This window comes from Cololabis saira, chromosome 20 (assembly GCF_033807715.1).
Source record: "Cololabis saira isolate AMF1-May2022 chromosome 20, fColSai1.1, whole genome shotgun sequence".
NCBI lineage: Eukaryota > Metazoa > Chordata > Actinopteri > Beloniformes > Belonidae > Cololabis > Cololabis saira.
Genome location: NC_084606.1, coordinates 889,426 through 955,403, shown reverse-complemented (window position 1 = coordinate 955,403; position 65,978 = coordinate 889,426). Strand labels below are relative to the sequence as shown.

The window sequence follows — 65,978 nt, the reverse complement described above, 5'->3', positions numbered from 1 at the left end:
CAGATGCCCAAGCCCACTCAGCTGACTCTCTCACTGTGAAGGAGCAGCTGGCTCGACTCCGAGCTCCTCCCGGGTGACCGAACTCCTCACCCTATCTCTAAGGGAGCGTCCAGCCACCCTGCGGAGGAAACTCATCTCTAAGGGAGGGGAAACTCATCTCTAAGGGAGCGTCAGCCACCCTGAGGAGGAAACTCATCTCTAAGGGAGGAAACTCATCTCTAAGGGAGGAAACTCATCTCTAAGGGAGGAAACTCATCTCTAAGGGAGCGTCCAGCCACCCTGCGGAGGAAACTCATCTCTAAGGGAGCGTCCAGCCACCCTGCGGAGGAAACTCATCTCTAAGGGAGCGTCCAGCCACCCTGCAGAGGAAATCTCATCTCTAAGGGAGCGTCCAGCCACCCTGCGGAGGAAAACTCATCTCTAAGGAGAGCGTCCAGCCCCCCTGCAGAGGAAACTCATCTCTAAGGGAGCGTCCAGCACCCTGCGGAGGAAACTCATCTCTAAGGGAGCGTCCAGCCACCCTGCGGAGGAAAACTCATCTCGGCCGCTTGTATCCGCGATCTTGTCCCTTTCGGTCACTACCAAAAGTTCATGACCATAGGTGAGGGTAGGGGGCGTAGATTGACCGGTAAATCGAGAGCTTCGCTTTTCGACTCAGCTCCCCTCTTCACCACGGACGGTCCAGTACAATCGACCGCATTACTGCGGATGCTGCAACCGATCCGCCTGTCAATCTCACGCTCCATTGTTCCCTCTCACTCGTGAACAAGACCCCGAGATACTTGAACTCCTCCACCTGAGGCAGGACTTCTCCACCCACCCGGAGAAGGCATGCCACCCTTTTCCGTCGAGAACCATGGCCTCGGTTTTTGGAGGTGCTGATTCTCATCCCTGCCGCGTCGCACTCGGCCGCAAACTGCCCCAGCACATGCTGGAGGGTCCCGGTCTGATGAAGCCAACAAGACAACATCATCTGCAAAAAGCAGAGATGAAATCCTGAGGTTCCCCAAACCGATCCCCTCCGGGGCCTCCTGGCTACGCCTAGAAATCCTGTCCATAAAAATTATGAACAGGACCGGTGACAAAGGGCAGGCCCTGCCGGAGTCCAACATGCACCGGGAACAAGTCTGACTTACTGCCCGGCTATGCCGAACCAGACTCCTGCTCCGATCATACAGAGACCGGACAGCCCTTAGTAGAGGGCCCCAGGACTCCATACTCACACTGACCCCCCCACAGAATGGCACGAGGGACACGGTCAAATGCCTCTCCAGATCCACAAAACACATGTAGACTGGTTGGGCAAATTCCTATGAACCCTCGAGCACCCTGCAGGTAGGGTGTAGGGCTATATATATAATATATATATATATATATATATATATATAATATTATATTTATTCCTGTCTGCACCGGCTCCTCAGGTTTTGTCTGACCCGGCCTGCTACGCCCCGAGGGGCGACCCCCCCCGGACTGTTCTCACCGGTCTACCTTATTTTAGCAAAAATTTATTTTAGGACTTTTTAAGGATCTGCGGCTGCCCTGGTGAATATTGTTCAGAGTATATATATATATATATATACTATATATCTATATATATTATATATATATATATATATATTATATATTTCCAGCTCAGGTCTCCAAGTGTTCAAGTGACCAGGTGATGCTGCAGGTGATCAGGGTGATGCTGCAGGTGATCAGGTGATGCTGCAGAGCCGGGGCCTGGGTTGTTGGGGCTGCAGCTCCAGGGCGGCGTACAGGTCCTGGGTGAAGGTGTGGGTGAAGGGTTGTGCAGGCAGGGTGGGGGAGAGTCCCCGGAGGAGACCCGGGTAGAAGAGGACAGGTGTCCCCCCTCCCTCAGTCCAGTGTAACCCCCCAGCGGCTGCAGCGCAGACACAGCGACGACACGCAGACGCCCTCCCCCCGTGGTGGGCGTGGCAGCCGCTCCCGGAGCAGCTCAGGCTCCACGACTCCTGGGTGTGGCCCAGCGGTTCTCCGGGGGGGGCCCAGGGCCCCCCAGGGCCCCGGTAGGTCACCCCCACGCTGAAGGGCTCGGCCTTCTCCACCTCGAAGTAGCAGCGGCTGCGAAGGGGCTGCTCACACAGCAGCGGGGGGGGCGCAGGGACCAGTCCGGCTGGGACCGGTCTGGCTGCTGGGGGGCCTGGCCCCCCCCCCCACGACACCCGGGTGTTTTCCCTCTGACAGGACCAGCCCCCCGTGAGCCGTGCTGGGGGTCCAGAGAGAGCTGGCAGGCGTCTGCAAACCAGGAAAAGAGTTTTTTAACACTCACTTTAGTTTTCAAACTAAATTTAAAAGGGGATCTATTAGGAATGGGTAATATTTTACCGTTCACGATATAAACCGTCAAAGAAATTCCCCCACGGTAAGAATTTGTATCTCACGGTAAAAATGATAAATTCCTGTTGATGACGTTTTTGTGTAAAACTGATTTATGGTTCTGTGTTAAAACGATGCACAACATACGTGAAGGAAGGAAGAAATGAGCCAAGAAAGAAAGAAAGAAGAAAAAAGAAAGAAGAAAGAAAGAAAGAAAGAAAGAAAAGAAAGAAGAAAGAGAAAGAGAAAGAAAAGAAGAAGAAGAAAGAAGAAAGAAAGAAAGAAAGAAAGAAAGAAAGAAGAAAGAAGAAAGAAAGAAAGAAAGAAGAGAAAGAAAGAAAAGAAAGAAGAAAGAAGAAAGAAGAATAAAAGAGAAAGACTATTTTATTTAATTGGTTTTATCAATTGAATTTAAATTGGTGTAGTTTAGTAGTATTTAATATTCTTTTAGAGGAGTGTTTTGGGGGCTCCAAAGACTGAATGTGGTGATAGATACTATAGTTAAAAAGGTGGAGTTGATTTCTTTTATCGTCATTTTTATCGTTATCGGGATAAATGCCAGAAATTATCGTGATACATTTTTTAGTCCATACCACCGCCCATCCTAGGACCTATTATGGCGTCTAATCCCCTATTTTAAACAGGCCTTGAATGTCTTAAAAAACCAAGCTGTTGAATGTTTTTTCTAAATAAATTAGAAATTCAGCCCTCTGAGCCATGTCTCTTTATCTTCCCATCCTCTAACCTCATTATCTATGCAGGATTCTGAGTGGGCGGGGCTATGATAATGAGGCTCTGTGCTGATTGGCTGTCTGAATGACGCGATACTGACTGATACGTAAAAATGGAGGAAGCTCCGGCCGGTGGAGTTAGATGTGGGCGTGGTTTCACGCATCGGAGGCCGACCGTTGTAAATCCATAAGTCGTTACGTAACGACGGGAGCAGAATCTTATTGGCTCGGTAGATTGAGATTGAGATTCAGAGAAACTTTATTCGTCTCCGAGGGGCAATTCAGGACAACTAAGCAGGAATACAAGTACAGTAAATCCGCTCAGCTGACCGGCCGGTCGACCACAACGAGCAGCGACCCGAACAAAGCAGAGAAAAGGATGATTTTGGGGGTGGGGGGGTAGGGAGGAGGGAATAAAAAAGGAATCTTCACACTGTGTATAAGTACACAGTGAGAAAGTGCAAAAAAAAACACCTCAGCACAGAAAGCAACAAGACAAATTTAACATCATCATCACAAGACTTATAGCCAGGAAGGCGTTGAGAATGAGGGAGGTGGTTATCAGTAGTGTGTGTGTGTAGCGGTAAGTCCGTGAACTTCGCTCAGAGCTGCTCTCAGCCAATGTCCTTGATGTTATCAGTCGGCTCGGTCAGTTCTGAAACAGGTCCACAGATGTTCCTGAGAGGGGAGGTTAGTGGGGGCAGAGTCCCCTTGTTTACATTCCCACCAGGGAGATTGTGACCAGAGCGATCGGCCAAACCGCTCTGTCAAGGCCAGATTATAGAATCAATAATTATATTGCAAAGAACAGACAGACTCAGTAATTTTCCATCTGCCTTAAGTCTCTGGTTCATCAATGGCGACTCCAAACAGACGAATTTGTGATCAATTCCCGTCAAGCCGAGCTTCCAACTTCTCCAAGGTCTTTCTCCATCTTGCCAATGAGCTCAAAGACGGCCGCCAGCCTGCGATTCTGTTCAAGAATCGCATCCAGCTTGCGGCCTTGCTCCCCCCAGCGTTAAAGTCTGAGTGTTGGTCGCCGTGCTTATCCCCTCAGCCACGTCCGGCAGCTCTGAAAGAGCCAGAACAGCTGTCGACGACTTACGCGTTTGTCGGTACACCCAGGAACCCCCCCCCTCCAATTAGGAGAAATCCTGCTATCATAAATCCAATTATGAAGGCATCTTCAACGTCCTCAACGCCGTCGCTGAAAGCCGTCCGCTGACGCCGTCACTAACACTTACCTCCCAGAAATTGTAACTACGCGTTTGAGGCGACGCAGACCCAACGCAGACAGAGAGGGCTGTGATTGGTTCGCTTGGTAGCAACGCATTTCCGGTTTCCGGTTCCTGGAAAGACGCCCACGCTCCCCCACCGGCCAGCCAGTAGACGGGGGCCGGCCCTCCGAGCCGGGCCAGGGCCCCACCGTACCTCCACAGGCGCCCCTGGCGCCGCCGGAGCCCCCAGACGGAGGGGGGAAATGGTCCAGCATCCCCCCATTCATGCTGACAACATAAGACATAGACACCTGAGAATGGTTCCACCCCCGCCGCCGCGCCCGCCCGTGCACCCCCCGGCCAGGAGAGGCCCGATCCCCGGACCCGCGGCCCCACCCCCCCCCCCTGGGGCCACCCCGGCGGAGACCCCAAAGGTTATGGAGTAGAGGAGTGCAGGGCCCGCAGGCCTTCACAGAGAACTCCCAAGCACTTCTCCCAAGATCTTCTTGCAGCATCAGCTTTTTATTGAGAATTTGTGACAGGAACATGACCATTTTAAGACAGCCAATAGTAGACAGTGAATGGACAATGGAGGAAACAGACAGAGGTAACATCGGGGTTAAAAGGTCACACATGTGACATTTCAGTTAAAGAGGAACTAATCTTGGTATGAAGAAACAAACAGACATCTTTAGCTTAAAGTCTTTAAAAGCAACAGGTCACATAGGTCAAATGCCTTCCTGACTAAAACAGGAACTCTGAACAGATGCGTCCAGCTAACCTCCAGTTAACCTCAAAGACAATGAGACAGTTGTTAACAAAAATGTGACAAGCATGTGGAAAACAGGCAGTTTTCCAAGCTGACCTAATAAACCTGATTCTGATTCTGATTCTGATAGTTTCATAAGGACAAGACTCATTTAAAAGTTTGATTAATCTCACACTATTATCCTGGAGGGAAGTTGTAAGTCTAATTGGTTAATTTTATACGTTTTCTTTATTATGGTGTTGGACCACACCCAGTGATCATATGGACTGTTATAAATGTATATGAACAATTTCAGGATTATGAAGACCAGTAAAGCCAGACTTTGGTCCTTCTTCCTGAAGTCAGTTTTATGACCCCCTGCTGCTAACCTCCTGGTTATCTCGGCCTGGCTCGAGATAGTCCTTTACGACCCGCGCTGCATGGCCCCAGATCAAAGCAGGACAGCGAAAACCCAGCAAACCAGCCTCAAAGGGGGGTACTGCCTCTTTGAACAGACCCAAAACCTATAAATACCAGCAACCCCCCCAGCCTGAATACGCTTTAATGTGCCTCCTAAAATGGCCACCTTGCCATGAACTACAACCCCCAGCATGCCTTGCGTGGGGGGGGCGGCGCCTACAAGCGGCGCGCATCCAATCGCAAAACGAGGCACCGATGACATCACCGCAGCGCGCGTAGGATCAAAACCCTGCAGCTGCTCCTTCATCTCTTTCTTTTTCCTTCATCAACCGGTGGGTCAGTTCGTCCACTTTTGGCTCAGGGCAAAAGGGACCACGACCTTCCCCCCCTAAGAGGAGAGATCTGCGGCGTGCTCCAGCCGGTCCGGCCGGAGGATCAGCGAGGATCCACGGCGCGGACCACGGCGCTGCGTCCCTCTCTCTCCCTTTTTCCTCTCTCTCTCCACTTCATCTCATCCGAGCTGGATCTTTTGGCTCCGGGCCAAGGTCCCATCTCCTTTTCTCCCCCCGGCGGGGGGGGGGGGTGTAAGGCCCGCATCGGATCGGTCCGGTCCGTTGGACCTGTGGTCCACGGAGCCGCGGTCCCCGGGAGGCTCCGACCTCTCACTAAACTCTTTCCTCTTTAAGTTTTACAGACTCGAGCTCACGACGCTCACGCGCTCCCGGCCATCAGATCGGGACACAGCTGCGCCTGAACGCTCCGACTGAAGCCCCCCTCACCGCTCCAAGCCCCTGTCTGCTGACTCGCGCAGGGATCGGGACGGACGGCCGGCGTCTCGCCCGGTTGTGAGCTTTCCCGGGGCCGGGACGGCCGCGCGTCGGCGACCGGCGAGCAGGGGAAGCACGGCAGGAGAGACCGGTCCCCCCCGCCGCGCCTAGGAATGCGTGAGAGCCTCCGTTTGGTCCGGAAGCACGGCCCCGGCACGAGGCGGCCCCGCCGCTGTCTAATCCGTTTCAGGGGAAGGGACGGGACGTGAGAGACTGACCGGGAAACCCCAGTCGACAAAGCCTGCAGGCACCCCGATCCAGATACCGAGGAGAAGTGAGCCCGTGAGCAGTGATCAGTAGGACTAAGAGCGGTTCAGAACTGTGTGTGAAGTCGTGATCCCTGGTTATCAGTAACTTAAGAGTGTTTCAGAGCTAAATCTGTGTTCTGAACTGAGATTACTGCATACATCATCATCATTGGTATCATTATCGTGTCTGATTATTTGGTAGTCGTTGTTTTCTGCGTAGTCACGTTTGAAACGCCGCGTTTGCCATCCGGTCTAATTGCACGTGGCGAGGCGCGTCCATCTTTAAATACCACAGAAGCTCCGCCATCTTTAAACACCGCAGCCATCTTTGTGCAGCCACAATGTTTTAAACCGTAGATGTTCTTTATCATCTTTGTTATTGCTTTGATTTCTTTTTTTCCTTCCATGCATTTAACGTTCATTTCATTTTTATTGATTGTTGTTTTTCTAGTTAATTAATGGTTCTATAATAATGTAGTGTGCCATCAGGATTTATTTGGGGTGTTACGTTACCATCTTTTGACACCTATATGTAAATAAATTCTGATTGATTTTTAATGAGTGGTTGTTGTTATTTCATACAGATTTTGGTCACAAACTGATTGTTTGAGCAGAGCCAGTGCTCGAATTGCACGCCTTCAATTGTTATTCTGTAAGTGATAGTAAGATTTACTGTCTGCAGGATAATCCTAATCATCTGAGACTGATTTTCTGCTGTTAAGTTATCATTTTTCCTGGATTGAGGCCCCGGGGTGGTGCCCATACGAGAATTATCATTTTGATATTCAATTTGATAAATAGTCGACTTTATTAATTATTAATAATTCTTTAATAGAATTATCATTAGCCTTCGATAACTGATCTGCTTAGCTAACCCGCTGTGGCACAACAATGGCCTTAAGTTGTTGGTATTCTAAAAATGTATTACTGCTAATTCCATATTGACCAATAAGTGTATTGAAAGGTACAAACTGTCCTCCTATAATTACATGCTGTAGATACCGTATTCCTTGATCTCTCCATTGAACAAAGTTTACCATATTTTAATTATTCTTCAGGATGTCTGGGTTGGTTCATATGGGTGTACGGTCACATGGAAAAAGTGAAATTTTTGCTACTTTGAGAAATTCCCACCAGGCTGTCAGAGTTGTGCTAATAGTAATACTTTTGAAACATTTATGATGTTTAATGCTTTGACTAATAAATGGTAACTTTGAGATTTCTAGCTCATTGCAAAATACTTGCTCTGAGTCCAGCCAATGACTATCTAAAGAATGATTTTTCGACCATTTTAAAATATACTGTAATTTATTGGGTATGAAGTAATACTGGAAGTTAGGTAACTCTAAACCGTCCACATTCTTTGGATTTCTGCAATGTCTCTAAACTAATACGTGGTGTTTTATTCTTCCACAGAAATTTTGATACATATGAGTCCCAATGATTTAAACCAGGAAAAAGGGGGTTTGCATGGTATCATTGAGATATCATTTACTTTGGTAAAACCATCATCTTAATGGTGGCTATTCAGTAACCCTTTCTTTTACAGTACAGTAAAAACCAGGTAATACCATGGTAATTACACTGTAATTACCTAGTAGTGGTAATTACGGGTAATTTACCCAATAAGTACTGGGTAATTATTACGTATTTTCTTGTACCATGTAATTATGTGTGTTTACCATGTAATAACATGGTAAATACCTGGTTGTTTAAACTAAACATTACTAGGTAATTACAACGACATTAGATGGGAACTATGAGGGAAATTACAGGTATTTACTAGGTTAATATTGGTAACTACCAGTCAATTTACCATGTAATTACTCTGAAATTACATGAATTATTCCTAAGTAAGTCTTACAAAAGGTATTAATCCTCTTAAACATAAATCACATTGATGCAAAACGGCTCCAACAGATAAAGAATTAATACAATAATAATATCGTCATCTAACAATCATGTAGATTTGTCTAAAGACACAAGAATGACCAAAGTCTGCAGTGAAAACCTTCTCCAACCACGACGGAGCAGAAACTAACAGGAAAGTTCCTGAAGAAAAAGTTCAAACTTACAGTTTCTAAAAACAGTCCGAAGAGTTGAAGATGAAGATTCTGCAGTCTGAAGAAAAACCACTGAGACGCAACTGAACTGATCCTGGAATGAGTCAGAGCTGGAGGAGGAAGAGGAGGAGGAGGAGGAGGAGGAGGAGGAGGAGGAAGAGGAGGAAGAGGAGGAAGAGGAGGAGGAGGAGGAGGAGGAGGAGGAGGAGGAAGAGGAGGAAGAGGAGGAAGAGGAGGAGGAGGAGGAGGAGGAGGAGGAGGAAGAGGAGGAAGAGGAGGAAGAGGAGGAAGAGGAGGAGGAGGAGGAGGAGGAGGAGAGAGGAGGAGGAGGAGGAGGAGGAGGAGGAGGAGGAGGAGAGAGGAGGAGGAGGAGGAGGAGGAGGAGGAGGAGGGAGGAGGAGGAGGAGGAGGAGGGGGGGAAGAGGAGGAGGAGGAGGGGGGAAGAGAGAGGAGGAGGAGGAGGAGGAGGAGGAGGAGGAGGAGGAGGGGGGAAGAGGAGGAGGAGGAGGAGGAGGAGGAGGAGGAGGAGGAGGAAGAGTCTAATAAATAATCGGTAACCCTTTCTTTTACAGTACAGTAATAACCAGGTAATACCATGGTAATTACACTGTAATTACCTAGTAGTACCTGGTATTTACAAGGTAATTACATGGTAACTACCGGGTAATTTACCCAGTTAGTACTAGGTATTTATTACATATTTTTTTGTACCATGTAATTATGTGTATTTACCATGTAATAACATGGTAAATACCTGGTTGTTTAAACTAAACATTACTAGGTAATTACAAAGACATTATATGGGAACTATGAGGGAAATTACAGGTATTTACTAGGTTAATATTGGTAACTACCAGTCAATTTACCATGTAATTACTCTGAAATTACATTAATTATTTCTAAGTAAGAACCAGGTAATTACTAAGTATTTTTTATGCAAACTACCAGGAAATTATAACCTATATTTGAGGTAGTTACCAGCTAATTACACTTCAATGACCATGTAGTTACCTTGTATTTACTATACATTTCATGGATAACTACCGGGTATTTACCCATTCATTATTGATTTATGTATTATCAATGGATTGTTGCATGTAACCCCGAGGGTGTAAATTACTCTATTCACCTTGTTATTAACTTGATAGTTACCATGTTTTACTTGGCAATAGGCAGGTACTTACCTTGTAGTTACTTGCCCAGTAATTCTATTTCCTAAGTATTTACCCAATAAGTACATACATTTTTACCTGGCTTTTACTCAGTAATTAAAGGGAAACTGGACTGTAAAAGAAAGCGTGTGTTGTTTCCATAATATTACCTGGTACTTCCTCATTAAAGCAGCACAATGTAACTTTGGCGGCATCTTTTGGACAAAAGCGGTAGTGTTTTACCAGAAAGAACACTAAGTTTCCCATGAGCACCAGCGCGTACTGCCGGAAAACTCCTGTCCTGTCACTGCATTTGTTTTGAGAGAAGACGGGACGCTTTTCTGTTTCACCAAGAGAACAGACGGAACGCAAAAAAAAAGATGTTAAACTGCTGGAAAGGAACTGGAATTCACCAGGATACCTTAAACAAGGAAGCCAGGGAGCAATATATGGAGAAAATAATGATTATTAACGGTCTGGATCCATATGAAATCCCTACTGAAGACCCATGTCTTTCAATAAATTAGTATAATAGTACAACATACAGTACATGTTTTAATAATAATAATAATAATAATGACTTGGATTTATATAGCGCCCTTCTAGGCACCCAGAGCGCTTTACAGAAATCATTATTCATCCATACACATTCTCACTGGTGGTGGTAAACTACGTTTGTAGCCACAGCTGCCCTGGGGCAGACTGACGGAAGCGTGGCTGCCATATCGCGCCTAACGGCCCCTCCGACCACCACCAACATTCATACATATTCATACACATTCATACACATTCACACGGGGCAAGCTGGGTAAGGTGTCTTGCCCAAGGACACCACGACAGCAAACTGGGACAGAGCGGGATTCGAACCGCCGACCTTTGGATCATTGGACGACCCGCTCTACCACCTGAGCCTAAACGTTTTGTATCCCTCTTACTTCTCTTTTCTTTTTTTTGACTGCTATATTATGTTGAAGAGGCTCCGAGGCGTGAGCAATATATAATAATATATTTTTGTTTTCCTCGTGAGATTATTTTTTTCCTCTGCAGCTACAAATAAGAGTTAATATTTTTTCCTCAACAAACTAGTTTTATCTGAAGATTGGGGTTAATTGCACCGCAAAGAGCTGGCCAGCAACTGCGTTTAGCTGGCGAAGTGGGGAATAAAACCCGTGTTTTGATTCGACCATGCTCCTCAAAGTTACATAGTGCCAGTGAAGGCGATACAGACCCCCCAGACCATGACAGAGGTTCATTAAACCTGTTGGAAGTTGATGTACCATCACAATGACTCTGGAAATATGATATTAAGGTGGAAAAGTTACGTAGTGTCGCTTTAAGTACAGAAATAATTACCTGATATTTACCCATTAATTAAAGTGAAACTGGACTGTAAAAGAAAGCGTGTGTTGTTTCCATAATATTACCTGGTAATTGTAGATTATATTTATAAAGATTTGAACAATTGGAAAAACGTCTGATAATTAGCTCCCCTTTACCCCGCAATTAGAAAGCTGGACCACACCCCCTCACATAAACCTCCTCACACATCACCACCACCTTGTAACAAATACGCCAAAACAGGTGATCTATCAAATAGTTTTTTTATTCAAAAGGATAAAGAAAAAAATACAAAGTTCTGTATAAAAACATATTGTACAGTGTAAAACGTATTGCATAGTGTAAAACATAAAACTAGCACAGTGTTGAAAATATAGGCACATTCAGTCAATCAATGCAACAAATATAAAATACAGTGCATTCAATAACGATATAACAACATATTTAGATCTCAGACTGGCATGTCAAGGACCCCAGTATTATCTGCATTTGGCCATCACCCTTAATCACAAAAACACGGGACGAACCACAATAAAATAACTTTTCATACGTTTCAACACAAAATATTACAAGTTAATCATTTGCTTGCATATTTTACCAACTCTGGAGCAGCATTAGCATGCTCGGACGGAACAATAGAATTACTGGGCAAGTAACTACAAGGTAAGTACCTGCCAATTGCCAGATAAAACATGGTAACTATGAGGTTAATTACAATAGAGTCATTTACATCCCTCGGGGGTACATGCACCAATCCATTGATAATACATAAATCAATAATGAATGGGTAAATACCCGGTAGTTATCCATGAAATGTATAGTAAATACAAGGTAACTACATGGTCATTGAAGTGTAATTATCTGGTAACTACCTCAAATATAGGTTATAATTTCCTGGTAGTTTGCAGAAAAATACTTAGTAATTACCTGGTTCTTACTTAGAAATAATTAATGTACACACACACACACACACACACACACACACACACACACACACACACACACACACATAAACACATATAGTCATTTAGTCACATGCATACACACACACACACACACACACACACACACACACACACACACACACACACATGCATGATCATATACATACACACACACACACATAGACATACACACTGGCTTGTTCACCTGCATGCTGGCTCTCTAGTTTTTGGGTTTAGCTAGCGGTAGCGATAGCTTAGCTCAGACTGCGATCAGATCTCAAGATTTAGGTCGATTGCTGTTCGTGTTTTGGATGGCTCCGTGCCGGTTTCGTGCTTTGTTTGTGGTTTTTTGTTGCAGATTTCCAGTGCTTGACGTGTGTCTCCGTGTGTTCCTGCTTCCTGGATTGGCAGTGGATGTCGTCACCCCCCCCCACCCCCTCCCCCCCCCAAAAAAAAAAAAAAAAAAAAAAACACTGGGTTTGTATGTGTATATTTATGTATGTGTACGCATATGTGTGCGTATATATATGTATATATTACATATAGTAATAATGCACATATATACACTTTTGGTTTCTACCGTCATGGTATCAATCAATAATATGTGTGCAGACAAGGTAAAAAAAAAAAAAAAAAAAGAAATAATTAATGTACTTTCAGAGTAATTACATGGTAAATTGACTGGTAGTTACCAATATTAACCTAGTAAATACCTGTAATTTCCCTCATAGTTCCCATCTAATGTCTTTGTAATTACCTAGTAATGTTTAGTTTAAACAACCAGGTATTTACCATGTAATTACATGGTAAATACACATAATTACATTGTACAAGGAAATATGTAATAATTACCTAGTACTTACTGGGTAAATTACCCAGTAGTTACCATGTAATTGCTTTGTAAATACCAGGTACTACTAGGTAATTAAAGTGTAATTACCATGAAATTACCTGGTTATTACTGTACTGTAAAAGAAAGGGTTACCGATTATTTATTAGACTCTTCCTCCTCCTCCTCCTCCTCCTCCTCCTCCTCTTCCTCCTCTTCCTCCTCCTCCTCCTCCTCCTCCTCTTCCTCCTCTTCCTCCTCCTCTTCCTCCTCCACAGGTGCAGCTCTGACTCATTCCAGGATCAGTTCAGCTGCGTCTCAGTTGGTTTTTCTTCAGACTGCAGAATCTTCATCTTCAACTCTTCGGACTGTTTTTAGAAACTGTAAGTTTGAACTTTTTCTTCAGGAACTTTCCTGTTAGTTTCTGCTCCGTCCTGGTTGGAGAAGGTTTTCACTGCAGACTTTGGTCATTCTTGTGTCTGAAGACAAATCTACATGATTGTTAGATGACAATATTATTATTGTATTAATTCTTTATCTGTTGGAGCCGTTTTGCATCAATGTGATTTATGTTTAAGAGGATTAATAACTTTTGTAAGACTCCTTTGCTTTGGTTGGTTTGGATATTTGTTCTAACCAGTGACTAGTCACAAAGCAGAATATTGCATTTCTATTGGCTGCTGTATGTAGAATAAATATATGGTAACTCAGTGAAAGTTTACAAGTCACTGGACCTTTGAGTTACACAGTCTTTAGACCAGCATACTTTATTTTATTCATAAACGTTAAGGATTTGATTCTGTATTTAGTATGATTCTTCAGTTTTTGAAGTAAACACAGAAAAGAAGAACTTTGCGTTAAGACCTTTCCTTTCCGTCATCGGTGCAAAAACCTTTCTGGTCCAAAGCTGCTGCTGCTGCACAGATCAGAGACACAGTGATGATCAATGATGATTAGTTTTCTTCATCAATCAAACTGTGAGGTGTTTTTATTCCCTGGAATGAAGCTGTCGTCTCCAGCATTAAAGTCAGTTTGGTTCCTGGAAGAAGTTGTTCTTTGGTGCTTGTGTAACTACTGAAGACGGCGCATCTTCATCCAGAAGTCTTCCTGACTGAACTTCCAACAGCATCACTGTTGACACAGAAGCTCCCAGAGGTTCATGCAGACGGGGTTAAAAACAACAGGCTGATTAACTGAAACATTTTTACTGAGAGACGTAAAAGAAGTTTCTTCTCCAGGTCATAAGACTTCTTAATCAAGACACACCCAGCACTCTGGACTCTGAACTCTGTCAATCATCACACCTCATATCACGTTTATTACTCGTTTGCACTGGATACAGCATGTTTATATCTCCTTATATTTGCACATTGAACCTTTGTCTCTGCAGATAAACCTCTGAGCTTCGTCACATTTACAGTAACAAGATTTTCAAGTTTCTGCAATAAAAACTGTTCACAGAATCACCTCATTGTTGTTTCACACTTGTTCCAGCTAGTTAGAGCATGTTAGTCCTGGTGGAGGACAGGCTGATTACTTTGAGGCCCTTTCCAACATTTGGAGGATAAAGAAATAAAATGTATTAAAGCTGCAAGCAGCGATGAACGGCCCTCCACCCTTGTGCACGTTTAGGCTGCAGTGGAAGCTTGTATGACTTGATGTAGATTCTTCAGAACTGGACATTTAGTGGATGAAACCACCCACGACTCTCTATGTCAAACCATTCAAAAGTTATGGCAGAAAATAGGGACTATTCTATATCACCAATCAGAAGAAGGGGCGGGGCTAATTTGCACCAATTTTGTTCAAGGACTCAAAACCGAGTCCGATGACACCACCCACAAGTCTTTATGTCAAACCATTAAAAAGTTATGGCAGAAAGTAGGAACTATCAAATATGGACCAATCAGATGAAGCGCTGATGATGCGCTTTTTTGCGTCTAGTGTCGCCACGGTAACACTTTTCACTGAGAAAAGTAATGCGCGTCGTCGCAGGATGGAGACGCACATTTTGATGTATAACACACCTGGGTGCACGTTACGGTTCGGGTGAAGAAACGGCTGAAGAAATGGCATAAATTGCGGCAAAATTACACAATTCAAAATGGCCGACTTCCTGTCCGGTTTCGGCCATGGCACCAAGAGACTTTTCTTTAAGTTGCGACATGATACAGGTGTGTAGCGATTTGCGTGCATGTACGTCAAACCGTATTGTGGGGCTTGAGGCACAAAGTTTTCTAGGGGGCGCTGTTGAGCCATTAGGCCACGCCCATTAATGCAAACCATGAAATATCACATTTTTCGCCAGGCCTGGCTTGGTGCAAAATTTGGTGACTTTTGGGGAACGTTTAGGTGGAAAAAAGGCCCTCATTTTGTCGGAAGAAGGAAAATTCCTACAGATACAATAGGGCCTTTGCACTGTCAGTGCTCGGGCCCTAATAATAGAGCCAAGTGACCTCTACTGCTCAGTAGAAGCAAAAAACACAAAAGAGGAAAGAACCAGAGCAGGATCAGCTGATCTCTGTTCAACACCAGTGATGTGTGTTTCCTCTGCAGATGAAGGTGTGTGTGTGAGCTGATGTGGACGTGAATTCAGCAGAATGGACCAGTGTGAGGACGGAGAGGACGGAGTCCCTCCCTCTAAAACCTCTCTGTGTGGGGAACATGAGAGTCGGAGCAAAGCTCAGAGGTGAGATGAGCATCTCTAACTGTCCCTGACTCTTCTGCATGTCAGAGCTCAAGACTCACATCACCAAACATCATTATTACAGGAATCAACCTCGACCTGGACCTGGACCTGGACCCGGACCCGGACCCGGACCCGGACCTGGACCTGGACTCAGCTGTGAGTCCTTGAAGAGCAACCGATTAAAAGACTTGATAGTCTTCTTTGAAGGAGACCAACGTTCTGCTGGAAAGAGGTGAGTGTATCCAAACTCTGCCAATGATTTATGTTTAATCATTTTTTAATAGACTAAATATTTTTATCTGTATAACTTATTTTTAATTTAAATAGAATATGTACATTTAACTGTTGTCTTCTATCAGTGTCCATCAGAAAGGAGACTCTCTGGAACATGAACCCAGCTGTTTGTCCTTGAAGAGCGACTGGTCAAAGGACTGGTTAATTCAATTTAAAGGAGACCAACGTTCTTCTTCAGAGAGGTGAGATGTATTTAAACACATTTAATGTATTTAAATCATGTATTGTCCTCTGGTTGACACATCTGTAGGTCTCACCTTCCAGAGGACTGATCCTGATGATGGTCCAGAGTTCCTCAGCTGCTTCATGTCTCCATCAGTTGTCCGTCTTCTTTATCTCTAACGTTCTTCCTGGTTCCTCCACAGAGTGGACCAGCAGATCTCAGAGTCCCCCAGTGGTCCGTCTGTCCAGCACCATCAGACCCAGCTGGACTCCATCTTTCAGGTCTGTACATGAACAACAACTGCTTCTCCATCTCTGGTCCTGATGTCCATCTGCATGCTGGTCTCTGGAGACCAGTGGACTGTCAGTCTGTCCATCATGGACCTGATGTCCATCTCCATGCTGGTCTCTGGAGACCAGTGGACTGTCAGTCTGTCCATCATGGACCTGATGTTTGTCTCCATGCTGGTCTCTGGAGACCAGTGGACTGTCAGTCTGTCCAACATGGACCTGATGTTTGTCTCCATGCTGGTCTCTGGAGACCAGTGGACTGTCAGTCTGTCCAACATGGACCGGATGTTTGTCTCCATGCTGGTCTCTGGAGAATCAGAATCAGAATCATCTTTTTTAGCCAGGTTCGAACATTGTCCAACAAGGAATTTGACTCCGGTAGTTTCGCTCTTTGGTGATAAAATAAAATAAACAATAAAACAAAGATACAGAATAAACAGTATAAACATTTAAGGTGCAGCAGTTTGAGGTAGAGAGAGAAAAGAAAAGAAAAAGGGACAGTTCTGAATAAAACTAAACATAACCTATTTACAATTTTACAGGGCAATTATACAAAATATATACAAAAGATTATACAAATTATACAAAGAATACACAGTGAGGGGTGAAGCTGAGTGAGGCAGACATGGTTATCAAGGAAGGTGCTAGATGAATTTTGCATGTGATTGGTTACTCTGAGACTGTTATTTGTGAGAGTTCATCAGAGCAACCGCTTGGGGGAAGAAACTGTCCCTGTGTCTTGAAGTTCTGGCGCACAGAGCTCTGTAGTGCCGTCCAGAGGGGAGGAGTTGGAACAGGCGGTGTCCCGGGTGTGAGGAGTCTGGTCCTGGTCCTGGTCCAGTCCTGGTCCTGGTCCTGGTCCTGGGTGTGAGGGGTCAGCAGAGATTCGACCTGCCCGTTTCCTGGTCCTGGACCGGTACAGGTCGTCGATAGATGGGAGGTTAGTCCCAACTATCCTCTCTGCAGACCTGCTTGTCCGTTGCAGTCTGTGCCTGTCCAGTTTGGTGGCTGATGCAAACCAGACAGTGATGGAAGAGCAGAGAACAGACTGTATGATGGCAGTGTAAAAGGTGATCAGCAGCTGCTGTGGCAGGTTGAACTTCCTGAACTGGCGTAGGAAGTACAACCTCTGCTGAGCTTCTTCCTGACGGAGTTGATGTGGGTGGACCACTTCAGGTCCCGGGAGATGGTGGATCCAGGAACCTGAAGGAGTCTGTGGTGGATCCAGGAACCTGAAGGAGTCTGTGGAGGAGACGATGCTGTTGAGGATGGTGAGGGGGGGGAGTGGTGGTGGGTTTTTCCTGAAGTCCACCGTCATCTCCACAGTCTTGAGCGGGTTCAGCTCCAGGTGGTTCCGACCGCACCAGTGGACCAGCTGTTCCACTTCCCGTCTGTACTTCAGGAGCTTCACAGACGAGTCCCCTGAGGTGCAGTCGTTAGTGTAGAGGGAGAAGAGCAGTGGTGAGAGGACGCACCCCTGGGGGGCGCCAGTGCTGATGGTACGGGTGCTGGATGTGATGCTCCCCAGCCTCACCTGCTTCCTCCTGTCACTCAGGAAGCTGGTAATCCACTGACAGGTGGAGGCAGGCACGGTGAGCTGGGTGAGCTTCTGGTGGAGGATTGCGGGAGCGATCGTGTTGAACGCTGAGCTGAAGTCCACAAACAGGATCCTCGCATAAGTCCCTGGGGTGTCGAGGTGACGCAGGATGTGGTGCAGTCCGATGTTGACTGCATCATCCACCGACCTGTTTGCCCGGTAAGCAAACTGCAGGGGGTCGAGCAGGGAGCCTGTGGTGTCTTTCAGGTGGCTCAACACCAGCAGGGAGCCTGTGATGTCCTTCAGGTGGCTCAACACCAGCCGCTCGAAGGTCTTCATGACCACAGATGTCAGGGCGACGGGTCTGTAGTCGTTAAGTCCTGTGATGGTGGGTTTCTTGGGAACTGGGATGATGGTGGAGCGTTTGAGGCATGAGGGCACCTCACACAGCTCCAGGGACCGGTTGAAGATCCGTGTGAAGGTGGGGGCCAGCTGCTCGGCGCAGGCTCTCAGGCAGGAGGGCGACACGCCGTCCGGGCCTGGAGCCTTCCTGATCTTCTGCCTCTGGAACAGCCGACACACGTCTTCCACAGAGATCTTGAGTGCAGGCAGAGTCTCGGGTGGGGGGAGGGGGGTAGACAGAGGTGACGGGGGTTGGCTGTGGTGAGGTGTGAAAAGGTGGGCAGTGGGTGGGGAGGGGGGTGGTGGTGGTGGTGGTGGAGCCGCAGGGGGGGAGGGGGGTGGTGGTGATGATGATGATGATGATGATGATGATGATGATGATGATGATGATGAATCATCGAACCGGCAGTAAAAACTGTTCAGCTGGTTGGCCAGCCTGAGGTTGCCTGCAGGGCGTGGAGCTGGTCTTTTGAGCCCTGTGATGTTCTGCAGGCCTTTCCACACAGAAGAGGGGTCAGGGTTGGCAGAGAGGCGATTCTGCAGCCTTCGCTTTCCTGATCTCTCTCGTCAGTGTGTTTTTGGCCTGCTTGAACAGGGCTCGGTCACCGCTCCTGAAGGCATCCTCCTTGTCTCTGCGCAGTTTTTTGAGGTTCGGTGTGAACCAGACCTTGCTGTTGCTGTATGTGCAGAAGGTCTTAATCTGCACACACATGTCCTCGCAAAAACTGACGTAGGACGTCACAGTATCCGTAAGTTCATGGAGATCTGTTATCTGGTCGGCCAGCCACTGCGTGGCTTCAGCCACACACGCATCCAGTGGAATGTAAACGGCGACCAGAACAAAGGATGAAAACTCCCGCTGTGAATAAAAAGGTTAACAGTTCACAAAGATTGTCTCTAAGTGAGGACTGCAATAGTCTTTTAGCACTGTGACATCCGTACACCAACCTTCGTTTATATAGAAGCAGATCCCGCCACCTTTTTTCTTTCCTGAGAGTTCCCTGGTGCGATCCGCTCGGATGAGCTGGAATCCCGGCAGCCATACTGCGCTGTCCGGGATCAGATCACCGAGCCAGGTTTCAGTGAAGCAAAGGGCGACAGATCTGCTAAAATCCCGGTTCTTTGTGATGAGCATAAGAAGTTAATCTATTTTATTTGTGAGGGAGCGGACATTCCCCAGGTGGATGGAGGGGAGCGCGGTTCGGAATCCTCTCGCTCTCAGCCGCACGAGAGCTCCTGCGCGCTTTCCCCGTCTGCGTCTTTTGTAAAGCCGGTAAACAGCTGCTGCTGCTCCGACCAAAATCTCTTTTATGCTGTCCGGATCGGTAAAAACTGGGCAAAAAGTACCAGGAGAAGACTTCCTGATGTTAAGTAGTTGTTCTCTGCTGAAGAGAGAGCGAAACACCGAGGCGACCATAGGAGGCGCCATCTTGCCAGTGGACTGTCAGTCTGTCCATCATGGACCTGATGTTTGTCTCCATGCTGGTCTCTGGAGACCAGTGGACTGTCAGTCTGTCCAACATGGACCTGATGTTTGTCTCCATGGTTTCAGTCTGATTGTGTTCTTCTGTTCCAGCTGCTGGAGGACGACATCGTCCTGTTTGTGAAGGACCAGCTGAAGAAGATCCAGAAGGGTCTGAGTCCAGATTACCCAGAATCCCTAGAGCATGTGTTGCTTGGTGAGGGTGAAGAGCAGAGGAGCATCAGAGATGCGTTTGTGAAGATCACAGTGAACTTCCTGAGGAGAATGAAGCAGGAGGAGCTGGCTGAGCGTCTGCAGAGCAGTAAGAGGATTTCTCTGAACATTTAAGCTGCTGGATAAATAATAACTAAACACAAAATTCCCCGGAAATTTTGAAGTGCCACGGGACTACTGCCGGATGATTGCGATTTTGATGATATTTCCTATATCAAACCATTCAAAAGTTATTGCAGAAAATAGGAACTATCACTTATCGACCAATCAGAAGAAGGGGTGGGGCTAATTTACACCAATCATGCTCAAAGACTCAATACAGAGTCCAACGACACTAACCATGACTCTCTATGTCAAACCAGTCAAAAGTTATTGGACTATCACATATCGACCAATCGGAATAAGGGGCAGGGTTAATTTGCACCAATGAAGGCAAATTGCACCAATGACACCACCCATGGCTCTCTATGGCAAACCATTCAAAAGTTATTGCCTTATAAGTTATAGCTGGTGGGGGTATTTACTGTGTGGGGGGTATTTACTGGTGGGGTATTTACTTGGGGTTTATTTACTGTGTGGAGGGGTACTTACTGGGTGCGTATTTACTGGGGGAGTATTTACTGTGGGGGTATATTTACTGGGGGGGGGGTATTTACTGGAGGGGTATTTACTGGGGGGGTATATTTACTGGGGGGGGTATTTACTGTGGGGGGGTATTGTGGTGGCAAAAATTGTTTTTTAAAAATGAATGTCAGGACACCTCAGCTGTCTTTCTGATGCTTTAATGAAAAGAGGAAAAATGTACATTCATGAATGGAGCCACACAGTCCAACAGTCAGTCCTGTGTGAGCTGAACGTGTTTAGAGACAAGCTATCTTATAGGTAAGAAGCTGGGAACTAGACAAAATATCACCCTGGCAACCATGCCAGGCTCTGTGTCAAAGGAGCATGACCTCTGCATAGGAATGTTCACTTGAAAACAGGCAACAGACATTGTTATACCAAAATTTCCCATTACAGTATTTGCTGTGGGGGGTATTTACTGGGGGGGTATTTACTGTGGGGGTATTTACTCTGGGTGGTATTTACTGGGGGTTATTTACTCTCGGGGGTATTTACTGGGGGGGGGGGGGGGGGGGGAATTTACAGTGGGGGTAATTTGTTCTGGGGGGTATTTACTGTGTATTTACTGTTCCCCCAGAACCCATCAGGCTGCAGGACTGGGGGTCGGCTAAGGTCAAAGGTCAGGGGTCAGATTTGAATCAGGTGACCAGTTCTGGCTGAATGAGTCAGCAGCTGAATTCTGGTTGCCCCGGCAACAAGAAACTCTCTTGAGAACCTTCCAGTTTGGCTGTGAGAAAAACCCAGAATTTGGCTTCTGACAAGCTCTCAAATCACTCCGATTTGTGAGAAAACCGTAGCTCCTTGCAGAAAAAAAATAAAAAAATCGTGAGAGACACAGAACCCGGCAGATTCTGACAATCTTAATTTTACTCAGATATTCCTTAAAATGAGTGAGAACGCTCAGTGCGAAGACAGATTTAGATTTTTTTGAAGAAAACGTTTTGCTACATTACAGTGAATTGGGACTGAAAAAGGTACTGGCGGCGCACTAGCCCCCCCCTCATTTAAATTTTGTGCATACCCCACCTGTCAAAGTCACATTTTATGAATCCCAACGCATATATGTCTACATTCTGACCAAAAATTATTTGTCTGCCTTTTACGGTTTAGCCGTGAGCTCGAGTTACAAATAAAAATTCAGGTTATTTTTTTACTGTTTCTGCCACTCTAGAAACCGACACCCACACTATAGATTTGACAAAAAAGTGATTTCCAGTCCTCGCTTGAGTGCTCATATCTTGAAAAGTGTACATCTTAGGAAAAAACAGTGGGTTTGGAGAGAGAAGAGAAGTTTTCCTCCGTTTTGAAGTTTGAATGACATTTCTACGTGCAAGTATGAGAAAGTTAGGTGAAAAAGGTGAATTTGGGCTTTTTTTTTACCTCATCCCATCCACAGTGTGACATTCCGGCCACACATACATGGGAAAATCTCCCCATTAGTTTGGAAATTTGGAAATGTTTTTGCACTTCGTGCGAGAACTATTTGTGTGATCGCTCTGAAAATTCAGAGGACTGTAGTTAAATTCAAGGCCTACAACTTTCTAAATAGGTTCAGAATTTTTCGAGTAATGTTGTGCGAGTGGTGAGACTCCAAAGTTCTCCCAATGCATTCCGGATGGTGCCAAATTGTCAATGGTCAATTGCTAATAAAAGTCATACCACTTGATTCGCATGTTTCTACGTTTTTACTTTTTGTTTTTTCTCAAAGCTGTGGGACTAGGCGCAGCCAGAGGCACTAATAATGATGACTTAGTTTTATATAGCACCCTTCAAGGCACCCAGAGCGCTTTACAGAGATCATTATTCATTCATACACATTCTCTTTTTTTTTTTTTTTTTTTTTTTTTTTTTTTTTTTTTTTTTTTTCTTTTTTTACCTTGTCTGCACACATATTATTGATTGATACCATGACGGTAGAAACCAAAAGTGTATATATGTGCATTATTACTATATGTAATATATACATATATATACGCACACATATGCGTACACATACATAAATATACACATACAAACCCAGTGGTTTTTTTTTTTTTTTTTTGGGGGGGGGGAGGGGGTGGGGGGGGGTGGTGACGACATCCACTGCCAATCCAGGAAGCAGGAACACACGGAGACACACGTCAAGCACTGGAAATCTGCAACAAAAAAACCACAAACAAAGCACGAAACCGGCACGGAGCCATCCAAAACACGAACAGCAATCGACCTAAATCTTGAGATCTGATCGCAGTCTGAGCTAAGCTATCGCTACCGCTACCTAAACCCAAAAACTAGAGAGCCAGCATGCAGGTGAACAAGCCAGTGTGTATGTCTATGTGTGTGTGTGTGTATGTATATGATCATGCATGTGTGTGTGTGTGTGTGTGTGTGTGTGTGTGTGTGTGTATGCGTGTGACTAAATTACTATATGTGTGTGTGTGTGTGTGTGTGTGTGTGTGTGTGTGTGTGTGTGTGTGTGTGTGTGTGTGTGTAATAAACCAAACAAAGCTCCACCTGAAGTGTATCTATAGTGGGGGAGGGGGGGGAGCAACCCCGCCACCCGTGAGACCAGAGGCCGACAAGGAAGAGCCCGGAACCCAGGCCACCGGCAACCCCACAGAGGGGAGAAGTAGGAGGGAGGCAACCCACCGCCTGCGAGCCCCCCCCCCCCCACCCGGCGGCGGCCGAGGGGGCCCGCGGGCGGGGCCCCCACGGCGCGGAAAGAAGCAGCCAGGGATCCCGCGGCGGCGGACCGCGACCCAGGCAATCCCCGGCCACCCGGTCCGGGCCGGACACGCGGCCAGGAGGCCCTCACCCTTCAGGCCAGCGACCCCCACCCGGCAGGGGGCCAGCCCGCCCGGAGAGACAGAGCCGCCCCGGCCGCCGACGCGGGCAGGCGCACCCGTCCCCCACGAAAGTGGCCCTCCAAGACCAGAGGGGCGCCCCGCCGTAGAGGCAGCGGGGGGGACCGGAGACGGGCCCGGAGAGAGGGAACCCCCCAACAAGGCGACACCCGCGCAGGCCCGACAACGGAGGGCCCCAGACCCAGGCATCCCATTCATTCATCCATTCACCTATCCGATACCTATACTAATAATAATATAATATACTATACATAATAATAATAATAATACTAATAATAATACTAATAATAATAATAATAATAATAACCATCTTTGTATAATATAATATTGATAAATTATTAAGTTTTTGATGTCCTGCCAATGGAGGCTCAAATCCTCCATGGCAGGACCCTTCCATACCGCATTCTCACCAACACAGACATACAATCACGCACCGTTTCCCCCTCCCCGGGGGGATCCAGCACCGCCAGAAGGCACCCCAGGCTGCACGGCGGGCCCCGCCAGGCCCGGGTAACCCGACCCACCCGTCCCAGGCCCAGGCCGGTGAGGGAACGCGGGTGATGTGGGACCCCCTCCCGCCCCTTGTGTTGAGTGCATGTGATTAATGCCATAAAAACAGGGAGGAGGGAGGGCCAAGTATCGATTGACACAGACCCCCCCCCCTCCCGAACTACGTGTCCTTGTCAAATGTATTTATTAAGTGTTGAATGTGCAGTGTCTATTTTGCTGTTAAAACCGTGAGGCGGGGAGTGCCAGGCCCCGCGGGACAGTGCCCCCCACGACCCGGACCCCCCGCCTTTCGCCTATGTGCGTATGAATCGTGTAGGGGGGGCAAGAGGGGGAGCGGAGGCCGAAGCCAGGAAGCAGGACCAGCAAAGCCGGGCCTGATAAGACACCCGCGTCCCCCCACCGGCCGTCCAGTAGACGGGGGCCGGCCCCCCGAGCCGGGCAAGGGCCCCACCGTACCTCCAAGGGCGCCCCCGGCGCCGCCGGAGCCCCCAGACGGAGGAGGAAACGGTCCAACATCCTCCCATTCATACTGACAACATAAGACATAGATACCTGGGAATGGTGCCACCCCGCCGCCGCGCCCGCCCGTGCACCCCCCGGTCAGGGGAAGCCCGCTCCCCGGACCCGGCCCCACCCCCCCCCGAGGCCACCCCGGCGGACACCCCAAGGGTCCCGGAGTACATACATTCTCACCGGTGGTGATGGCTACGTTTTGTAGCCACAGCTACCCTGCAGACTGACGGAAGCGTGGCTGCCATATTGCGCCAAACGGCCCCTCCGACCACCACCAAACATTCATACACATTCACACACAGGGGCAAGGTGGGTAAGGTGTCTTGCCCAAGGACACTACGACAGCAAACTGGGACGGAGCGGGATTCAAACCGCCAACGTTCCGATCACTGGATGACCCGCTCTACCACCTGAGCTACTTCCGCCCCAGAAAAAGCACAGAATGCCTCAGGAGATGAACAACCTTCGCCCCCTAAAGGCACCCCCTCCCCCCAGAGTTGCACCCTCGCTGTACAGGACAGCATAAATATGTTTACAACCACGAGATAACTGGAAGATTGTAGTCCTGGTTTTCCTCTTCCAGAAATACTGTTGATTGGATCAGATCCTCTTCTGGTGTTTTCAAATGCTAAACCTGGAAAATCTACTTCACAGACACCACAACAAGAACACAACAGCCCACAAACCCACAACCCCCGTACTGCCAACATCCTGGTACTAGAAACTCCAGGACCCCAGATGTTCTTGTCACTTCCACGTCCTGAATGTTCAGAGGTGTTTTGGTGTTAAACGTGATTCTACTCAGTATTGTACAGCTGATCGTAATGTTAGAGTCGACCAGTGTTGGTTCACATCCTGATTCTTTATAAGAAATAAGTTGAACTGTATAAAAACTAATTGCTTTCTTTTTTCCACTTTTATTAAGGTACTTTTGCTGAAGTTTGTAAAAAGCGGCTGAAGTCTAAGCTGAAGAAGAAGTGCCGGTGTGTGTTTGAGGGGATCATTAAAGCAGGAAACCCAACCCTTCTGGAACAGATCTACACGGAGCTCTACATCACAGAGGGAGGGACAGGAGAGGTCAATGAAGAACATGAAGTCAGACAGATTGAAGCAGCTTCCAGGAAACCAGACAGAGCAGAAACAGCCATCAGACAGGAAGACATCTTTAAACCCCCACCTGGAAGAGGAGGACCAATCAGAACGGTCATGACGAAGGGAGTGGCCGGCATCGGGAAAACAGTCCTAACACAGAAGTTCAGTCTGGACTGGGCTGAAGGCAGAACCAACCAGGACATCCAGTTCCTGCTTCCATTCACCTTCAGACAGCTGAATGTGCTGAGAGAGGAAAAGTTCAGCTTGGTGGAACTAGTTCATCACTTCTTCAGTGAAACCAGAGAAATCTGCAGCTTTGAAGAGTTCCAGGTCGTGTTCATCTTTGACGGTCTGGATGAGAGTCGACTTCCTCTGGACTTCCACAACAATGAGGACCTGACTGATGTTACAGAGTCGACCTCAGTGGATGTGCTGCTGACAAACCTCATCAATTCAATTCAATTCAATTCAATTTTATTTATATAGCGTCTAATACAACAGAGTTGTCTCTAGACGCTTTACAGAGACCCATACCCAGAACATGACCCCCGAGCAGTTATTACATAAACAATGGCAGGTAAAAACTCCCCTAGTGGGAGAAAAACCTTAAGCCAAACAGTGGCAAGGAAAAACTCCCCTTTAGGAGGGAAGAAACCTTGAGCAGGACCAGGCTCATCAGGGGGGACCCTCCTGCCGAGGGCCAGACTGGTGGGTCAGGGACGGCAACAGCACAGCAGGCAGGTGGAAGCAGCAACGGGATGACCGGGGGTGGGGACCGCAGGCCAGCACACAGCTCCCGAAGCTCCGGCCCAATCAGCAAGTCCCAGGTTGGGGTGCAGGGTCAGGAAAAGACTTGTGCTCCGTAATGCAAGCTACAAGCCACCCATGGCCACCTGCAGGACAAAAGAGAGAAAAGGGAGGAGAAGGGGGGGGCAGCAACGGGATGACCAGGGGTGGGGACCGCAGGCCAGCACGCAGCTCCCGAAGCTCCGGCCCAATCAGCAAGTCCCAGGTTGGGGTGCAGGGTCAGGGAAAGACTTGTGCTCCGTAATGCAAGCTACAAGCCACCCACGACCACCTGCAGGTTCCGGTGTCCGGCAAAGGATGCTGCAACATGGACAAAAGAGAGAAAAGGGAGGAGAAGGGGGGGGGCCAGCACAAGAAACCACAGGAGCGACTCTGACACACTAAAGTTTACACTACCTAGAGATTTACCAACACCAGCTAGAGGTTTACTAAACACTAACTATAGGCTTTACTAAACAGAAATGTTTTAAGTTTAGTTTTAAAGGTGGAGGTGGTGTCAGCCCCCTTAACCCAGATTGGAAGTTGGTTCCATAGTAGTGGCGCCTGATAGCAGAACGCCCGCCCTCCAAATCTACATTTAGATACTCTAGGAACTACAAGTAAACCTGCACTCTGAGAACGGAGAGCTCTGACAGGAACATAAGGCACTATCAGGTCTTGCAAATAATGCGGAGCTAAGCCGTTTTGGGCTTTATACGCAAGTAATACAATTTTAAATTGGATTCTGAATTTTACGGGTAACCAATGGAGCGACGCTAACACTGGAGAGACGTGGTCTCTCCTGCTAATTCCTGTCAGTACTCGTGCTGCTGCATTTTGGATCAGCTGGAGCCTATTCAGCAAATTACTTGGACATCCTGCTAACAACACATTACAGTAATCTAGTCTAGAAGATACAAACGCATGAACTAGTTTTTCTGCATCACTCTGTGAGAGGATTTTCCTAATCTTTGCAATATTACGGAGATGGAAAAAGGCTATTTTACAAACCTGATTGACATATGGTTTAAACGACAAATCCTGATCGAAAATAACACCAAGATTTCTCACAGTTGCACTGGAAGCCATCGCAACACCATCTAATCCCTTCCTAAGATGCTCTGGACCAAGAATGATAACCTCTGTTTTATCTGAATTTAGAAGCAGGAAATTTCTGGACATCCAGTCCTTGATGTCCCTAAGACATGCCTGAAGTTTAACTAACGGTTCTGTTTCATCCGGCTTCATAGACAAATAGAGCTGCGTATCATCAGCATAACAATGAAAGTGTATGCCGTGATTCTGGATTATACTTCCCAACGGCTGCATGTATAAACTGAACAAGATTGGCCCTAGCACTGAACCCTGCGGAACACCATAACAGACCCTTGACTGTTCTGAAGAAACCTCATGTACATGAACAAACTGGAACCTGTCAGATAGGTATGATTTGAACCAACATAGAGCTGTCCCTTTAATCCCAACAACATGCTCTAACCTGTGCAGTAAAATGCCATGATCTATAGTGTCAAAAGCAGCACTGAGGTCCAGTAGAACCAGTATGGACACTAATCCCTTATCTGAGGCCATAAGGAGGTCATTCGTGACTCGAACAAGTGCTGTCTCTGTGCTATGATGCATTCTGAACCCTGACTGAAAGACTTCAAACAGATCATTTCTATACAAATAGTCACATAACTGGCTTGAAACTGCCTTTTCCAGAATTTTAGACACAAATGGAAGGTTGGAAATTGGTCTATAATTAGCTAAGGTGTCTGGGTCAAGAGAAGGTTTTTTAAGTAAAGGTTTAATTACTGCGACTTTGAAAACCTGTGGTACATATCCTAAACTTAGGGATAAGTTAATTTGGTCCAGTATTGTCGTACCAATAAGAGAAAAAATATGTTTGAATAGTCGAGTCGGGATGGGGTCTAACATACATGTGGTTGACTTAGCTCTATTAACGAGTGAAGTCAGCTCAGGGAGGTCTATAGGATCAAAACAGTCTAGAGACAAGTCAGAGCCTAGGGAAGTCGCTAAAGCTGAAGAAACACCTACAACCGGCTGGTTGATTTCTTCTCTAATTCTCGTGATTTTACTGTTAAAGAAGCTCATAAAGTCCTCACTACTGAGAGCTGCAGGAATGCACGGCTCAACAGAGTTGTGACTCTTTGTCAGCCTGGCTACAGTGCTGAACAGAAAACGTGGGTTACTTTTGTTATCCTCTATCAACGTTGAATAATAAGCTGTTCTGGCTTTGCGAATGGCTTTTTTATATACTATTAGAATATCTTTCCATTCACGATGAGAGTCTACAGACCTACAAGAGTACCACTTCCTTTCCATTTTACGCACGTTTTGTTTCAACATGCGGATATCTGAATTATACCAGGGAGTTAAGCTCCTGTGGCTAGAAACCCTCCTTTTCAAAGGAGCAACTTCATCTAAAGCTGAGTGCAACAAATCAGCAGTGTTACTAGCAAGGAAATCAACATCTGCAGAGGTAGAACCCAGGTCACTGGCCTCGACTACATCACTATTTCGCACTGTCGTAAGATAAGCAATGGCCTCCCTAAATTTAACAATAACTTCATCAGACAAACATCTGCTAAAATAATACCTCCTATTTTGCACTTCAACATCAACAAAATTAAATTCAAACGTTATTAAGTAATGGTCGGATAAAAGGGAGTTTACAGGTGACACCAACAGACCATCAGTTTCAACACCGTAGGTGAGAACGAGATCGAGAGTATGATTAAAACAGTGCGTCGGTTTATCCACTTTTTGTGAGATACCCATTGATTCTAGAAGAGAATCGAAGGCTAATTTAAGATTATCGCTTTCAACATCCATATGAATGTTAAAATCACCCACTATGATGAATTTATCTGTGCTGATCAATAATCCAGAAAGGAAATCTGAAAATTCAGACAAAAACTCCAGATACGCACCAGCAGGGGGCCGGTACACTACCACTAACACAACTGGCTTCTCTGATTTCCGGCTCGGAAATTTCAGACCAAGCATGAGGCTTTCAAATGTATTATAGTTGCACTTGGGTTCAATTTTTGTTTGGAGACCGGAGTTATAAATTGCTGCGACTCCTCCGCCTCGGCCCGTGCTTCTAGGAATGTGATGATTAAAGTAGCCGGGCGGAGTTGATTCATTCAAACTAACATACTCTTCCTCCTGTAACCATGTTTCTGTTAAGCAGAAAATATCACTCCTACTCTCTGTAATTATATCATTTACTAACAGAGACTTAGAGCTTAATGATCGTATATTTAGTAGTCCGCATCTAATTTTTCGGTCTGTAATTGGTACCAAATGTGCATTGGTTTTAATTTTTACAAGGTTATCTTGGTTAACGCCTCTATAACGCTGCACCTGGTGAACTTTTGGAGGGCGGGGAACTGCAACCACTTCTATTTTGCTAGGCACCTGGCCAGAGTCGCCAATATCATGTAATCCTACAGTTTTAGAGTCGCTAATTACATAATGCAATCCTACAGTTTTGTTGGCAGGCGTTGGTCCTTGAGAAGCAACAGATGTGTCGCTGAGCCCTTTAAGACTACCCTTCCTCCGAACCGTCACCCAGCTGCCCTGCCTGGCCGGCTGCCGGGGAGCTGCAGGGGAGCGGTTACGCTCAGCTGCTACGGGCCGGTCCGCAGAGGATTCTATCGGACTATGGTCTAGTTGGCCAAACCGGACCTCTAACTGACTAAGCCTCGCCTCCAGCCCTGTTAAACTACAGCTCTGCATCCTGGCCTGGACCCTGCATTGTCAGGGGGAGTGTCTAATAACATTGGCCAGATTTCTAGACATAAGAGCTGCACCATCCCGGGTGGGATGAATGCCGTCCCTTCTAATCAGACCGGGCTTTCCCCAGAATGTCTCCCAGTTGTCAATAAAGTCCACGTCGTTTTCTGAACACCACTGAGACAACCAGTGGCGGAGCGAGAGCATGCGACTAAACATGTCATCGCTGGTCAGATTGGGGAGGGGGCCAGAAAAACCTACAGAGTCCGACATGGTCTTGGCGTAGTTACACACCGAGACAATATTCATTCTGGTTACTTCCGACTGGCGAAGACGGGAGTCATTAGCTCCGACATTGATGATAACTTTACCATATTTACGATTACCCTTTGCCAGTAGCTTCAAATTTGCTTCTATGTCGCCCGCTCTGGCCCCCGGGATGCACCTAACTAAGGTCTCTGGAGTCGGCTTCACATGTCTGACTATGGAGTCTCCAATCACCAGGGTCGGTTTCTCAACAGATGTGTCGCTAAGTGGGGAAAATCTGTTAGACACATGAAGCGGGTGGTGGTGTTCCGTGAGCCCTTTAAGACTAGTCTTCCTCCGAACCGTCACCCAGCTGCCCTGCCTGGCCGGCTGCTCGGGAGCTGCAGGGGAGCGGCTACGCTCAGCTGCTACGGGCCGGTCCGCCGCTAGCTTAGCCTGGTTAGCTGAGGAGGCTCTCGGACTATGGTTTAGTTGGCCGAACCGGACCTCTAACTGACTGAGCCTCGCCTCCAGCCCTGCAAATAAACTACACTTTAAGCACTTACCGTCTTCACTAAAGGAGGCAGAGGAATAACTAAACATTTCACACACTGAGCAGGAAAGAGGTGAAGCGGTGGGAGCCGGAGCGGCCATGCTAAGATGCTAACGGAGGCTAGCGGACAGAAAATGTATCGGTGATTGGTGACAGTGAAAGTTACGGAAGAGAAAATGAGCGAGTGTTGAAATAAAGACAGTAATGTACCAGATATAGTGCTATTTTACCAGAAAACAGTCTAAGTTTTAGATAAAAAGTCGGGAGAGATCTGAGCCTGCAAACGCCGTCAGACGGCAGCAGCACAGACCGCAAACACCAGGAAGTGACGCGATGCGTGACGCAATACGTTACCCAATCAGCAAGCCGGATCTGATCTGCTATCTGTTTTCCAGGACGTCCTGGAGAACGTCCTGGAGAACGTCCTGGAGAACGTCCTGGAAACCAGAGAGGGAGGGGAGCTGCCCAAGACCCTGACTGAGATGTACATCCACTTCCTGGTGGTCCAGGCCAAACTGAAGAAGGTCAAGTATGATGGAGGAGCTGAGACGGATCCACACTGGAGTCATCAGGGGGAACCTGCTTCCTTCTGCTCGTCTCTGGATCACCACACGACCCGCAGCAGCCAATCAGATCCCTCCTGAGTGTGTTGACATGGTGACGGAGGTCAGAGGGTTTACTAACCCACAGAAGGAGAAATACTTCAGTAAAAGGTTCAGAAATAAGAAGCAGAGCAGCAGGATCATCTCCCACATCAAGACATCACGGAGCCTCCACATCATGTGCCACATCCCAGTCTTCTGCTGGATCACTGCTACGGTCCTGGAGAACGTCCTGGAGAACGTCCTGGAGAACGTCCTGGAGAACGTCCTGGAAACCAGAGAGGGAGGGGAGCTGCCCAAGACCCTGACTGAGATGTACATCCACTTCCTGGTGGTCCAGGCCAAACTGAAGAAGGTCAAGTATGATGGAGGAGCTGAGACGGATCCACACTGGAGTCCAGAGAGCAGGAAGATGGTGGAGTCTCTGGGAAAACTGGCTTTTGAGCAGCTGCAGAAAGGAAACCTGATCTTCTATGAACCAGACCTGGGAGAGTGTGGCATCGATGTCAGAGAGGCTTCAGTGTACTCAGGAGTGTTCACACAGATCTTTAGAGAGGAGAGCAGGCTGTACCAGGACCAGGTCTTCTGCTTCATCCATCTGAGTGTCCAGGAGTTTCTGGCTGCTCTTCATGTCCACCAGACCTTGATCAACTCTGGAGTCAACCTGCTGGAGGAACAAAGAAACACAGAGACCGACCTCCATCAAAGTGCTGTGGACAAGGCCTTACAGAGTCCAAACGGACACCTGGACTTGTTCCTCCGCTTCCTCCTGGGTCTTTCACTGGAGACCAATCAGACTCTCCTACGAGGTCTGTTGGAACCAAAACAAAGAAGTTCACAGAACAATCAGGAAACAGTTGAATACATCAAGAAGAAGATCAGTGAGGACCTGTCTGCAGAGAGAAGCATCAACCTGTTCCACTGTCTCAATGAACTGAACGATCGGTCTCTGGTGGAGGAGGTCCAAGAGTCCCTGAGGTCTGGACGTCTCTCCACAGATAAACTGTCTCCTGCTCAGTGGTCGGCTCTGGTCTTCATCTTACTGTCATCAGAAGAAGATCTGGAGGTGTTTGACCTGAAGAAGTTCTCAGCTTCAGAGAAGGCTCTACGGAGGCTGCTGCCGGTGGTCCAAGCCTCCAAGAAAGTTCTGTAAGTACCAACAGGCACATGTTGGACCTCTGGGCCCTCATTTATCAACCGTTCGTACGCACAGATCTGTGCGTAAAGCGTGCGTACGAGCATTCCTACGCAAAGTATGGTATTTATCAACATGTACCTGTGCGCAGACACACGTGTAAATATACGCACAGCTCCGATCATGCGTACACACAAAACCTAGTGGTAGAACAGTGAAACTACAAATAGAACCCAGCAAAAGAGTCACAGTGTTCAGCGATCTCAAACTTCACATGTGAAGTTTGAGATCGCTGAACTGTGACTGAACGGGGAACATGTGCACATGTTCCCCGTTTCCTCCAATTAATAAAAATTCTCCATTAGTAATTCAGACATTTTGAATAATTGGTGTGACAAGCTATAAAAGACAGCTTTGGCAGGACGACCTGAAAAGAAAATACAAGTACCATGGCTTATGTGGCAGTGTTGGAGGATTTGGAGAACCGAGCGCGTTTTCAAAGAGCGCGCTGATCTGTTGATCTGTGAGAGCACGGAGCGGCTTCTCAGCAGGTAGCGTTTCCCCAAAAACATTCCGATGGATTTATGCCGTGATTTACAACCTATAATGGAGCGAGAGACAAAACGCAAGCCATCCCAGTCACATCCAGCTCCTGTCCACCCTGGGATTTTTTGCCACCGGAACATTTTGACACTAAGCAAAATCATGCCGGCAGTGTTGGATCCAATAATTTCTCTGGCCCTAATTTACACCCAGTTTCCATAAACACATCACCAACAAGCCCAAATTAAACGAGGATTTCATGCCATTGCCGGATTCCCAAACATAATTGGAGCTATAGATTGCGCCCACATCGCCATAAAAGCACCATCACACAATGAATTCAGTTACGTGGACATGAAAGGATTTCATTCAATCAATGCACAAATAATCTGCGATGCAACTATGTCTCTGTTTCCCATCGTTGCCCGGTGGCCTGCAGGAACGCAACACTCATTTATTCTGCAGAACAGCTCGGTTGGTGTTTGCACCTCCAAGCAGGAGCTTTAGACTCCAACCAAATATTAATTTATATGGATAATCTTCCAAGAAATATATCAAACATGGTCAACATAGTTATTTTACAAGCTAAATATCACATACATAAATGCAAATGGAATAACAGAAAACCCTCCATTGTACATCTGAAAAAATGAATGTAAACTGTACTTAGCGTCTCTAAAACCGATCCGTGAAAAAAACGATATTGCCAAAAGCTTATATGAAACAATGTCTTTGTTTCTTTATTTTTATTAACACACTTCCCATAGCTTGTCAGTAAATGTATCTTTTTTTTTATTTTTGCTCTCAACAACCCCCAAATGTTGAATATCTGTTGATAATTGATTATTTTGTTTCATTTGACTTTTGTTGTAAACCCTACAGAATTTTGTTCAATAAAGTTTGAAAACCTCCAAGCGGGAGCTGTTGTTGCTCCATATATGGTCAATTGGAGGCGTTTCTGAATGCAATTGACGGTAACCATGCACGAGCACGGCAGTTAAGAACAGGTGGGATTTATCATCACTGATGTGCGTACGACCAGTGTCCGCACGTTTGATAAATCCGGATTTTTTTGTACTTACACACATTCTAAATTTTATTCCTACGACAGGATTTAGAACCTTTTCTACGAACGGTTGATAAATGAGGGCCCTGGAGTGGAGGCTGGTTTCTGACTACGTCTGGTTTTACCTCCACATTTCATGTTTTCTTCACTTGTTTGGGGTCTTTTTTTCAGCACAACCTCACATGAGTGAGTTTGCGCTGGTTTTATCATTTCCAGAGACTTTAATGTCACACTGGACCTAAAAGACCAACAGAACAGTTGGAGACACAACTACATTTTCTTCCATGACAGTGAAATAACCTGGTTGTTGTTCTTCTCTTCCGTCTGCAGACTGAGTGGCTGTCACCTCTCAGAGGACATCTGTCCACTTCTGTCCTCAGTTCTCAGCTCTCAGTCCTCCAGTTTGACGGAACTGGACCTGAGCAACAACCACCTGCAGGATTCTGGACTGGAGCAGCTGTGTCCTGGACTGGAGAGTCCACACTGTCACCTGGAGTCTCTCAGGTCAGGATTCACTCAAGTCTTTTCCTGCTGACTGCCTTGCAGCAGATAATTCAGTTCAGTCCAGTTTTACTGGTAGAACCCACTTCACTACAAACTCACCTCAACACTCCACACAGAAATCAAAGGTTTAAACCTCAGTGTGATCTAATCAGTACCATATTATTGATTCTTGATTAATGCAATCTTGATTAAGTTAGGGAAACAACACTTTCTCTCCATCTTTCTGGATGTTAGCTTTAAAACCTGCAGTTGTGAATTAAACCACGGGGCCGATATGCTCGGACCTTTGACCTTCTTTTCCTGAGGGACGATAACGTCCAACGTTGGTGACACTGAAGCTGTAGTTCTGTCAACAACATCATCCAGCTGTGCAGCAGCAGGATTCAGGATTCCAGCAGAATATCTCCTTCCACATGTTGTTTCCCTGGAGAAATCCAGGATTACTGCGTTTAGCGACGCTGGGTCACTACAACCCACTGATGACCGTTACCGTGACGATGAGGGATGAGGGATGAGGGAGTGGTGCTGGATGACCATCAGCTGAGCCGACTGTCCATCAGTCATGTTACAAATAGATGTAATGTTTTCTATAAACTCTCCTGACGTGACACATTCACCGTCCTCAGAGTTGTCGTGGACGTGAAATCAGCCATGAGCTGGTTTTTGTAGCCTCTAGCGGCCAGTCAAGGAACTGCAGCGAGTCAGAGTTCCTCATGAGACCCGACCCAGAAGTGAGATGGTCGGCGCTTGGTCTCCACCTGGACAGCCAGCGGTGAAGGACGACATGCCGTCAAACATGTCACCGGTCAGATTTGAGGTCCAGAGAAAACCCTGGAGTCCCACATTGTTTTGGTAGAGTTACACAGCGGTACCACACTAACTTAGTGTTTTAGTGGCCAGGTGCGTACCCCAAGTTCACGGCAATAAACATGTGACCAAACCAATAAATGGAGCGCTAATCAGTGATGCAGACAGGAGAGACGCGCTACAACACACAGGCCGCAACAGGAAGTGATGCAGAAGGCCCTGCAGCGTCATGGGGACGTGGTATCTGTCAGAAGCTGCATCAACGTGACCGTCAGTTTTTATCCTCTGGTCAAAAGCAGAACGTGGAGAATCATCCAGAAACACTGGAGGAGGAACCAGGGATTCTTCATCCCACATCCTCACACCTTGGAGGTGAAACCTCCGTCTGTACAGCTGTGTGTCCGCATATCCGTCCATCGAGGTGAACATTTCCTTTCTGGACCAGGATGAGCCGACGTCTTCCAGTCCGGTTTTCCTGCTCATCACAGTACTGAGACCGTCCTTGTCAAGGTGTTCAATGACATCCACATAAATGCAGACTGTGGAAGAACCACAGTGCCGGTACTATTGGACCTCAGCGCAGCATCTGCTACCGTTGTTATAGTATTTTACTAGAGCCACTGGAGAACTGGGTCGGACTTTATGGACCAATACTTGACTGGTTTGAGTCTCACTTAAAGGACAGGGATGACTTTGTGTAAACGTGTAACTTTACATCAGAATCAACATAAATTAAATGTGGGGTTCCCCAAGGTTCTATCCTAGGACCCTCGTATTTAACATCTACAAGCTTCCGCTAGCTCAAGTAATAATACACAACAAGATAAGTTACCATAACTATGCAGATGACACACAGATGTACATTTCAGTGTCACCAGGAGACAATGAGCCCATACAAGTGTTGAGTAAATGCAGAGAACAGATCAATAAATGGATGTGGGATAATGTTCTTCAGGTGAACACAAACAAAACTGAACTAGAAGTTTTTGGAAAAGAAAAAGAGCGTTTAAGAGTCGGCACACAGCTTTAGGTGTTACAGCTACAAACCACTGATGAGACCTGGAATCTGGGTGTATTCATGGACTCAGACCTGAAATCTGGGTGTAGTCATGGACTCAGACCTGAAATCTGGGTGTAGTCATGGACTCAGACCTGAAATCTGGGTGTAGTCATGGACTCAGACCTGAAATCTGGGTGTAGTCATGGACTCAGACCTGGACCTCCAGAGACATAAAAACATGGACAAAGTCGTCCTTCTATCACCTGAAGAACATCTCCAGGATCAAGGACTGATGTCTCAGCAGGACCTTGAAGAATTCATCCATGTTTATCTTCAGTGGACTTGATTCCTGCAACGGCGTCTCCACAGGTCTGACTAGCTGTCAATCACACAGCTGATCCAGAACGCTGCTGGTTCTCACCAGAACCAAGAAGGTGGACACATCAGTCCAGTTCTTTACACCGGTTCCCTGCACCTCAGAGAATAGACTCTATAATACTTCCGGTAGTTTAAAAATCTCTGAATGGTTTAGGACCAAAATACATCAGAGACTTGTTACCATAGCAACCACCCAGACCTCTCAGGTGTCCTGGTCCAGGTCTGCTCTGTGTCCCCAGAACCAGAACCAAACATGGAGGAGCAGCATTCAGCTTCTATGCTCCACAGATCTGGAACAAACCTCCAGAAACCTGCTGGAACCGGAACCCTCAGTTCCTTTGAATCAAGTTAAAACTCGTTAGTTTACAGCCTTTGATGGATTATTGGAACTATTCTGAATTTAAATTTAAACAATGATAATATTATTACTTAATTGTAAGTCTAGTTTAAATCTAACCTTTGTTTATTCTGCCAACTGAACTAAACGTCATGATCTTTTCCCTCTTTAATGTTCATATTTTTATCATGTAAAGCAGCTTGAATTGTTTGTTGCTTAAAAGTGATTTAACACAAACTTTATTTGAAGACCAGCAAAACAGTTGGAGACACAACTACATTTTCTTCAACAACAGTGAAATAACCAGGTTGTTGTTCTTTTCTTCCGTCTGCAGACTGAGTGGCTGTCACCTCTCAGAGGACATTTGTCCACTTCTGTCCTCAGTTCTCAGCTCTCAGTCCTCCAGTCTGACAGAACTGGACCTGAGCAACAACGACCTGCAGGATTCTGGACTGAAGAAGCTGTGTCCTGGACTGGAGAGTCCACACTGTCACCTGGAGTCTCTCAGGTCAGGATTCATTCAAGTCTTTTCCAGGTCCAGTGAACATGCTGCTAAACGTGTCTGCAGCAGGACACTTGAGCAGAAAACATGCAGCAGACCTGTGTTGTGTGTCTGCAGCAGGACACTTGAGCAGAGGACATGAAGCAGACCTGTGTTGTGTGTCTGCAGGCTGTCAGGCTGTCTGATCTCAGAGGAAGGAAGTTCTTCTCTGGTCTCAGCTCTGACCTCCAACCCCTCCCACCTGAGAGAGCTGGACCTGAGCTACAACCATCCAGGAGAGTCAGCAGGGAAGCTTCTGTCTAGACTGGAGGATCCCCGCTGGAGACTGGACACTCTCAGGTAGGACACCCTCAGGTAGTACACTCAGGTAGGACACTCTCGGTTAGGACAATCTCAGGTAGGACACACTCAGGTAGGACACACTCAGTTTGGACACTCTCAGGTAGGACACTCTCAGGTAGGACACTCTTGGTAGGACACTCTCAGGTAGGACACTCTCAGGTAGGACACTCTCAGGTATAACACTCTTGGTAGGACACTCTCAGGTAGGACTCTCTCAGGTAGGACACTCTCAGGTAGGACACACTCAGGTAGGACACACTCAGTTTGGACACTCTCAGGTAGGACACTCTCAGGTAGGACACTCTTGGTAGGACACTCTCAGGTAGGACACACTCAGGTAGGACACTCTCAGGTAGGACACACTCAGGTAGGACACACTCAGGTAGGACACTCTCAGGTAGGACACTCTCAGGTAGGACACTCTTGGTAGGACACTCTCAGGTAGGACACTCTCAGGTAGGACACTCTCAGGTAGGACACTCTCGGGTAGGACACTCTCAGGTAGGACACTCTCAGGTAGGACACTCTTGGTAGGACACTCTCAGGTAGGACACTCTCAGGTAGGACACACTCAGGTAGGACACACTCAGTTTGGACACTCTCAGGTAGGACACTCTCAGGTAGGACACTCTCAGGTAGGACACTCTTGGTAGGACACTCTCAGGTAGGACACACTCAGTTTGGACACTCTCAGGTAGGACACTCTCAGGTAGGACACTCTTGGTAGGACACTCTCAGGTAGGACACTCTCAGGTAGGACACTCTCAGGTAGGACACTCTCAGGTAGGACACTCTCTGGTAGGACACTCTCAGGCTGGACACTCTCAGGCTGGACACTCTCATGCTGGACACTCTCAGGTAGGACACTCTCAGGTAGGACACTCTCAGGTAGGACTCTCTCAGGTAGGACACTCTCAGGTAGGACTCTCTCTGGTAGGACACTCTCAGGCTGGACACTCTCTGGCTGGACACTCTCAGGTAGGACACTCGGGTAGGACACTGTCAGGTAGGACACACTCAGGTAGGACACTCTCAGGTAGGACACTCTCAGGTAGGACACACTCAGGTAGGACACTCTTGTAGGAAACTCTCAGGTAGGACACTCTCAGGTAGGACACTCTCAGGTAGGACACTCTCAGGTAGGACACACTCAGGCTGGACACACTCAGGCTGGACACTCTCAGGTAGGACACTCTCAGGTAGGACACTCTCAGGTAGGACACTCTCAGGTAGGACACACTCAGGCTGGACACACTCAGGCTGGACACTCTCAGGTAGGACACACTCAGGTAGGACACTCTCAGGTATGACACTCTCTCAGGTAGGACACTCTCTCAGGTAGGACACTCTCAGGTAGGACACACTCAGGTAGGACACTCTCAGGTAGGACACACTCAGGTAGGACACACTCAGGTAGGACACTCTCAGGTATGACACTCTCTCAGGTAGGACACTCTCAGGTAGGACACACTCAGGTAGGACACTCTCAGGTAGGACACCCTCAGGTAGGACACTCTAAGGTAGGACACACTCAGGTAGGACACTCTCAGGTAGGACACTCTCAGGTAGGACACTCTCAGGTAGGACACTCTCAGGTGGGACACTCTCAGGTGGGACACTCTCAGGTGGGACACTCTCAGGTGGGACACTCTCAGGTGCGACACTCTCAGGTAGGACACTCTCAGGTAGGACACTCTCAGGTAGGACACACTCAGGTAGGACACTCTCAGGTAGGACACACTCAGGCTGGACACTCTCAGGTAGGACACTCTCAGGTAGGACACACTCAGGTAGGACACACTCAGGTAGGACACTCTCAGGTAGGACACTCTCAGGTAGGACACTCTCAGGTAGGACACACTCAGGTAGGACACTCTTGTAGGAAACTCTCAGGTAGGACACTCTCAGGTAGGACACACTCAGGTAGGACACTCTCAGGTAGGACACACTCAGGCTGGACACTCTCAGGTAGGACACTCTCAGGTAGGACACACTCAGGTAGGACACACTCAGGTAGGACACTCTCAGGTAGGACACTCTCAGGTAGGACACTCTCAGGTAGGACACTCTCAGGTAGGACACTCGGGTAGGACACTGTCAGGTAGGACACACTCAGGTAGGACACTCTCAGGTAGGACACTCTCAGGTAGGACACACTCAGGTAGGACACTCTTGTAGGAAACTCTCAGGTAGGACACTCTCAGGTAGGACACTCTCTGGCTGGACACTCTCAGGTAGGACACTCGGGTAGGACACTGTCAGGTAGGACACACTCAGGTAGGACACTCTCAGGTAGGACACTCTCAGGTAGGACACACTCAGGTAGGACACTCTTGTAGGAAACTCTCAGGTAGGACACTCTCAGGTAGGACACTCTCAGGTAGGACACTCTCAGGTAGGACACTCTCTGGCTGGACACTCTCAGGTAGGACACTCGGGTAGGACACTGTCAGGTAGGACACACTCAGGTAGGACACTCACAGGTAGGACACTCTCAGGTAGGACACACTCAGGTAGGACACTCTTGTAGGAAACTCTCAGGTAGGACACTCTCAGGTAGGACACTCTCTGGCTGGACACTCTCAGGTAGGACACTCGGGTAGGACACTGTCAGGTAGGACACACTCAGGTAGGACACTCTCAGGTAGGACACTCTCAGGTAGGACACACTCAGGTAGGACACTCTTGTAGGAAACTCTCAGGTAGGACACTCTCAGGTAGGACACTCTCAGGTAGGACACTCTCAGGTAGGACACACTCAGGCTGGACACACTCAGGCTGGACACTCTCAGGTAGGACACACTCAGGTAGGACACTCTCAGGTAGGACACTCTCTCAGGTAGGACACTCTCTCAGGTAGGACACTCTCAGGTAGGACACACTCAGGTAGGACACTCTCAGGCTGGACACTCTCTGGCTGGACACTCTCAGGTAGGACACTCGGGTAGGACACTGTCAGGTAGGACACTCTCAGGTAGGACACACTCAGGCTGGACACTCTCAGGTAGGACACTCTCAGGTAGGACACACTCAGGTAGGACACACTCAGGTAGGACACTCTCAGGCTGGACACTCTCTGGCTGGACACTCTCAGGTAGGACACTCGGGTAGGACACTGTCAGGTAGGACACACTCAGGTAGGACACTCTCAGGTAGGACACTCTCAGGTAGGACACACTCAGGTAGGACACTCTTGTAGGAAACTCTCAGGTAGGACACTCTCAGGTAGGACACTCTCAGGTAGGACACTCTCAGGTAGGACACTCTCAGGTAGGACACACTCAGGCTGGACACACTCAGGCTGGACACTCTCAGGTAGGACACACTCAGGTAGGACACTCTCAGGTATGACACTCTCTCAGGTAGGACACTCTCTCAGGTAGGACACTCTCAGGTAGGACACACTCAGGTAGGACACTCTCAGGTAGGACACACTCAGGTAGGACACACTCAGGTAGGACACTCTCAGGTATGACACTCTCAGGTAGGACACACTCAGGTAGGACACTCTCAGGTAGGACACTCTCAGGTAGGACACTCTCAGGTAGGACACTCTCAGGTCGGACACTCTCAGGTGGGACACTCTCAGGTGGGACACTCTCAGGTGGGACACTCTCAGGTGGGACACTCTCAGGTGCGACACTCTCAGGTAGGACACTCTCAGGTAGGACTCTCTCAGGTAGGACACTCTCAGGTAGGACTCTCTCAGGTAGGACACTCTCAGGTAGGACACTCTCAGGTAGGACACTCTCAGGTAGGACACTCTCAGGTATGACACTCTCTCAGGTAGGACACTCTCAGGTAGGACACTCTCAGGTAGGACACACTCAGGTAGGACACTCTCATATAGGACACTCTCAGGTAGGACACACTCAGGTAGGACACACTCAGGTAGGACACTCTCAGGTAGGACACACTCAGGCTGGACACTCTCAGGTAGGACACTCTCAGGTAGGACACTCTCAGGTAGGACACACTCAGGTAGGACACTCTCAGGTAGGACACTCTCAGGTAGGACACTCTCAGGCTGGACACTCTCTGGCTGGACACTCTCAGGTAGGACACTCGGGTAGGACACTGTCAGGTAGGACACTCTCAGGTAGGACACACTCAGGCTGGACACTCTCAGGTAGGACACTCTCAGGTAGGACACACTCAGGTAGGACACACTCAGGTAGGACACTCTCAGGCTGGACACTCTCTGGCTGGACACTCTCAGGTAGGACACTCGGGTAGGACACTGTCAGGTAGGACACACTCAGGTAGGACACTCTCAGGTAGGACACTCTCAGGTAGGACACACTCAGGTAGGACACTCTTGTAGGAAACTCTCAGGTAGGACACTCTCAGGTAGGACACTCTCAGGTAGGACACTCTCAGGTAGGACACTCTCAGGTAGGACACACTCAGGCTGGACACACTCAGGCTGGACACTCTCAGGTAGGACACACTCAGGTAGGACACTCTCAGGTATGACACTCTCTCAGGTAGGACACTCTCTCAGGTAGGACACTCTCAGGTAGGACACACTCAGGTAGGACACTCTCAGGTAGGACACACTCAGGTAGGACACACTCAGGTAGGACACTCTCAGGTATGACACTCTCTCAGGTAGGACACTCTCTCAGGTAGGACACTCTCAGGTAGGACACACTCAGGTAGGACACTCTCAGGTAGGACACCCTCAGGTAGGACACTCTCAGGTAGGACACACTCAGGTAGGACACTCTCAGGTACGACACTCTCAGGTAGGACACTCTCAGGTAGGACACTCTCAGGTCGGACACTCTCAGGTGGGACACTCTCAGGTGGGACACTCTCAGGTGGGACACTCTCAGGTGGGACACTCTCAGGTGCGACACTCTCAGGTAGGACACTCTCAGGTAGGACTCTCTCAGGTAGGACACTCTCTCAGGTAGGACACTCTCAGGTAGGACACACTCAGGTAGGACACTCTCATGTAGGACACTCTCAGGTAGGACACTCTCAGGTAGGACACACTCAGGTAGGACACTCTCAGGTAGGACACTCTCAGGTAGGACACTCTCTCAGGTAGGACACTCTCAGGTAGGACACTCTCAGGTAGGACACACTCAGGTAGGACACTCTCAGGTAGGACACTCTCAGGTAGGACACTCTCAGGTAGGACACTCTCAGGTAGGACACTCTCTCAGGTAGGACACTCTCAGGTAGGACACTCTCAGGTAGGACACACTCAGGTAGGACACTCTCAGGTAGGACACTCTCAGGTAGGACTCTCTCAGGTAGGACACTCTCAGGTAGGACTCTCTCAGGTAGGACACTCTCAGGTAGGACACTCTCAGGTAGGACACTCTCAGGTAGGACACTCTCAGGTATGACACTCTCTCAGGTAGGACACTCTCAGGTAGGACACTCTCAGGTAGGACACACTCAGGTAGGACACTCTCATATAGGACACTCTCAGGTAGGACACTCTCAGGTAGGACACACTCAGGTAGGACACTCTCAGGTATGACACTCTCTCAGGTAGGACACTCTCAGGTAGGACACACTCAGGTAGGACACTCTCAGGTAGGACACTCTCAGGTAGGACACTCTCAGGTAGGACACTCTCAGGTAGGACACTCTCAGGTATGACACTCTCTCAGGTAGGACACTCTCAGGTAGGACACTCTCAGGTAGGACACTCTCAGGTAGGACACACTCAGGTAGGACACTCTCATGTAGGACACTCTCAGGTAGGACACTCTCAGGTAGGATACTCTCAGGTAGGACACTCTCAGGTAGGACACACTCAGGCTGGACACTCTCAGGTAGGACACTCTCAGGTAGGACACACTCAGGTAGGACACTCTCAGGTAGGACACACTCAGGTAGGACACACTCAGGTAGGACCCTCTCAGGTAGGACACTCTCAGGTAGGACACTCTCAGGTAGGACACTCTCAGGTAGGACACACTCAGGTAGGACACTCTCAGGTAGGACACTCAGGTAGGACACACTCAGGTAGGACACTCTCAGGTAGGACACTCTCAGGTAGGACACCCTCAGGTAGGACACACTCAGGTAGGACACTCTCAGGTAGGACACTCTCAGGTAGGACACTCTCAGGTAGGACACTCTCAGGTAGGACACTCTCAGGTAGGACACTCTCAGGTAGGACTCTCTCAGGTAGGACACTCTCAGGTAGGACACTCTCAGGTAGGACACTCTCAGGTAGGACACTCTCAGGTAGGACACACTCAGGTAGGACACTCTCAGGTAGGACACACTCAGTTAGGACACTCTCAGGTAGGACACTAGGGCTGCAGCTATCCAATATTTTAGTAATCGAGTATTCTACTGAAAATTCCCTCGATTAATTGAGTAATTGGATAAAAAGATATTTTTGTTTAGTTAAAGAGCAATTATAAATATACATTAAAGCTGCAAGCAGCGATGAACGTTCCTCCACCCTTGTGCACCTTCAGGCTGCAGTGGAAGCTTGTATGACTTGATGTAGATTCTTCAGGCTGGACATTTAGTGGATGACACCACCCACGACTCTCTATATCAAACCATTCAAAAGTTATGGCAGAAAATAGGAACTATCAGATATGGACCAATCAGAAGAAGGGGGGGTGTGCTTTTTTGTGTCTATCATCGCCATGGTAACGCTTTTCACAGAGAAAAGTAATGCGCGTCGTCGCAGGATGGAGACGCACATTTTGATGTATAACACACCTGGGTGCACGTTACGGTTCGGGCCGCATTAACGGCTGAAGGAATGGCATACATTGCGCCAAAATTACACGATTAATTCAAAATGGCCGACTTCCTGTTTGGTTTCGGCCATGGCGCCAAGAGACTTTTCTTTAAGTTGCGACATGATACAGGTGTGTACCGATTTTCGTGCATGTACGTCAAACCGTATTGTGGGGCTTGAGTCACAAAGTTTTCTAGGGGGCGCTGTTGAGCCGTTAGGCCACGCCCATTAATGCAAACCATTAAATATCACATTTTCCGCCAGGCCTGGCTTGGTGCAAAATTTGGTGACTTTTGGGGCATGTTCAGGGGGAAAAAAACCCTCATTTCATCGGAAGAAGGAAAAAAAAAAAACCAGAACATTTCCTACAGATACAATAGGGCCTTCACACTGTAAGTGCTCGGGCCCTAATAGGATGTTAGATGTTAATTGACTGTGGCAGGGTGGAGGAGCAGCCACTCAGGAGATTGGGTACAGGTGTATCCAATCAACCTCTCCACCCTGCCTCCCTTCATAAGGAGCAGCTGCACTCCAGAGAGGGGCTGCTGCTGCTGGGAGAAGGTTCTGCTGCGCACGTGTGTCTTGAGTGTGTCTGGAGAAAATAAAGAGTTCCTGCACTGAAAACCTGTGTCCTCGGTCCCGTCGGTCGGCCCCCATAGCACTAGCCCTGCTACATTGACATTACTAAAACTAAATTATATAATCCAGTAGGTTCATGGCTTTGCATTTCTAAACCCTGAACTTACACCAGTCGACCAAATTCACTGCTTTTCCTAAAAAAAACTAAGGATCTTAGCAAGAAATGTTCTTATTTCTAACTTAAAAATGCCATTACACCTGATAACACACATCACTTAAAAGGTGAGGTGTTTTTCCCACGTGTTTCAATTGAACTTTCATTTGTGTCAAGCAAATTTTAAGTTCTAGTTAAGTTTCAAGTTAAAGTCTTGATAAGATTTTGAGTTTTGTGTTCAAAATAAAATTCTGAGCCCTGCTGTATTGGAGCACATTAGCCACCAGCGCTACTTGATGTTTTATCCATCAATGACTACAGAGATAAAACTGAAAACTACCCAGTTAGCTTTAGTACGTTTTTATTATTCACCCTCATCTCTCTACAGCTCTGTGTTTTTACAGATTAAATGCGTTAGACGAATCGACAGTCGTCATAATTAACAGAAACCCAGCCCTCCACAGGGCTAACGTTATGTTAGCAAGGTACCATAACGTTAATATCATTAATTTGCGCTACGTTAACTTATTTTTACCGTGTCTGGGTGACGGTCCTCCCTCTGGGAGTAACAGGGTGTTGGTGGAGAAGCTGCAGCGTTGAGGACGTACTGTTGTATCAGCTCTGTCTTACAGTCAGTACTGGAGTTGAGGGGGGATGAGGGGAGATGGCATCCCCCCTGAAATAAAAACAGTCCAAATCATCCCCCCCTGAAATAAAAACAGTCCAAATCATCCCCCCTGAAATAAAAACAGTCCAAATCATCCCCCCTGAAATAAAAACGGTCCAAATCATCCCCCCTGAAATAAAAACGGTCCAAATCATCCCCCCCCTCAAATAAAAACGGTCCAAATCATCCCCCCTGAAATAAAAACAGTCCAAATCATCCCCCCCTGAAATAAAAACGGTCCAAATCATCCCCCCTGAAATAAAAACGGTCCAAATCATCCCCCCCTGAAATAAAAACAGTCAAAATCACCTCCCCTGAAATAAAAACGGTCAAAGACCCAATCCCAATACTGAGCTGGTCTGACCCTCCTCCTCCTTCCAGGGTGGAGCCTGCTGGACAACGATGGCTGACACCAGGTCTGAGGAAGTGTACGTGTGTTTTTATTCAACCATCTTCACTCCTTCATGAGTCCATCAGTGATCAATAACTGATCAATAATAACTGCAGCTGCTTGTTTGTTCTCTCCATCAGATTCCTGTCGACTCACCGTCGACACAAACACAGTCCACAACCTCATCAAACTGTCTGATGACAACAGGAAGATGACACGTGTGGAGGAGGAGGATGTGGGGGAGGATCAGTCGTATCCTGATCATCCAGACAGGTTTGATCAATATCTTCAGCTGCTGTGTAGAGAAGTTCTGACGGGTCGCTGTTACTGGGAGGTCCAGTGGAGCGGACGTGTTTCTGTATCAGTGAGTTACAGAAGAATCAGCAGGAAAGGAGACTCTGATGACTGTAGGTTTGGAGGAAACGATCATTCCTGGAGTCTGTTCTGTTCTCCAGGTGTTCGGTACCGTGTCCGTCACAATAACAGACCAACATCCACCACCTCCTCATCTCCATGTCCAGACTCTGGCAGAGCAGCAGTTTACGTGGACGTTCCTGCTGGAACTCTGTCCTTCTATGAAGTCTCTGACAGACTGATCCTCCTCCACACCTTCATCACCAGCTTCTCTGGACCTCTCTGTGCTGGATTTACACTCTGGCCCAGTCCTGGTTCCTCAGCGTCTCTGTGTCCAGTTTAGTCTCCAGAGTCTCCGCTCAGAGAAACCGTCTCTGTTGGATCCTGGACTTGGACTCTGGTTCTGGTTCCTCAGAGTCTCCATGATGAAGATGATGATGATGATGATGATGATGATGATGATGATGATGATGATGATGATGATGATGATGATGATGATGATGATGATGATGATGATGATGATGATGATGATGATGAAGATAACAATCACCGTTTGTTTGGTTTTCTTGGTTTATTGTGTTTTTATTTGATATTTTTCACCTGTAAATACTATTATTTACTGGAATGTTGACGTTTGATCATAAATGAGATTTTCATCTCATTATTCTTGTTTTATTCTTGATTCTGACTCTGTCTGGGGGCGGTTTAGAAATGTAAATTCCTCATTCACTGGACCCACAACTTTCACATGCTCATCCATTTTCACTTCTCCGCTACTATTATTATCTGAACTAATTTAAACAAAATCTAAGAAAAATTCGATTATGACACTTGGTTTTCAACAAATTGTAGTATTTTCTCCTAAAACGTGGTTTAGCGGTTAATAAACCATCCAGTTATCAAATGTTCATAAACAGACATAACTGTGCTGGCGTCTGATTTATAAACATCATCATTTCATCTGGAATAACCAGAGTATTAAATATCAGAAATGAATCTTGGATTAAAAACAACATTCTTTCCGTGTCATGGGTTATTCAAAGCTCCTTCTTCCACATGGGGAGGTTTTAACAACATTTATTCTGTGACGCCCTGTTGTCTAGTGAAGTCTTCAGTCGGGTCATTTAACTGTATATTCATGTAACTCGGAGGTCTTTTCACTGTCTTCTTTAATCCCACTGTTTCACTCACATCTTTGTTTCATCTCTGTCCTCCGTGTGTTTTTCTCCACAACATCTGGTTCTCTGTTCGGGCTCAGCAAGCTGCACTTCTGGATGATATTTGTAGGAAAACTGGACCTATTTTGTTTGGCAAATAAATGACTTTTATGTCCAATATGTTATAATATAAAGGAGAATAATTATAAAGTAATCATATAAATATTACTAATATAATAACACAATTTGAATGATTACATGTTTAAACTATTATATGAATGATATTCCGATATTTTAAACATGTATGTTTACTCTGTAAACTGAGTTTTAGTATCCTAAACATTGATTGAACATAAATAGCTGGTGCGTGTGTGTTCATTGCTCCTAACTGTTTATTTCCATCAGAAAGTCCCTGGTTGTAGCTCTGCTGTAGAATCTCTGCTGATAATTATTCATAAGTTTGCAGTGTCAGAACCACATCTGTCATGTTTAGAACAAAGTTTAGAAACATGTGGAAACCAAACATCCATCCGTTCCACGGACTCGCTGCTTCGGATCACGTGGTTCAGTCAAACAGCGACATCTGCTGCTGATTGGACGGACTTGGTGACGTCACAGCCGCAGCCGTGTTCTTTGGCCGTTATTGGAATAAATGTTGTTAAAACCTCCCCATGTGGAAGAAGGAGCTTTTAATAACCCATGACACGGAAAGAATGTTGTTTTTAATCCAAGATTCATTTCTGATATTTAATACTCTGGTTATTCCAGATGAAATGATGATGTTTATAAATCAGACGCCAGCACAGTTATGTCTGTTTATGAACATTTGATAACTGGATGCTTTATTAACCGCTAAACCACGTTTTAGGAGAAAATACTACAATTTGTTGAAAAATTACATTTGGAATCAAGTGTCATAATCAAATTGTACTTAGATTTTATTTTAATTAGTTCAGATAATAAATAACATTTGAAGTTTCAAAACCAGGAACAAAAATAAGAACTTTATTGATCCCACATAGGAGTAATTCATGTTCTATCAGCTATAGAGAACAAGGTAGTGCCGAAAAACAATATATCCCCCCTCACAAAAATAAGAAAAATAGAGAAACATATTCTCTCATTAACAAAGCATATTTTACATCTTTACACATTAAATTACATTTTATTGTTATTGTTATTTTATTGTCTGAAAAATAGTTAAAATATGTTATTTTGTTATTTGAATTTTTTTTAAATTTGTTTTGTTGATAAAAAAATATGTCTCTATTTTTGTGAGGGGGATATATATTGTTTTTCGTCACTACCTTGTTCTCTATAGCTGATATAACATGAATTACTCCTATGTGGGATCAATAAAGTTCTTATTTTTGCCATCTGAGAAAATTAAATATTATATTTGGTCCCTAACTGTTTTCCAAGTATATTAGTGCGTGTGTGAATGAATAAATGAGACGTAAAACGTACATTTCTTTGTAGAAAGACGCTTTATGAGAATAAGTCCATTTACTTGTATTAGGTTGTTTAGCGTGACGTCATTTCTAGGCTGACGTCACGTCCGGGTCCGACCCGGCTTACAGGCATAGCAGGCACCGTTGTAAACAACATGTTTGAACCCGTGAATCTCTTTACTATAACCTCCTTTTTCAGAAAGGAACCATCGAGGGTTAAAAAGGGTCTTAACGCTTTCAACTCGAATAGAGTTATTACAGTTAATACAGAGTTAATACAGTTCCATTGCTTTATTTTTTATTGCACTGTCCAAACTGGTTGCGAACTGGTTGCTGGTAGCGCGACGCAGCGCCGTTTTGAGCTGGATTTCTGTCGGACGCCCTGGTTCTATTTTCTTCCTGTCGCTGGCGTTGAAAGCCGGTTGAAAGCGCTGTAGGAAACAGTCATTTCAATACAAGAACCTCAATAAAGTGTCAGCTGCTGGAGGGAGATCACCAGGGAGCTGGAAGGTTCTGATAAGATAATAAGATATAATAATAAGAATCTTATTAGGGCTTAATTTGTGTCAGATTCTGCTGGAACAAGATCCGGCACCTCCTTTTATCCACATTCCCTTGGTGTTTTATTTCTCATTGAAGTTCATATATCGCCTGTTTGTCTATTTCGGATGCATTTAATCAGAAAAAAAGAGAAGAGGGCCCTTTTCTCTGCGCTCCCGATCTGCTGCGCTGCGCGTCCCCGTGACGTCTCCATCACCAGCGGTTTCCCAAATCCAACTCAGCCTGGATCATTTCTCGTGTCCTCTGCTTTTTCCCCACATCCCAGTAATGATCTGACATGCTGACATGTTTGCTGCGTTTAACACCACGAACACGCCGCTCACTCACGCTGTTCGCTGTTTGATTGCGTCACCACACGCCGTTATTAATTGTTGTTTTTTTTTCCATGCACTTACAGGACCTTTTCTCTCCCTCCCGATGTTCCGGGACCTATATAATAATAATAATAAGATAGTATTTCTTTCTGCCACTTTATTGAGGTTTTTGTGGTGAAATGAGGAGGAATCATAGAGATAACTTCTCATTTCAACTAACTGGATCAGCCGTTCCTCATCCATGATTGTTTCCTACAGCGCTTTCAACGCAAGTGACAGGAAGGAAATAGAAGAACATTTAAATATCAAGCTTTTTTTCTGTTTAGAAAGTACAAACGTAGGAAGATTACAAGTAATCACCCATCTTTTACTTGTCTCTTTACTCTTTTTATTTTAGGAGTTTCTTTCAGGAGTGCACGGGCGGGCAGTCCGGTGAATAAAGGCTGATTTATGGTTACGCGTAAAATCGACGGCGTAGCCTTCGGTGTAGGGTACGCGGCGATGCCCACAGTTCAGTGCGTCGCCGTGTACCCTACGCCATAAGGTCTGCGTTGGTGTAACGTGGAACCATAAATCAGCCTTTTAAAAAGCGAGTTTCAGCTGTCAATCAAAAGAACGTGGGGCCGATAATGCGTTCAGTGTTTCAGGACAGAGCGCGTCCGATGCCACGCAGAGCGACGCTCGCGTGCAGTTATGACAAGGTGTAAGTGTTAAGTAGCCTAATGTAAGTTTAGTAAGTTAAGTTAAGTTAATGTAGTGTGAGTTATTAATGTAAGTGGCAAGGAAAGCGCTGCTTTAGTCTCAGATCTGTTGAAACAGAGAGGTACACAGCACTGTCACATCTGTCTGGCCCCGGAAATGACTGACGAGGACGCGCAGCGGCGCGCGTGACGTAGGCACTAAACAACCTAATTAGTTTGCAGCGCAGTCTTGCCACATCCAATGTGGCGGCGACGTCAGTAGGAGATGCAATGTGGTGATTGGCTCTCCAGAAACGCTTTGAAACCCGTGCCAAAGATCGCTGATTGGCTCTTAGTTTTGGCACGTCAAAACACTGTCTTAACTCGTAGTTGTAAAAAAAGTTTGTAGCTTTTGAAAAAAAGTTTGTAGCTTTTGAAAAAAAATTTGTAGCTTTTGTAAAAAAGTTTGTAGCTTTTGAAAAAAAGTTTGTAGCTTTGTAAAAAAGTTTGTAGCTTTGTAAAAAGTTTGTAGCTTTGTAAAAAGTTTGTAGCTTTGTATCTAGAAGTACAAATATGTTTTGCAAGTACAAATATTTTTTGCACACACACAAAATATTTCTACAAGTACAAATATTTTTTGCACACACACAAAATATTTCTACAAGTACAACGTTTATTTACAGATACAAAATACTTATGGCATTAATTTGAGCCCATAAACCAGCACTAACGCAGAACAAACAAACTAGACCTTTTTGGTTTATTTTGGACAAAGTCGGGGGGCTGCGGTGACGTCATCGTGTCATAAACCGGTTATATCTTCAAAACTAAAGCAGCACAAACTAAATTTCTTTCTGCACAAACCAGCACAAACCAGCACTAACGATTGAGAATATTTTCACTGAATGTTGCGTGGGGTGGGGGGCAGATTCACACAGGTCTTCTACTGTTCTTGAATGTGCCCCATGCTGACACCACCTTCCTTCCTTCCTTCCTTCCTTCCTTCCTTCCTTCCTTCCTTCCTTCCTTCCTTCCTTCCTTCCTTCCTTCCTTCCTTCCTTCCTTCCTTCCTTCCTTCCTTCCTTCCTTCCTTCCTTCCTTCCTTCCGTACCCGGCCATCGGACTGTTTCCTGATCTTAAGGACTGTTCCGGTCCGTTACTGGACCTGCCGGCCCTGAAGGCGTTTCCTTGGGCGACGCCTCAGGGAAGACTCTCTACCAGCTGATGGTAAAGACTCTGAATCAGGGTGACCTGAGTGGGCGCAGCGACACTCCGTGGAGGGCTCACCTGAACCTGGACTCTGGTTTTAAACCTGCATGGAGGTCTTTGTAAAAAGAGGAAAAAAGAAGGGGAAAAAAGGAAAAAATAAGGAAAAAAGAGAAAGAAGAGGAAAAAACAGGAAAAAAAGAAGGAAGAAAGGAAAAAAGAGGAAAAAGGAGGGAAAAAGAAGAAAAAAGAGAAAAAACGAGAAAAAATTGGAAAAAACAGAAAAAAGGGGAAAAGGAGGAAAAAACAAGGAAAAAAAGAGCAAGAAATAGGAAAAAAGAGGAAAAAAAGAGGAAAAAATGATTAAAAAAAGAAAAAAAGAGGAAAAAAGAAGGAAAAAGAAGGAAAAAAAGAAAGAAAAAAGAGATAAAAAGAGGAAAAAAATAGGGAAAAAATAGGAAAAAAGAGGAAAAAAATATTTTTAAAAAAGAAAAAAACAAAAGGAGAAAAAAGAAGAAAAAAAAGAGGAAAAGGAGGAAAGAAATAGGAAAAAAGAGGAAAAAATAGGGAAAAAAAGTTAAAAAATATTTTTAAAAATCAAGAGAAATACAGGACAAAAGAAGGAAAAAAAGGAAAAAAGAGGAAAAAAGAGGAAAAAAGAAGGAAAAAAAGAGAAAAAAGAGAAAAAAAGAGGAAAAAAAGAGAAAAAAATAAACATGCAGACCTGCAGTGGAGGATTCTGCACGGCAGCATCGCTGTGAACTGTTTTTAAAACGTTGGTGAAGTCCAGAGTGGCCCTGGACTTTAGTTTTTATAAGGCGACCCACGACCTGGAGACATTCCAGGAGGTTTGGGGATACGCTGGTGTTCTCTGCTCCGTGATGGAGGGCCAGCTGAGGTTTGGTCTCGTGTTGGGATGAATGTGTTTCCTGCTAATGTTACTGTACATTCATGTGGATTTCTGCTGTTATAACTGTCTGTTTTACTAAAGTACAAATGTACATTCATGTGGATTTCTGCTGGTATAACTGTCAGTATTACTAAAGTACAAATGTACATTCATGTGGATTTCTGCTGGTATAACTGTCAGTATTACTAAAGTACAAATGTACAGTCATGTGGAGTTCTGATGGTATAACTGTCAGTATTACTACAGTATTAATGCACAGTCCCATGTTTGTTCTGGTAGTTTGGATGTTTCAGTGCGGTGTTCTTCTTTGCTGATGTGACATAATATGTCCTTTTGTACAGAGTAATGACTGGCAAATAAACGCTGTGTTAAAATCCAATCCTTCCTTCCTTCCATCCTTCCTTCCATCCTTCCTTCCTTCCTTCCTTCCTTCCTTCCTTCCTTCCTTCCTTCCTTCCTTCCTTCCTTCCTTCCTTCCTTCCTTCCTTCCTTCCTTCCATCCTTCCTTCCTTCCTTCCTTCCTTCCATTCTTCCTTCCTTCCTTCCTTCCATTCTTCCTTCCTTCCTTCCTTCCTTCCATCCATCCTTCCTTCCATCCTTCCTTCCTTCCTTCCATTCTTCCTTCCTTCCTTCCTTCCTTCCTTCCTTCCTTCCTTCCTTCCTTCCTTCCTTCCTTCCTTCCTTCCTTCCTTCCTTCCTTCCTTCCTTCCTTCCTTCCTTCCTTCCTCCAAGGATCCTTCCTTCCTTTTTCCTTCCTTCCTTCCTTCCTTCCTTCCTTCCTCCATCTTGCTTCCTTCCTTCCTTCCATCCTTACTTCCTTCCATCCTTCCTTCCTCCTTTCCTTCCTTCCTTCCTTCCTTCCTTCCTTCCATCCTTCCTTCCTTCCATTCTTCCTTCCTTCCTTCCTTCCTTCCTTCCTTCCTTCCTTCCTTCCTTCCTTCCTTCCTTCCTTCCTTCCTTCCTTCCTTTCTTCCTTACTTCCTTCCATCCTTCCTTCCTTCCTTCCTTTTCCCTTCCTTCCTTCCATCCTTCCTTCCTTCCTTTTCCCTTCCTTCCTTCCTTCCTTCCTTCCTTCCTTCCATCCTTCCTTCCTTCCATCCTTCCTTCCTTCCTTCCTTACTTCCTTCCATCCTTCCTTCCTTCCTTCCTTTTCCCTTCCTTCCTTCCTTCCTTACTTCCTTCCATCCTTCCTTCCTTCCTTCCTTTTCCCTTCCTTCCTTCCTTCCATCCTTCCTTCCTTCCTTTTCCCTTCCTTCCTTCCTTCCTTCCTTCCTTCCTTCCATCCTTCCTTCCTTCCATCCTTCCTTCCCTCCTTCCTTCCTTCCATCCTTCTTTTCTTCCTTCCTTCCATCCTTCCTTCCTTCCTTCCTTCCTTCCTTCCTTCCTTCCTTCCTTCCTTCCTTCCTTCCTTCCTTCCTTCCTTCCTTCCTTCCTTCCTCCATCTTCCTTCCTTCCTTCCATCCTTCCTTCCTTTTCCCTTCCTCCCTTCCTTCCTTCCTTCCTTCCTTCCTTCCTTCCTTCCTTCCTTCCTTCCATCCTTCCTTCCTTCCTTCCTTTTCCCTTCCTTCCTTCCTTCCTTCCATCCTTCCATCCTTCTTTTCTTCCTTCCTTCCATTCTTCCTTCCTTCCTTCCTTCCATTCTTCCTTCCTTCCTTCCTTCCTCCATCTTCCTTCCTTCCTTCCTTCATTCCATCCTTCCTTCCATCCTTCTTTTCTTCCTTCCTTCCATTCTTCCTTCCTTCCTTCCCTCCTTCCTTCCTTCCTTCCATCCTTCCTTCCTTCCTTCCTTCCTTTTCCCTTCCTTCCTTCCTTCCTTCCATCCTTCCTTCCTTCCTTCCATCCTTCCTTCCTTTTCCCTTCCATCCTTCCTTCCTTCCTTCCTTCCCCCATCTTCCTTCCTTCCTTCCTTCCATCCTTCCTTCCTTCCTTCCTTTTCCCTTCCTTCCTTCCTTCCATCCTTCCTTCCTTCCTTCCTTTTCCCTTCCTTCCTTCCTTCCTTCCTTCCTTCCTTCCTTCCTTCCTTCCTTCCTTCCTTCCTTCCATCCTTCCTTCCATCCTTCCTTCCATCCTTCCTTCCTTCCTTCCTTCCATTCTTCCTTCCTTCCTTCCATTCTTCCTTCCTTCCTTCCTTCCATCCTTCCTTCCATCCTTCCTTCTTTCCTTCCTCCATCTTGCTTCCTTCCATCCTTCCTTCCTTCCATCCTTCCTTCCCTCCTTCCTTCCTTCCATCCTTCTTTTCTTCCTTCCTTCCATTCTTCCTTCCTTCCTTCCATTCTTCCTTCCTTCCTTCCTTCCTTCCTTCCTTCCTTCCTTCCTTCCTTCCTTCCTTCCTTCCTTCCTTCCATCCTTCCTTCCTCCATCTTCCTTCCTTCCTTCCATCCTTCCTTCCTTCCTTTTCCCTTCCTTCCTTCCTTCCTTCCTTCCTTCCTTCCCTCCTTCCTTCCTTCCTTCCTTCCTTCCTTCCTTCCTTCCTTCCTTCCTTCCTTCCTTCCTTCCTTCCTTCCTTCCTTCCTTCCTTCCTTCCTTCCTTCCTTCCTTCCTTCCTTTTCCCTTCCTTCCTTCCTTCCATCCTTCTTTTCTTCCTTCCTTCCATTCTTCCTTCCTTCCTTCCTTCCTTCCATTCTTCCTTCCTTCCTTCCTTCCTTCCATTCTTCCTTCCTTCCTTCCTTCCTTCCATTCTTCCTTCCTTCCTTCCTTCCATCCTTCCTTCCTCCATCTTCCTTCCTTCCTTCCTTCCTTCCTTCCTTCCTTCCTTCCTTCCTTCCTTCCTTCCTTCCATCCTTCCTTCCTTCCTTCCTTCCTTCCATCCTTCCTTCCTTTTCCCTTCCTTCCTTCCATCCTTCCATCCTTCCATCCTTCTTTTCTTCCTTCCTTCCATTCTTCCTTCCTTCCTTCCATTCTTCCTTCCTTCCTTCCTTCCATCCTTCCTTCCATCCTTCCTTCCTTCCTTCCTTCCTCCATCTTACTTCCTTCCATCCTTCCTTCCTCCTTTTCTTCCTTCCATCCTTCCTTCCTTCCTTCCTTCCTCCATCTTACTTCCTTCCATCCTTCCTTTTCCCTTCTATCCTTCCTTCCTTCCTTCCTTCCTTCCTTCCTTCCTTCCTTCCTTCCTTCCTTCCTTCCTTCCTTCCTTCCTTCCTTCCTTCCTTCCTTCCTTACTTCCTTCCTTCCTTCCTTCCTTCCTTCCTTCCTTCCTTCCTTCCACCCTTCCTTCCTTCCTTCCTTGACCTGAAGACAGGACAAGTGTTAATAAAATAGTTTAATCTCCTGTTTCATTTTAAAGCCCCTAAATAAAACACCACGGCGTCTGACCACACGGGGGCAGCACAGTTCCTAGAACCAGAACCAGCAGAACTTCTGATCCGCTGGACAGATTTCTTGAGAGTTTGTATATTTTCACGTTTTGTTTAAAAAAAAAAAAAGATCAAGTAACGATTAACGATGATAAGAAAATGAAAGCTCGTTACTGGTTTGTTTTTTTTATTAATATTTTTTGCGACAACTCATCTCTAAGGGAGCGTCCAGCCGCCCTGCGGAGGAAACTCATCTCTAAGGGGGCGTCCAGCCGCCCTGCGGAGGAAACTCATCTCTAAGGGGGCGTCCAGCCGCCCTGCGGAGGAAACTCATCTCTAAGGGGGCGTCCAGCCACCCTGCGGAGGAAACTCATCTCGGCCGCTTGTATCCGCGATCTTGTCCTTTCGGTCACTACGGTTCATAACCATAGGTGAGGGTAGGTGCGTGGATTGACCGGTAAATCGAGAGCTTCACCTTTCGACTCAGCTCCCTCTTCACCACGACGGTCCGTCTGTCAATCTCACGCTCCATTGTTCCCTCACTCAATGTCGTTCCCCATAATGAGGTCTATACCAGGAACAGGTAAAGCAGGGCACACAGCTACCTTAAAGCAGCCAGAAATCAGTTTTGTGTCAAGAAACACATTGTGTAGTGGAACTTTAATGAAACTCATATCAATTCCTTGAGTAATGCTGTGTGCACCAGAAAATGTTGCATCTGACAGAGGCAGCACATCATTCAACAGGAAGGACTGAGCCGCCCCAGTGTCTCTCAAAATACGAATCAGCTTCTTACTACCGGGGTCACCAACCAAGGACACCATGCCCTCAAATGTGAAAGGCTTGAAGCCGTCACAGCATGTAGGAACCGCACTGGTTGGAGTCTGATCAGACACTGTCCTAACAAAACCCATCGGTTTAGCATTAGCAGGTTTAGAGGAACCAGAATTCTTTTTCCTCAACTGAAAACAATCCTTCTGGACATGGCCCTTAGTGTGGCAATAATAGCATTCCCTCTCCTCCTTAGCACCGGCAGGAGGGGCAGAGTTAGCCACACCAAAACCCTTACGTCGAGGCGCCCCAAACACCTCCTTATGGGTTAACATGTACTCATCAGCAAAAATAGCGGCTTCATGAAGCTGAGAGACCTTCTTCTCATTCAAATAAACAACACAACGCTCTGAAGCACACTTCTTAAACTCCTCTAAGAGTATTAGCTCTCGAAGTCCAGCAAAATCAGTGACTTTGCTAGCAGCACACCACTTATCAAACCGTTCGCCCTTCTCTCTAGCAAACTCTACAAAAGTTTGAGTGGGACTTTTCTTGAAGTTTCGAAATTGCTGCCTGTAGGCTTCGGGTACGAGCTCGTAGGCTCTGAGTACAGCAGACTTACACACATCATAATCAAGACTATCGGCAAGAGGCAATGAGGCTATTACGTGTTGTGCTTTACCGGTTAGCTTGCACTGCAGCAGAGTGGACCATTTCTCTTTTGGCCAATTAAGAACAGTCGCAAGGCGTTCAAAAGTGTGAAAAAAAGAATCCACTTCCGTTTCTCGGAAGGGAGGAAGTTCTATGTGCCAAAATAAATCATATCTACCAGGTGGTGTTGGCGAGGCAGTGGAGGCGAGTGGACCATGGGTGCCAATTGAAAAGGCAGGAGCCGCCACAGTGGACGGAGGGACGAAGGCGGAGAAGGTGGACGGTGCCACAGGTTGGGGAGAGGACTCCAGTTCCAACTTACGCAGCCTTATGGCTGTCTCCAGTTGGAATTCCAGCTCTAGCCTGCGGATGGCAAGCTGCTGGTCAAGTTCAGCTCTCTGAGCTCTTTCCGCAGCTTCTCGGAGTTCCCTTTTCTCCTCCCGCTCTCTGTCGAAGCGAGCCAGACGCAACTTGAGCTTAGCGCCATCCAGGGACCCCGCTGGGGACGGTGAGTAAGCGTTAGGGTCCCCCTTTGGCAAGGTCGGCGTCGACCTTACCCTCTCCACTGTTTCTGGGGAGGCTGCACCAACCAGCCCATCCTCCAGAGGGCCACCCAGAACACCCCTGTCCACTAACCCCTCCAGCACCACTGGTTTTAACTCCCTTTTAAGGGCACCACTGTCAGTCACAATACTATAATGTTTGGCCACCGAAATCAGGTCAGCCTTGCGACACTTCTCAAATGAATCACGGGAAGGGTTTGCAATGAACTGGTTTAAATCAAAACCGGATGCCATGGTACAAAAAAAAAAACGCACAAAAACCAACTATCACCTCCTATTTTTTCCTTCTTTTTTTCCTCTTTTTTTCTCTTATTTTCCTCTTTTTTACATCTTTTTTCCTATTTTTTCTCTTTTTTTCCTCTTTTGATTCTCTTTTTTACTCTTTTGTTCCTTTTTTTCCTCTTTTTTTCTCTTTTGTTCCTCTTTTTCCTCCTTTTTTCTCTTTTTTTCCTCTTTCTTCATTTTTTTTCCTATTTTTTCCTTCTTTTTTTCCTGTTTTTTTCTAGATTTTTTTCTCTTTTTTTCCTATTTTTTCCTTCTTTTTTTCCTCTTTTTCCTTTTTTTCTCTTTTGTTCCTCTTTTTTCCTCCTTTTTTCTCTTTTTTTCCTCTTTCTTAATTTTTTTCCTTCTTTTTTTCCTCTTTTTTTCTCTTTTTTTCCTATGTTTTTCTCTTTTTTTCCTTCTTTTTTTCCTTCTTTTTTTCCTTCTTCATTTCCTCTTTTTCTCTTTTTTACCTCTTTTTTCCCTTTTTTATCTTTTTTTCCTATTTTGTCCTTTTTTTCCTTCTTTTTTCTCTTTTTTACCTCTTTTTTCATTTTTTTCCTAATTTTTTTCCTCTTTTTTCTCTTTTTTTCCTATTTTTTTCTCTTTTTTTCCTATTTTTTTCCTTCTTTTTTCAATTTTTTCCTATTTTTTCCTTTTTTTCCTTTTTTATTCCTTTTTTTCCATCTACATTTCCTCTTTTTTCTCTTTTTTACCTCTTTTTTTTCTCCTTTTTCCCCTCTTTTTTTCCTCTCTTCTTCTCCTTTTTACCTATTTTTTCCTCTTTGTTTCCTTTTTTCCCTCTTTTTTCCTCCTTTTTTCTCTTTTCCTCTTTGTTTCCTTTTTTCCCTCTTTTTTTTCTCTTTTTTGTCATAACCTGGCCTGTAGGCCATGACAAAAATGGACAACAACACAGTGCAAATAAAAATATGCTATTTATTTTAAAGAAAAATACGGCAAATACTGTTTTTTACCTCTTTTTTTTCTTTTTTTTTTCCCCTTTTTTTCTCCTTTTTTTCTCTTTTTTTCCTCTTTTCCCTTTTTTTCCTCCTCTACCCCCCTCCACTGTTCCTCCTCTCTACCCCCCCTCCACTGTTCCTCCTCTACCCCCCCTCCACTGTTCCTCCTCTCTACCCCCCCCTCCACTGTTCCTCTCTACCCCCCCTCCACTGTTCCTCTCTACCCCCCCTCCACTGTTCCTCTCTACCCCCCCTCCACTGTTCCTCTCTACCCCCCCCTCCACTGTTCCTCTCTACCCCCCCCTCCACTGTTCCTCCTCTCTACCCCCCCTCCACTGTTCCTCCTCTACCCCCCCTCCACTGTTCCTCCTCTCTACCCCCCCCTCCACTGTTCCTCTCTACCCCCCCTCCACTGTTCCTCTCTACCCCCCCTCCACTGTTCCTCTCTACCCCCCCTCCACTGTTCCTCTCTACCCCCCCCTCCACTGTTCCTCTCTACCCCCCCTCCACTGTTCCTCCTCTCTACCCCCCCCCTCCACTGTTCCTCCTCTCTACCCCCCCCTCCACTGTTCCTCCTCTCTACCCCCCCTCCACTGTTCCTCCTCTCTACCCCCCCCTCCACTGTTCCTCCTCTCTACCCCCCCCCTCCACTGTTCCTCTCTACCCCCCCTCCACTGTTCCTCCTCTCTACCCCCCTCCACTGTTCCTCTCTACCCCCCCTCCACTGTTCCTCCTCTCTACCCCCCCCTCCACTGTTCCTCCTCTCTACCCCCCCCTCCACTGTTCCTCCTCTCTACCCCCCCCTCCACTGTTCCTCTCTACCCCCCCTCCACTGTTCCTCCTCTCTACCCCCCCTCCACTGTTCCTCCTCTACCCCCCCTCCACTGTTCCTCCTCTCTACCCCCCTCCACTGTTCCTCCTCTCTACCCCCCCCTCCACTGTTCCTCCTCTCTACCCCCCCTCCACTGTTCCTCTCTACCCCCCTCCACTGTTCCTCCTATCTACCCCCCCTCCACTGTTCCTCTCTACCCCCCCCTCCACTGTTCCTCCTCTCTACCCCCCCCTCCACTGTTCCTCCTCTCTACCCCCCCCTCCACTGTTCCTCCTCTCTACCCCCCCCCCCTCCACTGTTCCTCTCTACCCCCCCTCCACTGTTCCTCTCTACCCCCCCCTCCACTGTTCCTCTCTACCCCCCCCTCCCACTGTTCCTCTCTACCCCCCCTCCACTGTTCCTCTCTACCCCCCCCCTCCACTGTTCCTCTCTACCCCCCCTCCACTGTTCCTCCTCTCTACCCCCCCTCCACTGTTCCTCTCTACCCCCCCTCCACTGTTCCTCTCTACCCCCCCTCCACTGTTCCTCTCTACCCCCCCCTCCACTGTTCCTCCTCTACCCCCCCCCTCCACTGTTCCTCCTCTACCCCCCCTCCACTGTTCCTCTCTACCCCCCCCTCCACTGTTCCTCCTCTCTACCCCCCCCTCCACTGTTCCTCTCTACCCCCCCCTCACTGTTCCTCTCTACCCCCCTCCACTGTTCCTCTCTACCCCCCCCTCCACTGTTCCTCCTCTCTACCCCCCCCTCCACTGTTCCTCCTCTCTACCCCCCCCCTCCACTGTTCCTCTCTACCCCCCCCTCCACTGTTCCTCTCTATCCCCCCCCCTCCACTGTTCCTCCTCTCTACCCCCCCTCCACTGTTCCTCCTCTCTACCCCCCCTCCACTGTTCCTCTCTACCCCCCCTCCACTGTTCCTCCTCTCTACCCCCCCTCCACTGTTCCTCCTCTCTACCCCCCCCTCCACTGTTCCTCCTCTCTACCCCCCCTCCACTGTTCCTCTCTACCCCCCCCTCCCACTGTTCCTCTCTACCCCCCTCCACTGTTCCTCCTCTCTACCCCCCCCTCCACTGTTCCTCTCTACCCCCCCTCCACTGTTCCTCCTCTCTACCCCCCCTCCACTGTTCCTCCTCTCTACCCCCCCCTCCACTGTTCCTCTCTACCCCCCCCTCCACTGTTCCTCCTCTCTACCCCCCCCTCCACTGTTCCTCCTCTCTACCCCCCTCCACTGTTCCTCCTCTCTACCCCCCCCTCCACTGTTCCTCCTCTCTACCCCCCCTCCACTGTTCCTCCTCTCTACCCCCCCTCCACTGTTCCTCCTCTCTACCCCCCCTCCACTGTTCCTCTCTACCCCCCCTCCACTGTTCCTCCTCTCTACCCACCCTCCACTGTTCCTCCTCTACCCCCCCTCCACTGTTCCTCCTCTCTACCCCCCCTCCACTGTTCCTCCTCTCTACCCCCCCTCCACTGTTCCTCTCTACCCCCCCTCCACTGTTCCTCCGAAAAAACGAAAAAAGGCAAAATTTGAAGAAAAAAGGAGAAATTTGAAGGAAAAAAGGCGAAAAAAAGTGAAATTTGAAGGTAAAAAGGTGAAAAAAGGCGAAATTTGAAGGAAAAAAGGTTAAATTTGAAGGAAAAAAGGCGAAAAAAAGGTGAAATTTGAAGGAAAAAAGGAGAAATTTGAAGGAAAAAAGGCAAAAAAAAAGGTGAAATTTGAAGGAAAAAAGGTGAAAAAAGGCGAAATTTGAAGGAAAAAAGGAGAAATTTGAAGGAAAAAAGGCGAAAAAAAGGTGAAATTTGAAGGAAAAAAGGTGAAAAAAGGCGAAATTTGAAGGAAAAAAGGTGAAAAAAGGCGAAATTTGAAGGAAAAAAGGTTAAATTTGAAGGAAAAAAGGCGAAAAAAAGGTGAAATTTGAAGGAAAAAAGGAGAAATTTGAAGGAAAAAAGGCAAAAAAAAGGTGAAATTTGAAGGAAAAAAGGTGAAAAAAGGCGAAATTTGAAGGAAAAAAGGAGAAATTTGAAGGAAAAAAGGCGAAAAAAAGGTGAAATTTGAAGGAAAAAAGGTGAAAAAAAGGCGAAATTTGAAGGAAAAAGGCAAAAAAGGCGAAATTTCAAGGAAAATTGTTCCTCCTCTCTACCCCCCCTCCACTGTTCCTCTCTACCCCCCCTCCACTGTTCCTCCTCTCTACCCCCCCTCCACTGTTCCTCCTCTCTACCCCCCCCTCCACTGTTCCTCTCTAACCCCCCCCCCTCCATTCCTCCTCTCTACCCCCCCTCCACTGTTCCTCCTCTTTACCCCCCCTCCACTGTTCCTCCTCTCTACCCCCCCTCCACTGTTCCTCCTCTCTACCCCCCCTCCACTGTTCCTCTCTACCCCCCCTCCACTGTTCCTCTCTACCCCCCCCTCCACTGTTCCTCTCTACCCCCCCTCCACTGTTCCTCCTCTCTACCCCCCCCTCCACTGTTCCTCTCTACCCCCCCCTCCACTGTTCCTCCTCTCTACCCCCCCTCCACTGTTCCTCTCTACCCCCCCCTCCACTGTTCCTCCTCTACCCCCCCCTCCACTGTTCCTCTCTACCCCCCTCCACTGTTCCTCTCTACCCCCCCCTCCACTGTTCCTCCTCTCTACCCCCCCTCCACTGTTCCTCTCTACCCCCCCTCCACTGTTCCTCTCTACCCCCCCCTCCACTGTTCCTCCTCTACCCCCCCCTCCACTGTTCCTCTCTACCCCCCCTCCACTGTTCCTCTCTACCCCCCTCCACTGTTCCTCCTCTCTACCCCCCCCTCCACTGTTCCTCCTCTACCCCCCCCTCCACTGTTCCTCTCTACCCCCCTCCACTGTTCCTCTCTACCCCCCCTCCACTGTTCCTCCTCTCTACCCCCCCTCCACTGTTCCTCTCTACCCCCCCTCCACTGTTCCTCTCTACCCCCCCCTCCACTGTTCCTCCTCTACCCCCCCCTCCACTGTTCCTCTCTACCCCCCCTCCACTGTTCCTCTCTACCCCCCTCCACTGTTCCTCCTCTCTACCCCCCCTCCACTGTTCCTCCTCTCTACCCCCCCTCCACTGTTCCTCTCTACCCCCCCTCCACTGTTCCTCCTCTCTACCCCCCTCCACTGTTCCTCTCTACCCCCCCCTCCACTGTTCCTCCTCTCTACCCCCCCTCCACTGTTCCTCCTCTCTACCCCCCCTCCACTGTTCCTCCTCTCTACCCCCCCCTCCACTGTTCCTCCTCTCTACCCCCCCTCCACTGTTCCTCCGAAAAAACGAAAAAAGGCAAAATTTGAAGGAAAAAAGGCGAAAAAAAGTGAAATTTGAAGGTAAAAAGGTGAAAAAAGGCGAAATTTGAAGGAAAAAAGGTTAAATTTGAAGGAAAAAAGGCGAAAAAAAGGTGAAATTTGAAGGAAAAAAGGAGAAATTTGAAGGAAAAAAGGCAAAAAAAGGTGAAATTTGAAGGAAAAAAGGTGAAAAAAGGCGAAATTTGAAGGAAAAAAGGAGAAATTTGAAGGAAAAAAGGCGAAAAAAAGGTGAAATTTGAAGGAAAAAAGGTGAAAAAAGGCGAAATTTGAAGGAAAAAAGGTGAAAAAAGGCGAAATTTGAAGGAAAAAAGGTTAAATTTGAAGGAAAAAAGGCGAAAAAAAGGTGAAATTTGAAGGAAAAAAGGAGAAATTTGAAGGAAAAAAGGCAAAAAAAAGGTGAAATTTGAAGGAAAAAAGGTGAAAAAAGGCGAAATTTGAAGGAAAAAAGGAGAAATTTGAAGGAAAAAAGGCGAAAAAAAGGTGAAATTTGAAGGAAAAAAGGTGAAAAAAGGCGAAATTTGAAGGAAAAAGGCAAAAAAGGCGAAATTTCAAGGAAAATTGTTCCTCCTCTCTACCCCCCCTCCACTGTTCCTCTCTACCCCCCCTCCACTGTTCCTCCTCTTTACCCCCCCTCCACTGTTCCTCCTCTTTACCCCCCCTCCACTGTTCCTCCTCTCTACCCCCCCTCCACTGTTCCTCTCTACCCCCCCTCCACTGTTCCTCTCTACCCCCCCCTCCACTGTTCCTCTCTACCCCCCCTCCACTGTTCCTCCTCTCTACCCCCCCTCCACTGTTCCTCTCTACCCCCCCCTCCACTGTTCCTCCTCTACCCCCCCCTCCACTGTTCCTCCTCTCTACCCCCCCTCCACTGTTCCTCCTCTACCCCCCCCTCCACTGTTCCTCCTCTCTACCCCCCCCTCCACTGTTCCTCCTCTACCCCCCCTCCACTGTTCCTCTCTACCCCCCCCTCCACTGTTCCTCTCTACCCCCCCTCCACTGTTCCTCTCTACCCCCCCCTCCACTGTTCCTCCTCTACCCCCCCCCTCCACTGTTCCTCCTCTCTACCCCCCCCTCCACTGTTCCTCCTCTACCCCCCCTCCACTGTTCCTCTCTACCCCCCCCCTCCACTGTTCCTCCTCTCTACCCCCCCTCCACTGTTCCTCCTCTCTACCCCCCCCTCCACTGTTCCTCTCTACCCCCCCCTCCACTGTTCCTCCTCTCTACCCCCCCTCCACTGTTCCTCTCTACCCCCCCCTCCACTGTTCCTCCTCTACCCCCCCCTCCACTGTTCCTCTCTACCCCCCCTCCACTGTTCCTCTCTACCCCCCCCTCCACTGTTCCTCCTCTCTACCCCCCCTCCACTGTTCCTCTCTACCCCCCCCTCCACTGTTCCTCTCTACCCCCCTCCACTGTTCCTCTCTACCCCCCCTCCACTGTTCCTCCTCTCTACCCCCCTCCACTGTTCCTCTCTACCCCCCCTCCACTGTTCCTCCTCTCTACCCCCCCTCCACTGTTCCTCCTCTCTACCCCCCCCTCCACTGTTCCTCTCTACCCCCCCTCCACTGTTCCTCCTCTCTACCCCCCCTCCACTGTTCCTCTCTACCCCCCCCTCCACTGTTCCTCTCTACCCCCCCTCCACTGTTCCTCCTCTCTACCCCCCTCCACTGTTCCTCCTCTCTACCCCCCCCTCCACTGTTCCTCCTCTCTACCCCCCCTCCACTGTTCCTCCTCTCTACCCCCCCTCCACTGTTCCTCCGAAAAAACGAAAAAAGGCAAAATTTGAAGGAAAAAAGGAGAAATTTGAAGGAAAAAAGGCGAAAAAAAGTGAAATTTGAAGGAAAAAAGGTGAAAAAAGGCGAAATTTGAAGGAAAAAAGGTTAAATTTGAAGGAAAAAAGGCGAAAAAAAGGTGAAATTTGAAGGAAAAAAGGAGAAATTTGAAGGAAAAAAGGCAAAAAAAAGGTGAAATTTGAAGGAAAAAAGGTGAAAAAAGGCGAAATTTGAAGGAAAAAAGGAGAAATTTGAAGGAAAAAAGGTGAAAAAAAGGTGAAATTTGAAGGAAAAAAGGTGAAAAAAGGCGAAATTTGAAGGAAAAAAGGTGAAAAAAGGCGAAATTTGAAGGAAAAAAGGT

The 65,978-nt window shown here is 47.0% G+C and overlaps 1 protein-coding gene across 1 annotated transcript; it reads left to right on the top strand.

The window, feature by feature from the left end:
- The first annotated feature begins 18,988 nt into the window (after positions 1-18,988).
- Positions 18,989-47,928, top strand: LOC133420897 (NACHT, LRR and PYD domains-containing protein 1-like). Its single transcript, XM_061710780.1, has 8 exons — positions 18,989-19,054; positions 19,808-20,015; positions 25,343-25,954; positions 31,422-32,607; positions 37,563-37,736; positions 37,899-38,069; positions 46,581-46,627; positions 46,731-47,928. Exons 1-8 carry the CDS (start codon positions 18,989-18,991, stop codon positions 47,285-47,287), a joined length of 3,021 nt encoding a protein of 1,006 aa, XP_061566764.1. The 3' UTR covers positions 47,288-47,928.
- Positions 47,929-65,978: the final 18,050 nt, after the last annotated feature.

Coding starts and splice junctions, on each gene's coding strand:
- LOC133420897 (XM_061710780.1), top strand. CDS start 18,989: ATGGAGATCTGTTATCTGGTCGGCCAGCCACTGCGTGGCTTCAGCCAC. Junction 20,016..25,342: donor GGCTGAGCGTCTGCAGAGCA/GTAAGAGGATTT, acceptor ACTTTTATTAAG/GTACTTTTGCTGAAGTTTGT. Junction 38,070..46,580: donor TGGAGACTGGACACTCTCAG/GTAGGACACCCT, acceptor TCCTCCTTCCAG/GGTGGAGCCTGCTGGACAAC.